The sequence below is a fragment of the Salvelinus namaycush genome, unplaced genomic scaffold, assembly GCF_016432855.1.
Source record: "Salvelinus namaycush isolate Seneca unplaced genomic scaffold, SaNama_1.0 Scaffold169, whole genome shotgun sequence".
NCBI classification, from domain to species: Eukaryota; Metazoa; Chordata; class Actinopteri; order Salmoniformes; family Salmonidae; genus Salvelinus; species Salvelinus namaycush.
The window spans coordinates 162,263-234,351 of record NW_024058441.1 but is presented as its reverse complement, the minus strand read 5'-3'; the positions used below and the strand labels follow the sequence as shown (position 1 = coordinate 234,351).

General features: G+C 42.5%; 4 protein-coding genes and 1 non-coding gene across 5 annotated transcripts; all 5 read left to right on the top strand.

Moving 5' to 3' along the window:
- Window positions 1-1,153: 1,153 nt before the first annotated feature.
- On the top strand, window positions 1,154-8,113 carry LOC120037305 (zinc finger protein 180-like). Its single transcript, XM_038983471.1, has 3 exons — window positions 1,154-1,166; window positions 1,341-1,613; window positions 5,896-8,113. Exons 1-3 carry the CDS (start codon window positions 1,154-1,156, stop codon window positions 6,903-6,905), a joined length of 1,296 nt encoding a protein of 431 aa, XP_038839399.1. The 3' UTR covers window positions 6,906-8,113.
- A 9,771-nt stretch (window positions 8,114-17,884) lies between these two features.
- Window positions 17,885-28,009, top strand: LOC120037303 (zinc finger protein 135-like). The gene is made up of 2 exons (XM_038983469.1): window positions 17,885-18,165; window positions 26,330-28,009. The coding sequence occupies exons 1-2, from the start codon at window positions 18,000-18,002 to the stop codon at window positions 27,472-27,474; spliced, it is 1,311 nt and encodes a 436-aa protein (XP_038839397.1). The 5' UTR covers window positions 17,885-17,999; the 3' UTR covers window positions 27,475-28,009.
- Window positions 28,010-35,554: 7,545 nt separating this feature from the next.
- On the top strand, window positions 35,555-35,636 carry trnal-aag. The gene has a single exon. It is a non-coding gene; the product is annotated as a tRNA-Leu (tRNA).
- Window positions 35,637-45,592: 9,956 nt separating this feature from the next.
- On the top strand, window positions 45,593-48,026 carry LOC120037302 (zinc finger protein 658B-like). Its single transcript, XM_038983468.1, has one exon. It carries the CDS (start codon window positions 45,625-45,627, stop codon window positions 47,404-47,406), a length of 1,782 nt encoding a protein of 593 aa, XP_038839396.1. The 5' UTR covers window positions 45,593-45,624; the 3' UTR covers window positions 47,407-48,026.
- A 6,748-nt stretch (window positions 48,027-54,774) lies between these two features.
- LOC120037304 (zinc finger protein 2 homolog) lies at window positions 54,775-69,852 on the top strand. Its single transcript, XM_038983470.1, has 3 exons — window positions 54,775-55,179; window positions 57,979-58,012; window positions 68,167-69,852. The coding sequence occupies exons 1-3, from the start codon at window positions 54,775-54,777 to the stop codon at window positions 69,333-69,335; spliced, it is 1,608 nt and encodes a 535-aa protein (XP_038839398.1). The 3' UTR covers window positions 69,336-69,852.
- The last annotated feature ends 2,237 nt before the right edge of the window (window positions 69,853-72,089 follow it).

Below are 72,089 nucleotides of genomic sequence, written 5' to 3'. Positions count from 1 at the left end.
AGCTTTGATGCACCTGTACTGACCTCGCCTTCTGGATGATAACGGGGTGAACAGGCCGTGGTTCGGGTGGTTGATGGCCTTGGTCTTTTTGGCCTTCCTGTGACATCGGGTGCTGTAGGTGTCCTGCGTCCTGTCCTGTGATGCGTTGGGCAGACCACACCACCCTCTGGAGAGCCCTGCGGTTGCGGACGGTGCTGTTGCCGTACCAGGCGGTGATACCACGCAACGGAATGCTCTCAATGGTGCATCTGTAAAAGTTTGTGATGTTCTTGGGGGCCAAGCCAAACTTTTTCAGCCACACTGTCTGTGTAGGTGGACCATTTCAGATTGTCAGTGATGTGTACGCCGAGGAACTTGAAGCTTTCCGCCTTCTCCACTGTGGTCCCATTGATGTGGATGGGGGCGTGCTCCCTCTGCTGTCTCCTGAAGTCCACAATCAGCTCCTTCGTTTTGTTAACAAAGGAGAAATGCTCACTAACAGGGATGGAAACTAATGTGCAATAAATCAGCTTTTTTGTGTATATGGAACATTTCTGATATCTTTTATTTCAGCTCATGAAACACGGAACCAACACTTTACACGTTGTGTTTATATTTTTATTCAGTTTATATGTATTTATATTCAGCTTCTATATATGTGTGTAGGAAAGTATTACCTGTAAGAAGTAAGAGAAAACATATCAGTTCGTTATATATTTTAGCCAATATAAACAATGTTGTTAATATTTTCCTTAACTGCGGTACCCACTCCAGTCAACAGATGGGGATGTGAGTCTTTCAGGTGACTGCTCCTTGCGTGACGTATAATCTAGTGGACGGGACGGGACACTTCTTCAACAAGGACAACAGGCTACTGATTAAACCACCTCGGTTGTTTGCTAGCAAACATAAAACCGGTAAAATTTAGACAATTTGTGTGTATATTAACCTCAGTGTTTTAAACACACTGTCTGCGAATTTACTAGTTAATCTATTTACTTTAATATTTACGTTGTCAGCTAGCTAGCTGTTTTAGTTAGCCTTGCACTAGGCTAGTCTAACGTTCCCGACCATGAGTTCACTACCCTACTCCCCACCTGCTAAAGAAGAGGTCTGCTGGACGGAGAAAGAAGCTCCCGTGAAAGAGAAGGAAGAGGAGGCTGTCACAGTTAAAATGGAAGTAGAGGGTGAGGCTGTTACAGTGAAAGAGGAGGTGGATGTTACTGTCGAAGAAGAGGAAGACGGGTTCAGAGTGAAAGAGGAGGATGTTACAGTGAAAGAAGAGGCTGCAGTTGAAAAAGTGAAAGAGGAGGAGGATGAGATTACTGTCACAGTGAAAGAGGGAGAAGAGAAGAATGAAGATCTGATTAACACCAGTGAGAATGGACATCTGATTAACACCAGTGAGAATAGAGATCTGATTAACACCAGTGAGAATGGACATCTGATTAACACCAGTGAGAATAGAGATCTGATTAGCACCAGTGAGAATAGAGATCTGATTAACACCAGTGAGAATGGACATCTGATTAACACACGTGAGAATATAGATCTGATTAACACCAGTGAGAATGGACATCGGATTAACACCAGTGAGAATAGAGATCTGATTAACACCAGTGAGAATAACACACGTGAGTACTATCTAAAAAACAGGGGCACAAATCAATGTGTGGTTATAAAGGGGCATTCCACTGAAGTTCTATACTTCAATGTGTACTCTACTGTGGGAATTATTAAAGCTACGATGTAAGATGTGTACGCCATTAAACAGTGGGCCACTAACAAAACGCAAACAATGGATCGAATGCATCCAATGACATTGATTGAAATACTGTAGTCATCAATATATATTGTTATAGAGCTCTGCTCAGCCTATAAACATAACATTATCTATTATTATAGAGCTCTGTTCAGCCTATAAACATGACATTATCTATTATTATAGAGCTCTGCTCAGCCTGAAGACATGACATTATCTATTATTATAGAGCTCTGCTCAGCCTGAAGACATGACATTATCTATTATTATAGAGCTCTGCTCAGCCTGAAGACATGACATTATCTATTATTATAGAGCTCTGCTCAGCCTGAAGACATGACATTATCTATTATTATAGAGCTCTGTTCAGCCTAAAACATGACATGTTGAAACTCCACATTATTTATATTATTATGACTGTTTCTTTTTTTTTGTGACCAAACCTTTATTTTGTTACAAACAAACAGAAAATCTGACAGGTTTACAGATACAAAAACAATCAAAGAGTTGCATAAAAAGATAACCAACCCGTTACCCCCCCCCCCCCAGTCCCCACCTGCCCGCATCCTCCCTCCACAGCCAGAAACCATGTTTCCCTCCCCACCTAGCCCCCCCCAGTCCCCACCTGCCCGCATCCTCCCTCCACAGCCAGAAACCATGTTTCCCTCCCCACCTAGCCCCCCCCCCCCCCCCCCCCAGTCCCCACCTGCCCGCATCCTCCCTCCACAGCCAGAAACCATGTTTCCCTCCCCACCTAGCCCCCCCCCCCCAGTCCCCACCCACCCTCATCCTCCCTCCACAGCCAGAAACCATGTTTCCCTCCCCACCTAGCCCCCCCCCCAGTCCCCACCCACCCGCATCCTCCCTCCACAGCCAGAAACCATGTTTCCCTCCCCACCTAGCCCCCCCCCCCCCCCCAGTCCCCACCCGCCCGCATCCTCCCTCCACAGCCAGAAACCATGTTTCCCTCCCCACCTAGCCCCCCCCAGTCCCCACCCGCCGCATCCTCCCTCCACAGCCAGAAACCATGTTTCCCTCCCCACCTAGCCCCCCCCCCAGTCCCCACCCGCCCACATCCTCCCTCCACAGCCAGAAACCATGTTTCCCTCCCCACCTAGCCCCCCCCAGTCCCCACCCGCCCGCATCCTCCCTCCACAGCCAGAAACCATGTTTCCCTCCCCACCTAGCCCCCCCCCCCCAGTCCCCACCCGCCCACATCCTCCCTCCACAGCCAGAAACCATGTTTCCCTCCCCACCTAGCCCCCCCCCAGTCCCCACCCGCCCGCATCCTCCCTCCACAGCCAGAAACCATGTTTCCCTCCCCACCTAGCCCCCCCCAGTCCCCACCCGCCCGCATCCTCCCTCCACAGCCAGAAACCATGTTTCCCTCCCCACCTAGCCCCCCCCAGTCCCCACCCGCCCGCATCCTCCCTCCACAGCCAGAAACCATGTTTCCCTCCCCACCTAGCCCCCCCCCCCCCCAGTCCCCACCCGCCCACATCCTCCCTCCACAGCCAGAAACCATGTTTCCCTCCCCACCTAGCCCCCCCCAGTCCCCACCCGCCCGCATCCTCCCTCCACAGCCAGAAACCATGTTTCCCTCCCCACCTAGCCCCCCACCCGCCCGCATCCTCCCTCCACATCCAGAAACCATGTTTCCCTCCCCACCCAGTCCCCACCCGCCCGCATCCTCCCTCCACAGCCAGAAACCATGTTTCCCTCCCCACCTAGCCCCCCCCAGTCCCCACCCGCCGCATCCTCCCTCCACAGCCAGAAACCATGTTTCCCTCCCCACCTAGCCCCCCCCCCAGTCCCCACCCGCCCGCATCCTCCCTCCACAGCCAGAAACCATGTTTCCCTCCCCACCTAGCCCCCCCCCCCCCCCTAGTCCCCACCTGCCCGCATCCTCCCTCCACAGCCAGAAACCATGTTTCCCTCCCCACCTAGCCCCCCCCAGTCCCCACCCGCCCGCATCCTCCCTCCACAGCCAGAAACCATGTTTCTCTCCCCACCTAGCCCCCCTCCCGCATCCTCCCTCCACAGCCAGAAACCATGTTTCCCTCCCCACCTAGCCCCCCCCCCCCCCCCCCAGTCCCCACCTGCCCGCATCCTCCCTCCACAGCCAGAAACCATGTTTCCCTCCCCACCTAGCCCCCCCCCCAGTCCCCAACCGCCCGCATCCTCCCTCCACAGCCAGAAACCATGTTTCCCTCCCCACCTAGCCCCCCCCCCCCCCCCGCATCCTCCCTCCACAGCCAGAAACCATGTTTCCCTCCCCACCTAGCCCCCTCCCAGTCCCCACCCGCCCGCATCCTCCCTCCACAGCCAGAAACCATGTTTCCCTCCCCACCTAGCCCCCCCCCCCCCCCCCCCCCCAGTCCCCACCCGCCCGCATCCTCCCTCCACAGCCAGAAACCATGTTTCCCTCCCTCCCCACCTACCCCCCCCCCCCCCCCTCGCATCCTCCCTCCACAGCCAGAAACCATGTTTCCCTCCCCACCTAGCCCCCCCCCCCCCAGTCCCCACCCGCCCGCATCCTCCCTCCACAGCCAGAAACCATGTTTCTATATTATTTATATTATTTAAATTTTGTGCACAAATTGATTTACATCCCTGTTAATGAGCATTTCTCCTTTGCCAAGATAATCCATCCACCTGACAGGTGTGGCATATTAAGAAGCTGATTAAACAGCATGATATTTACACCGGTGCACCTTGTGCTGGGGACAATAAAAGGCCACTCTAAAATGTGCAGTTTTGTCACACAACACAATGCCACAGATGTCTCAAGTTTTGAGGGAGCGTGCAATTGGCATGCTGACTCCAGGAATGTCCACCAGAGCTGTTGTCAGAGAATTTAATGTTAATTTCTCTAACATAGCCGCCTCAATGTCGTTTTAGAGAATTTGGCAATATGTCCAACCGGCCTCACAACCGCAGACCACGTGTATGTTGTAGTGTGGGCGAGCGGGTTTGCTGATGTCAACGTTGTGAACAGAGTGCCCCATGATGGCAGTGGGGATATGGTATGTGCAGGCATAAGCTACGGACAAGGAACACAATTGCATTTTATCAATTGCAATTTGAATGCACAGAAATACCGTGACGAGATCCAGTGGGCCATTGTGAGGCCCATTTATTTTTTAGGTATCTGTGACCAACAGATGCATATCTGTATTCCAAGTCATGTGAAATCCATAGATTAGGGCCTAATGAATGATATTTCAATTGAGTGATTTCCTCATATGAAATGTAACTCAGTAAAATCTTTGAAATTGTTGCATTTATATTATTGTTTTAGGACTATAAAAGCGAAAATGTGGTGCTTTATTCACATCTCTCCCAAATGAACCATTGTGAATGGCTGTATTAATCATTTTGGGCAACAGTGGACCTAATTGATACCAACATTTTTTAAATAGACCTCAGGAGGAATACTGTCCCATCCAGTTGGTTTGCCTTTATTCGTGTTATCCAATACCCTTGAGTACCAATTCCATTTTGAGTTTATTGCGAGACCTTAGTTGAGTAGATATCCACTTTAGAAGTGAGCACTGCAAGAGATTAATTAATCAGGTTTTAATTGCAAGTCGAGGGCAGAGGTCATTTCCTCACGCACAGTCTCTTGGAGAGTAGTGGCCAACTCCTTCTGTTGTCTGGTGTTGAGAGCAGCCATGTTCCTTCCCAGTCTCTTGGAGAGTAGTGACCAACTCCTTCTGTTGTCTGGTGTTGAGAGCAGTCATGTTCCTTCCTCACAGTCTCTTGGATAGTAGTGACCAACTCCTTCTGTTGTCTGGTGGTGAGAGCAGCCATGTTCCTTCCTCACAGTCTCTTGGAGAGTAGTGGCCAACTCTTTCTGTTGTCTGGTGTTGAGAGCAGCCATGTTCCTTCCCACAGGTGAATTGTGAACGGACAGATTTCGCTAGCTACAGTGAACCTCTCACACCTTAACATTGGGCTATGTGTTAACAATTATTTGAAAAGATGTCCGTTCATTTCAAATATAGCCACGCATTCCAGAACCCAACCAGGATGTTCTACAAACTGAAATCAGGATTTTGAGAGACCTAGTCTGGATTAAACCCTAGGTATCATTCAGGTTTGTTTCAGGTCTTCAGTTTAGTATTTAACTTAATACTCTTTGTCTTTGGCAGGAGAGAGACAAGACTCTCACGCTGACAGCGAAAAGTGTCTTTCAGAAGAACCAGAGACATCCAAACCAGCAAGACGACGCAACTCTTCCCAATGTGGAAAGAGTTTTACCAAGTATGGGAGCCTTAAAAAGCATGAGATTACACACACAGGAGAAAAGCCCTACGAATGTTCGCAGTGTGGAAAGAGTTTTACAAGGCTATGGAACCTAAAAGAACATGCGAGGACACACACAGGGGAAAAGCCTCATCACTGCTCCCAGTGTGGAAAGAGTTTTATCCGGTTAAGCCACCTGAAAGAACACAAGAGAACGCACACAGGGGAGAAGTGTTATTACTGCTCCCAGTGTGGAAAAGGTTTTATCCAGTTAAGGAAACTGAAAATGCATGAAATGACACATACCGGGGAGAAGCCCTATCACTGCTCCCAGTGTGAAAATAGATATGTTTCATCAGGAGCCCTGAAATCACATAAGAGAACACACACAGGGGAGAAGCCATACCTCTGTTCCCAGTGTGGAAAGAATTTTAGCTGGCCAGGGCAACTGAAAGAGCATGAGAGGACACACACAGGAGTGAAGCCTTACTATTGCTCCCTGTGTGGAAAGAGTTTTACCCATTTAGGGAACTTAAAAAGGCATAAAAGATCACACACTGTAGAGAAGCCGTATCAATGCTCCCAATGTGAAAATGTGTTTTTATCACCATGGGACCTGACAAAACATGAGAGAACACACTCTGTAGAGAGGCCTTTTAAATGCTCTCAGTGTGGAAAGAGATTTATCCAGCGGTGTCATTTGAAAGCACATGAAAAAATACACACAGGCGAAAAACCAATGTGCTCTCATTGTGGAAAGAGTTTTACCCAGTTAGGGAGCCTAAAAGAGCATGAGAGGACACACACGGGAGAGAAGCCATACCACTGTTCTCGGTGTGGAAAGAGTTTTACCCGGTTGTGGTGCCTGAAGGCACATCAGAGAACGAAGAAGCTATGTTCTGACTCATGTTTTTGACTGAGAATGTGTTTTTTGTTCATGTCACATAAAATCAACATGGTTCGATGCTAGAATCCTTAGTTGCTGCCTACTTTTTAAAAACTTATAAATATACTCATTGATTCTTGATGAATATAACTTATTAAATGCCTCAAGAGCTTCGTTCAACTGTCAAACTCAGATTTTAAAAATACATGCTTGATTTGCTCCAATGTTTGTATACGATGTAAATGTAAACAATGTAAATGTAAACAAACATTGTATAAGCCTCAAAACATAGTTAAAACTATAATTTTCATATTATGGAAGGTCAGTACTTGCATCCATAGCTCCGTCTATTCATTTGATAGTGGTTACATTTCTCCAGGCCCCATCCCTCAGCCTTTTACCAAAACAGAGGCAGGGCGCCCGTTTAGTTATTGTTTCAACTAAGGATTCTAGCTTTAAAACGTCAAATGTAGCCGTTTTTTAAAATCTCAATATCAAGTCATTTCTGGGTAATAATTAGGTACCTTACTGTGATTTGTTTTCAATTAAAATGGTCAAAACAAAAAATAACTTCTTAGCAAAGAGCAATTTCTCAAGCAAGAATTTTGATAGGACTGAGTGGGGAGGGAACAACTGAACTAGCTCTTATTGACAGAGAGGTTTTCTTATTGATCTGATAACTAATTTACTGCCTGATGATGATATCAAGAACACCAAAACGCCATCCTGCCAAAACAGGCTGAAATTTCAGGCGGTCTTTTCAAACAGCTCTTACACTAAAAGGACATGATCATCATTTCCACAGTATTATTCCAACCTCAGTGTGGAAATATTTATAAAAACACGTTTTTTTGACTGCACTGGGCCTTTTAAAAGCCTATTCCACAATACATGTGTTAGTCTTTTAAAAGCCTATTCCACAATACATGTGTTAGTCTTTTAAAAGCCTATTCCACAATACATGTGTTAGTCTTTTAAAAGCCTATTCCACAATACATGTGTTAGTCTTTTAAAAGCCTATTCCACAATACATGTGTTAGTCTTTTAAAAGCCTATTCCACAATACATGTGTTAGTCTTTTAAAAGCCTATTCCACAATACATGTGTTAGTCTATTAAAAGCCTATTCCACAATACATGTGTTAGTCTTTTTATCTAAAGACATGAATTGAAAAATGAAGTATGTCAGTTTTAATAGCGAGCGCGACGGTTTCAATTTGTACGCTCTCTGTGATTAAATGGTCCTTTACAAACTCTGCCTCTGGGTCTTCTATGTGTTTGTCTGTGTGACTGAGTGTACCTCATTCCTCTACAAATCATCTATTGTTTACATTTGAGTTGCATATATGTATCTTACAGAGTGTGGCTTTAAGGGAATATATGGTTCACATCTACATGTGAAACAAAACAACAATTCTTATTCCAACAGTATTTATCCTTAATATACATATTCATATTGAGAGGGGTGTACTGCAAGGCAGGATCAATAAGGTAGACATCTAACTTTTATAAAGAACCAGACTTAACTATGATATTTCTGGTTCATTAGGAAATCTAAACTGGGTTATTGAGTCAATTAGACCATTTTTTAAAAAGCTTCTTAAAAACGTCAAATAATAGCTAAGCCCAAGGTGAGGCTAACTCATTGATCCTGCATGGTTGTATAAGTCTTCCTGTCCAATTCTTTCTGCATCCTGTGTCCCGGGACGGTCTGCGGCTCTTCAAAACTGAAATCCTACAGAAGAAAACAAAATGTACACGGCTGTTATTAGGATTGTATTGTAATGTTCACGACATGGTCTTTTATGTACCAATAATGATTGTCATGCAGAAGAGTTGAGTTATAACCCTTCTACAATCCATACACAACATCTTCATAGCCATAGAACCAAGGGGCCATCCCAGTAATGTTATTAGGTACCTAGTATAGAACCATCCCAGTAATGTTATTAGGTAACTAGTATAGAACCATCCCAGTAATGGTATTAGGTAACTAGTATAGAACCATCCCAGTAATGTTATTAGGTAACTAGTATAGAACCATCCCAGTAATGTTATTAGGTAGCTAGTATAGAACCATCCCAGTAATGTTATTAGGTAACTAGTATAGAACCAAGGGGCCATCCCAGTAATGTTATTAGGTAACTAGTATAGAACCATCCCAGTAATGTTATTAGGTAACTAGTATAGAACCATCCCAGTAATGTTATTAGGTAGCTAGTATAGAACCATCCCAGTAATGGTATTAGGTAGCTAGTATAGAACCATCCCAGTAATGTTATTAGGTAACTAGTATAGAACCATCCCAGTAATGTTATTAGGTAACTAGTATAGAACCATCCCAGTAATGTTATTAGGTAACTAGTATAGAACCATCCCAGTAATGTTATTAGGTAACTAGTGTAGAACCATCCCAGTAATGTTATTAGGTAACTAGTATAGAACCATCCCAGTAATGTTATTAGGTACCTAGTATAGAACCATCCCAGTAATGTTATTAGGTACCTAGTATAGAACCATCCCAGTAATGTTATTAGGTAACTAGTATAGAACCATCCCAGTAATGTTATGAGGTAACTAGTATAGAACCATCCCAGTAATGTTATTAGGTAACTAGTATAGAACCATCCCAGTAATGTTATGAGGTAACTAGTATAGAACCATCCCAGTAATGTTATTAGGTAACTAGTATAGAACCATCCCAGTAATGTTATTAGGTAACTAGTATAGAACCATCCCAGTAATGTTATTAGGTAGCTAGTATAGAACCATCCCAGTAATGTTATTAGGTAACTAGTATAGAACCATCCCAGTAATGTTATTAGGTAACTAGTATAGAACCATCCCAGTAATGTTATTAGGTAACTAGTATAGAACCATCCCAGTAATGTTATTAGGTAACTAGTATAGAACCATCCCAGTAATGTTATTAGGTAACTAGTATAGAACCATCCCAGTAATGTTATTAGGTAACTAGTATAGAACCATCCCAGTAATGTTATTAGGTAACTAGTATAGAACCATCCCAGTAATGTTATTAGGTAGCTAGTATAGAACCATCCCAGTAATGGTATTAGGTAGCTAGTATAGAACCATCCCAGTAATGTTATTAGGTAGCTAGTATAGAACCATCCCAGTAATGTTATTAGGTAACTAGTATAGAACCATCCCAGTAATGTTATTAGGTAACTAGTGTAGAACCATCCCAGTAATGTTATTAGGTAACTAGTGTAGAACCATCCCAGTAATGTTATTAGGTAACTAGTATAGAACCATCCCAGTAATGTTATTAGGTAGCTAGTATAGAACCATCCCAGTAATGTTATTAGGTAACTAGTATAGAACCATCCCAGTAATGTTATTAGGTAACTAGTATAGAACCATCCCAGTAATGTTATTAGGTACCTAGTATAGAACCATCCCAGTAATGTTATTAGGTACCTAGTATAGAACCATCCCAGTAATGTTATTAGGTAACTAGTATAGAACCATCCCAGTAATGTTATTAGGTAGCTAGTATAGAACCATCCCAGTAATGTTATTAGGTAACTAGTATAGAACCATCCCAGTAATGTTATTAGGTAACTAGTATAGAACCATCCCAGTAATGTTATTAGGTAACTAGTATAGAACCATCCCAGTAATGTTATTAGGTAACTAGTATAGAACCATCCCAGTAATGTTATTAGGTAACTAGTATAGAACCAAGGGGCCATCCCAGTAATGTTATTAGGTAACTAGTATAGAACCATCCCAGTAATGTTATTAGGTAACTAGTATAGAACCATCCCAGTAATGTTATTAGGTAACTAGTATAGAACCATCCCAGTAATGGTATTAGGTAGCTAGTATAGAACCATCCCAGTAATGTTATTAGGTAACTAGTATAGAACCATCCCAGTAATGTTATTAGGTAACTAGTATAGAACCAAGGGGCCATCCCAGTAATGTTATTAGGTACCTAGTATAGAACCATCCCAGTAATGTTATTAGGTAACTAGTATAGAACCATCCCAGTAATGTTATTAGGTAACTAGTATAGAACCATCCCAGTAATGTTATTAGGTAGCTAGTATAGAACCATCCCAGTAATGTTATTAGGTACCTAGTATAGAACCATCCCAGTAATGTTATGAGGTAACTAGTATAGAACCATCCCAGTAATGTTATGAGGTAACTAGTATAGAACCATCCCAGTAATGTTATGAGGTAACTAGTATAGAACCATCCCAGTAATGTTATTAGGTAACTAGTATAGAACCATCCCAGTAATGTTATTAGGTAACTAGTATAGAACCATCCCAGTAATGTTATTAGGTAACTAGTATAGAACCATCCCAGTAATGTTATTAGGTAACTAGTATAGAACCATCCCAGTAATGTTATTAGGTAACTAGTATAGAACCATCCCAGTAATGTTATGAGGTAACTAGTATAGAACCATCCCAGTAATGTTATTAGGTAACTAGTATAGAACCATCCCAGTAATGTTATTGGGTAACTAGTATAGAACCATCCCAGTAATGTTATTAGGTAACTAGTATAGAACCATCCCAGTAATGTTATTAGGTAGCTTAGTATAGAACCATCCCAGTAATGTTATTAGGTAGCTTAGTATAGCTAGGAGTCAGAAGGGCAAAGGATTGAAAAGCATGCCAAGGTTATTTTCTATGAATGCAGAGCTATGATAGTCAAACTGTATTATTTTACACTGCATGATAGCTAATTGTACTAAAGCTATCGTCATATTGCTATCTTGTACCAGGCAGGGAAATTCACGGTAGCTATTGTGAACCATGTAGCTAAGTTAACTAGCTAGCTACTGTCATGACGTTGGCAGTGGGGGTAGGTTTATGACAGTCATAAATACCTCTTTCCCCCTTTTTCTCTCTCCCTACTATAACTGATGTGACATAAGGAAACCCATGGGTTAACATAGAGATTCTGGGTAACATCAGAAGTGGGGGGAAATGAACTATATTCTGGTAATCCGACCAACTGAACATATGCGGTGGTACTTAAGGTATATTATGTCAGTTCGGTTGCCCTCTGACACATTCTCATCAATGATAGAATGACATAAACTCTACTGTGGAAAGTCTAAACGTCAGAGGTATCGGATTCACATGGAATTGTTGTTTAATTGAAATGTTTGAATATGACATTATTTGTGAAGAGGTGAAATGTAATTTTAGCTTCCAAATGAGAGATCTGTGCTTTCATAAGTTTTCCTCTGCTCACAGTGGCCCGCCCCTGTGAAGAGGCATGGGTTATAAACTTTTCAGACACACCCCTCTCCCTCCACTATAAAGGCCATGAACAAGAATATAACTTCCTGTTCCGGGTACACCAGGATGACGGTCCGGTGTCAGAATGGTTCAGATAATAACTACAGAAGTGATAAAGCCAACATCAGCATGGACTTTGATTGTGAATGGTATGAACTTTGAACTCGTATTCACTACAGAAGTGATATCTCCTAGCCGTTGAGTTAGCAACAGCTAAACGCAGGTTAGGAAGGACAGTCCAAGTATCCCGTCTACTACACACAACGTATCCCGTGACTACCAGAGACATTCTTCAAAAGACAGAGGACTCGGGTTGGCGACACGGTCCATCTACCACCAACCTACTGAAGCGCAGCTCAGAGTAAATATGTATTGCATTTTCCTCTTCAAATGGGCGGTAATTTAGAATGCATAAGATACTGTATTTACGATAGCACAGCTCGCCTATGTTCCAGTCTCCCGCCCTTTCACTAGGACTCAGCCCCTTCCCTTTGTGTAACAAGCTGTCATATCTATTCCGCCCGCTAGGGACGTTTTCTGTATGACGTAATTTGTGATCAAGTTATGATTTAATTGTATATGGGTGATTCTGTGTGATTAGTTAGGTATTTAGTAAATAAATAATTAAACCCAATTTTGTATTGCTGATTCAACTTGTTAGCCAGGATTCTTGCAGATAACCAAGGACTTACAACTTTCAGATGAGACTGAATAAAATGACGATTAATGTGACTTATGGATGTAAAATCTTACTAAATCTTTAAGAGTTTATTCGAAAGATAACAGCTCTATAAATATTCTTTCGTGGTGTCCCTCTCTAGTTAATTAACATTTACATGATTAGTTCAATCAGGTAATATTAATTACGGAGAAATTATTTTATAGAATAGCATGTCATAGCAATTAATCTGGCATAGTCAAAGACACGACACTACCTTGACGTTGGTAACATTAGCTACCCTTCTGGCCGAATATAACTATGAGAATTACAATGCATTTTGTTACGTTACAGCTTTATATTCTAAAATTGATCAAATTGTTTTTTTCCCCTCGTCAATCTACACACAATTCCCCATAATGACATCACAATACCCTATAATGACAAAGCAAAAACAGATTTTTAGAAAATGTTGCAAATGTATAAAAAATGTACTATTACATTTACATAAGTATTTTCACCCTTTACTCAGTACTTTGTTGAAGCACCTTTGTGGGCGATTACAGCCTCGAGTCTTCTTGGGTATGACGCTACAAGCTTGGCACACCTGTATTTGGGGAGTTTCTCCCATTCTTCTCTGCAGATCCTCTCAAGCTCTGTGTCAGGTATGTTGGATGGGGAGCGTCGCTGCACAGCTATTTTCAGGTCTCTGCAGAGATGTTCGATCGAGTTCGCCCCAGTCTGAGGTCCTGACCACTATGGAGCAGGTTTTCATCAAGGATCTCTCTGTACTTTGTGCCGTTCATCATTTCCTCGATCCTGACTAGTCTCTCAGTCCCTGCCGCTGAAAAACATCCGCATTGCATGATGCTGCCACCACCGTGCTTCACCGTAGGGATGCTGCCACCACCATGCTTCACCGTAGGGTTGGTGCCACCACCATGCTTCACCGTAGGGATGCTGCCACCACCGTGCTTCACCGTAGGGATGGTGCCACCACTGTGCTTCACCGTAGGGATGCTGCCACCACCATGCTTCACCGTAGTGATGCTGCCACCACCGTGCTTCACCGTAGGGATAGTGCCATCACCGTGCTTCACCGTAGGGATGGTGCCACCACCGTGCTTCACCGTAGGGATGCAGCCACCACCGTGCTTCACCATAGGGATGGTGCCAGGTTTCCTCCAGAGCTGATGCTTGGCATTCAGGCCAAAGAGTTCAATCTTGGTTTTATCAGACCAGAGAATCTTGTTTCTCATGGTCTAAGAGTCCTTTAGGGGCCTTTTGGCAAACTCCAAGCGGGCTGTCATGTGCCTTTTACTGAGGAGTGGCTTCTGTCTGGCCACTCTACTATAAATGCCTGATTGGTGGAGTGCTGCAGAGATGGTTGCCCTTCTGGAAGGTTCTCCCATATCCACAGAGGAACTCTGGAGCTCTGTCAGAGTGACCATCGGGTTCTTGGTCACCTCCCTGACCAAGGCCCTTCTCCCCCGATTGCTCAGTTTGGCCGGACGGCCAGCTCTAGGAAGAGTCTTGGTGGTTTCAAACTTCTTCCATTTTAAGAATGATTTAGGCCACTATTGTCAATAGGATTGTGTCGAGCCACCAGTCTCGGAGCTCTATTGACAATTCCTTCGACCTCATGGCTTGGTTTTTGCTCTGACATACACTATCAACTGTGGGACCTTATATAGACAGGTGTGTGCCTTCCCAAATCATGTCCAATTGAATTTACCACAGGTGGATTCCAATCAAGTTGTAGAAACATCTCAATGATGATCAATGGAAACAGGATGCACCTGAGCTCAATTTAGAGTCTCATAGCAAAGGGTCTGAATACTTATGTAAATAACGTATGTTTATTTTAATTTTAAATACATTTGCAAAAAATGTAGAAAAATATGTTTTTGCTTTGTAATAGGGTATTGTGTGTAAATTGGTGAGGAAAATGTATAATTTAATAGATTTTTAAATAAGGCTGTAAATTAACACAATGTGGTATAAGGAAAGGGGTCTGAATACTTTCAGAATGTTCTGTTGTTCTAAAATGGAATGAAGTTATATTCAATCTTTTCCTTAACTGTTATTGCACTGGCATCCACAGTCTCAAATTTCCCGACTCTGTTGGGTTGTCACTCGTTACCACAGCCACAAAATCTCAGAGTTTTTGTTGATGCTACGTCATCCCAGCAGCAACTACCAATGAGATCTGGGGTTTCTGGGATATCGTGTCCAAATCCAGAGGGGTCTACAAAAACACCTGTACACATATATATTGTAGTTACGCAGGTAAAAAATAACACATTAAAAAGGTGGCATGGCCAATGGTCTGTGGGCCCAGGGCTGGATTAATGAAGAGGTTTACCTTTCACGGCAACTACATGACAAGAGAGAAAAGTTGGCCCACAGTGCTTTTCAAAATGGACATATCGTTGGTGATTAAACGCCATGGCAACTACATGAAGACAGAAAGAAGATAACACTGTCACTACAGTAAGTGGTCCACTTCGTGGACATTGTTTACATCATCTTCGAATCAAACATCAACAAACTCGCCAGTCAGGAAAGAAAGCCGACACGAAGAATCTACATATTTAGGTCAATCGTGAAATGTTATATCTTTACACTATTGTCAAATATGCATTAGTTAATTTTAGAGTGATATGTTGATTTTCAAAATAGTTGGGTGTTATTTTGGTACAAAAAATAAACGCCTTGTGTTTAATATTATAGATGACATCAATCATGAATATGTAATGTCACACATTACATATTGGGCAAAAGCCATGGTGAAAGTTGACACAAGATTGTAAGGGAGTGGTTACAAATTCTATTTGGGGCGGTACCTTAGAAAGAGCTGGTTGGATAAAGAATATTTATATTTGACATTCAATTGAATACCTGAGGTACCTGGGCGGGCGAGTTGGCTGCACGCAGTGATGCGGGCCGGTGTAGACAAAATGCCAGGGCGGAATTCTTGTCCCAGTCCGCCCTGGTGACTGTCAACATGAAAATGTATATTTCGGAATGAAAGAGGAGACAAAATGTGGAAAAAGGGGAAGGGGTCTGAATACTTTAACATATTAAAGCCACTAAATATAGGCTATTAAGTCACAACAAGCCCGACATGAACATTACAATTACCTGCGCGTTAAACTGCTGACAACGAACGCAAACTGTCAGTTAAATCCTAAACATAATGCATTGAAATAAATGGCACGTAATCAAATGAATAAATTACAATCACCAAAGACGCATACATGTTCATTTAGTTCTCTCCGGGTGACAGGTTTAGCCGAACAGAAATCTAGCTTTTGAGCAGAAGCACGGTCATTCTAAGCATCAACGGCAATCGGCTGGCGTGGGTCTTTCCACCAACAGTCCACCGTTCTTGAAGAAACAGGAAGAGCATGAATTTAGGTGAAGGGATTTCCATTTTGTTATTTGGAAAAAATAAATAAAATGAATAATGTTTAAAAGTAATGATTTGCTTATTTGAAAAAGTAACTAAGTATCTGATTTAAGTAAATTGAAAAACTAGCCGCTAAGTTAATCATTACCACAAAGTTATTTGAGTACTGAACATTTTACATTGTATTTTAACATTGACTGGCTAGCTAGCTAAAGCGCGCAATATGCTATGGTAGCTACTGGCTAGCTAACGTTAGCTGGGCTCGATGGTATTATCCTTCCTGAACCTTGTTCTCCAGGTGAGACACACCCAGCATGTTAGCGTTAGCTAGCTAGCTACTTGAGTCATCACACTATGAGTAACGTTTGCCCCTTTTCGATGTAAGTTAACGCTAGCAAGCGTATTAATGTTACCAAGCACTGTTATTGCTAACTGGATAACACAAACACTAGCTAGGTAACTAGCTATATGCCTAAACGATAGAAATCATGATGATGATAACTAGGGGTAATGTATAGTGTCTATGCCAAATTGTCACAATTTTTCTTCCACAGATTCCCATAAGGTATCCGATTCCAGGATGGGAAAGGCTTACAAGACAAAAACAGATGGAGATGGAATCAGATAGAGATGTCGATTGCTATTGTTACTTGTAATGTTAAAAAGGGGAAGAAAAATAATATCACATGTTTCTAAATTAGTTATCTAGACTAGTCACCGTACTATAGGCTACAGATGCGAGTCACCACTAAAATAGTTATTTTTGTTATTGAGTAGGCCTACATCTTTGTTTAATCTAATTCAACAAATGATTAATCTGACAATAAAACGACTTATTATTTTTGTAAGAAATGTAAAGGCTTTTTACAGTAAATTTGACTAAAGTAGAAGCTCATCTTTTATTGTCAAATTTATTGTCTGCAGTTGTCTTGATGTCCTTTGTATGTTTGATATGTTTGTACACAGAGCCGCAAACAACATTTCCCCATGGGGATGAAAAAAGTAATTATCTTATCTTGTGATGAGGAAAGTATTGTCTAAGGGGTTAGAGAAAATGTATTTTCTCATTTGAAATGTACTTGCTCATTTTGAAATATATATATTTTTTTGCCAGAATAAACAATGTCGTGAATAACTGCTTTACCAACTCCAGTCAGCAGATGGCGATATGAGTCTTTCAGTTTATTTTTTTTACGTGACGTATAATCTAGTAGACAGGACTCTTCCTAAAAACAAAATGGCAACTAATTCAGCCACCTCGGTAGCTTACTAGCCAACATTAAACTGATGCATTGAAGCTCCTTTGATAATTTGTATATTAATGTGTTTTTAACACAACTTGTCTCTTAGTTAACTTTGACGTAATTTTCTTGTTAAATGTACTACATTGTTAAGATTGGTACTGAGCTTAGACTAGGCTAGTCACTAATGCTAGCTAGCTAACATCCCTGACTATGAGCTCGCTAAACTACTCCCCCCTCTGCTAAAGAAGAGGAGGTCTGCTGGACAGAGAAAGAAGCTCTGGGGCTGAACATTGTCGTAAAAGAAGAAGAAGAGGAGGATGTTACAGTGAAAGAAGAGAAAGAACCGTTTGGAATGAAAGAGGGGGTAGAGGCTGTTACAGAGGAGGAGGAGGAGGTAGAAGCTTTCAGAATTAAAAAGGAGGAAGAGGAGGATGTTACAGTGAAAGAAGAGAAAGAACCGTTTGGAGTGGAAGAGGGGGTAGAGGCTGTCACAGTGGAAGAGGAGGAGGTAGAAGCATTCAAAATGGAAGAGGATGCTATCACATTGAAAGAGGGGGCTGTTACAGTGAAAGAAGAGAAAGAACCGTTTGGAGTGGAAGAGGAGGCTCCCTCAATAAAAAAGGAGGACATTTTGGGAGTGAAAGAAAAGGAAGAAATGGGGGAGGAGACTGAAGACCTGATTAACACCAGTGAGTATGGTCTTTAAAACAGGGGCACCAACTCAGGCAGTTGTTGGACCAATGTGGGGTTTTGAAGGGGCATTCTACTGAAGTTCTACACATGAATATGTTGTTCAGTACTGTAGGAAATATTAAAGGATTATCTGTGATTGGTACATGCATTTTTTACTTTTAAATTAATGATATGATACCATATACTTTATTGTCCATTTTACATGGAAATTCATTTAGGTACACAAACACAATACACTAGAAAACATTCAGTATGGAAAACTGGAAAGTTAGTACACAAGTCACACATCTCTTTGGCTGGCCTACTGTCTGCCCGTGCATTGGGCCTTCATCTGTCCTTCTGTTCAGCAGCCTAATGGGCCTTTATCTGTCCTACTTTTCAGCAGCCTGATGGGCCTGCGTCTGTCCTACTGTTCAGCGGCCTGATGGGCCTCTCTCTGTCCTACTGTTCAGCAGCCTGATGGGCCTCTCTCTGTCCCACTGTTCAGCAGCCTGATGGGCCTCATCTGTCCTACTGTTAAGCAGCCTGATGGGCCTCTCTCTGTCCCACTGTTCAGCAGCCTGATGGGCCTCTCTCTGTCCTACTGTTCAGCAGCCTGATGGGCCTCTCTCTGTCCCACTGTTCAGCAGCCTGATGGGCCTCATCTGTCCTACTGTTAAGCAGCCTGATGGGCCTCTCTCTGTCCCACTGTTCAGCAGCCTGATCGGCCTTCATCTGTCCTACTGTTCAGCGGCCTGATGGGCCTCTCTCTGTCCCACTGTTCAGCAGCCTGATGGGCCTCTCTCTGTCCCACTGTTCAGCAGCCTGATGGGCCTCTCTCTGTCCCACTGTTCAGCAGCCTGATGGGCCTCATCTGTCCTACTATTCAGCAGCCTGATGGGCCTTTATCTGTCCTACTGTTCAGCAGCCTGATCGGCCTTCATCTGTCCTACTGTTCAGCAGCCTGATCGGCCTTCATCTGTCCTACTGTTCAGCAGCCTGATGGGCCTCTCTCTGTCCTACTGTTCAGCCGCCTGATGGGCCTCTCATCTGTCCTACTGTTCAGCAGCCTGATCGGCCTTCATCTGTCCTACTGTTCAGCCGCCTGATGGGCCTCTCTCTGTCCTACTGTTCAGCCGCCTGATGGGCCTCTCATCTGTCCTACTGTTCAGCAGCCTGATCGGCCTTCATCTGTCCTACTGTTCAGCAGCCTGATGGGCCTCTCTCTGTCCTACTGTTCAGCAGCCTGATGGGCCTCATCTGTCCTACTATTCAGCAGCCTGATGGGCCTGCATCTGTTCCACTGTTCAGCAGCCTGATGGGCCTCTCTCTGTCCTACTGTTCAGCAGCCTGATGGGCCTGCATCTGTCCTACTGTTCAGCGGCCTGATGGGCCTCTCTCTGTCCTACTGTTCAGCGGCCTGATCGGCCTTCATCTGTCCTACTGTTCAGCAGCCTGATGGGCCTCTCTCTGTCCTACTGTTCAGCAGCCTGATGGGCCTCTCTCTGTCCTACTGTTCAGCGGCCTGATCGGCCTTCATCTGTCCTACTGTTAAGCAGCCTGATGGGCCTCTCTCTGTCCTACTGTTCAGCAGCCTGATGGGCCTGCATCTGTCCTACTGTTCAGCGGCCTGATGGGCCTCTCTCTGTCCTACTGTTCAGCAGCCTGATGGGCCTGCATCTGTCCTACTGTTCAGCGGCCTGATGGGCCTCTCTCTGTCCTACTGTTCAGCAGCCTGATGGGCCTCCATCTGTCCTACTGTTCAGCGGCCTGATGCGCCTCTCTCTGTCCTACTGTTCAGCAGCCTGATGGGCCTGCATCTGTCCTACTGTTCAGCAGCCTGATGGGCCTGCATCTGTCCTACTGTTCAGCAGCCTGATGGGCCTGCATCTGTCCTACTGTTCAGCAGCCTGATGGGCCTGCGTCTGTCCTACTGTTCAGCAGCCTGATGGGCCTCTCTCTGTCCTACTGTTCAGCAGCCTGATTCTCCTTCAGGAGGTCAGCAGCTCAAAACCCAGGAAAAAGGTTATGTATCCTCTGATGCGCTTGGCCTTTGTCCCATGTGTCATAGAGGCCCTGAAGCCCCCAACACAGAGGAAGGGATGTTGTGTTGTTGAACTTGACATACAGGAAGTCCAGCACCCACAAGGTACTGCTGGGATCACCTGTAGGTGGGGGGGGGGGGGGGGGGGGGGGGGGTGTTAGTCACAGACAAGGTGAGTCTGCATGCAGTTAAAAGCAGAGGACAAGTCTATGAAGAGAATGTGCACATACCTAGACATTGATTCTTGGAGAATATAACTTATAAAAGTAAAGAGAAGAAAGGATCAGATTTGACTCATCAAAGTAAGTGCTGTAGTTTAGTTTGAACAAATACAATAGATCTGCCCACTGGTATCTGTTACCAGGACAACCAGCAGAGTTCTGTTAGTTGACAGGAAGATAGACTGGTATCTGTTACCAGGACAACCAGCAGAGTTCTGTTAGTTGACAGTTAGATAGACTGGTATCTGTTACCAGGACAACCAGCAGAGTTCTGTTAGTTGACAGGAAGATAGACTGGTATCTGTTACCAGGACAACCAGCAGAGTTCTGTTAGTTGACAGGAAGATAGACTTGTATCTGTTACCAGGACAACCAGCAGAGTTCTGTTAGTTGACAGGAAGATAGACTGGTATCTGTTACCAGGACAACCAGCAGAGTTCTGTTAGTTGACAGGAAGATAGACTGGTATCTGTTACCAGGACAACCAGCAGAGTTCTGTTAGTTGACAGGAAGATAGACTGGTATCTGTTACCAGGACAACCAGCAGAGTTCTATTAGTTGACAGTTAGATAGACTGGTATCTGTTACCAGGACAACCAGCAGAGTTCTGTTAGTTGACAGGAAGATAGACTGGTATCTGTTACCAGGACAACCAGCAAAGTTCTGTTAGTTGACAGGAAGATAGACTGGTATCTGTTACCAGGACAACCAGCAGAGTTCTGTTAGTTGACAGGAAGATAGACTGGTATATTTCCACCACAGTAGACAGAGTGCTGTTAGTTATTCTACATTGTAGAATAATAGTAAAGACATCAAAACTATGAAATAACACGTGGAATCATGTAGTAACCTAAAAAGTGTTAATCAAATGAAAATATATTTGAGATTCTTCAAAGTAGCCAGCCTTTGCCTTGATGACAGTTTTGCATTCTCTCAACCAGCTTCATGAGGTAATCACCTGGAATGCTTTTCCAACAGTCTTGAAGGAGTTCCCACATATGCTGGGCACTTGTTGGCTGCTTTTCCTTCACTCTGCGGTCCAAACCATCTCAATTGGGTAGAGGTTGGGTGATTGTGGAGGCCAGGTCATCTAGTTCCGCTAAGCACGAACCAGATGGGATGGCGTGTCACTGCAGAATACGGTGGTAGCCATGCTGTTTAAGTGTGCCTTGAATTGTAAATAAATCACAGTGTCACCAGCGAAGCACCCCCACACCATCACACCTCCTCCATGCTTCACGGCGGGAACCACACATGCGGAATTCATCTGTTCACCTATTCTACGCCTCACAAAGACACCAAAAATCTTACATTTGGACTCAACAGACCAAAAGACAGATTTCCACCGGTCTAATGTCCACTAGTCGTGTTTCTTGGCCCAAGCAAGTCTCTTCTTATTATTGGTGTCCTTTAGTAGTGGTTTGTTTGCAGTGATTCATGTATGTCTCCTCTGAACAGTTGATGTTGAGATGTGTCTGTTACTCGAACTCTGTGAAACATGTATTTGGGCTGCAATCTGAGGCTGGTAACTCAAATTAACTTATCTCCTGCAGCAGACTGAACTCTGGGTCTTCCTTTCCTGTGGCGGGGCTCACGAGAGCCAGTTTCATCATAGCGCTTGATATTTTTGGCGGCTGCACTGGAAGAAGTTCTTGAAATTTTCTGCATTGGCTGACCTTCATGTCTTAAAGTAATGATGAACTGTCGTTTCTCTTTGCTTATGAGCTATTCTTGCCATAATATGGACTTGGTCTTTTACAAAATAGGGCTATCTTCTGTGTACCACCCATACCTTGTCACAACACAACTGATTGACTCAAACGCATTAAGAAGGAAAGAAATTCCACAAATGAACTTTTAACAAGGCACACCAGTTAATTGAAATGCATTCCAGGTGACTGCCTCATGAAGCTGGTTGAGAGAATGCCAAGAGTGTGCAAAGCTGTCAAGGCAAAGGGTGGCTACTTTGAAGAATCTCAAATATAAAATAAATTTTGATTTGTTTAATACTTTTTGGGTTACTACATGATTCCATATGTGTTATTTCATAGTTTTGATGTCTTCACTATTATTCTACAATGTAGAACATGTTATAAATAAAAGCCCTTGAATGATACTGTGTATTTACATATATTTGATTTTATATATAAAAAAATATGCATCATATACAGTGGGGAGAATAAGTATTTGATACACTGCTGATTTTGCAGGTTTTCCTACTTACAAAGCATGTAGAGGTCTGTAATTTTTATCATAGGTACACTTCAACTGTGAGAGACGGAATCTAAAACAAAAATCCAGAAAATCACATTGTATGATTTTTAAGTAATTAATTTGCATTTTATTGCATGACATAAGTATTTGATACATCAGAAAAGCAGAACTTAATATTTGGTTTATTTATATATATATATATATATATATATATATGATGCATACATTTTCACAACATTTTAATATCTTTCTATATATTATTTTTCTGTTTGTGTGCGCATGTAGATGCCGTCAAATCAAAGGCCCTCCTTCGATTTAAAGTTGTTTTTGACCAACAATGAAAAGGTATCAGTTTGTCACTTTCATGAGGTAATAATGAGTAATAACATGTTCAGCTTTGAATCTCATGGTGTAATGCTGGCGTGATTTAGTGCTTCCAAACTAGGGCTTATCATAATATTTTTTCCCCATGGCAAAAATTAAAACACGAAGCAGACTAAACTCTTCGGTCCTTTAAAAACCTGCTCTTTTGTAAAATATTGTGTGCTATAGGCTGTTTTCCTAAAAAAAAAAAGTTACATCCGTTTGGTGTTTTGCCACGATACTAACGAGTATTGGTGTCGTCCCAGCCCTATTCCAAACCGTTTGAAACATTCTGTGTTTGAGCTACAGACTGCTTCCGTCCACCATTGGATTTGTCCGTTTCTTCTGCATCCGCTGATACCAACCATTAGTCTGTGTGATTAATGATACCGAATCAAAATCAAATGTTATTGGTCACATACACATGGTTAGCAGATGTTAATGGTCACATACATGTGGTTAGCAGATGTTATTGGTCACATACACATGGTTAGCAGATGTTATTGGTCACATACACATGGTTAGCAGATGTTATTGGTCACATACACATGGTTAGCAGATGTTAATGGTCACATACACATGGTTAGCAGATGTTAATGGTCACATACACGTGGTTAGCAGATGTTATTGGTCACATACACATGGTTAGCAGATGTTATTTTGATTGTAGCGAAATGCTTGTGCTTCTAGTTCCGACAGTGCGGCAATATCTAACATGTAATCTAACAATTACACAATAACTACCTATTACACACAAATATAAGTAAAGGAATGGAATAAGAACATATACATATAAATATATGGATGAGCAATGACAGAGCAGCATAGGCAAGATGCAATAGATGGTATAAAATACAGTATGTACATATGAGATGAGTAATGCAAAATATGTAAACATTTTTAAAGTGGCATTATTAAAGTGACTTAATTTATCAAGGACGTTAACCACCTGAGCCACGGCCTGTTCACACCGTTCTCATCCAGAAGCAGAGGTCAGTACAGGTGCATCAAAGCTGGGACCGAGAGACTGGAATAACAGCTTCTATCAGACTGTTAAATAGCCATCACTAGCCGGCTACCACCCGGTTACTCAACCCTGCACTTTAGAGGCTGCTGCCCTATAGACATAGACATGGAATCACTGGTCACTTTAATAATTTTAGCATACTGTTTTAGTCACTACATATGTATATACTGAATTCTATTTTAGTCAATGACACTCGTCCTAATATTTATATATCCCTTAATTCCATTATTTTACTTTTAGATGTGTTTGTATTGTTGTGAATTGTTAGATACTACTGCACTGATGGAGCTAGTAACACAAGCATTTAGCTACACCCACAATAACATCTACTAAATATGTTTGTGACCAATCATTTTATTTGATATTAATTTCCCACTAAGCAAACAATGTCTGTACTTAACTCCTTTATTTTCTTGACATTAGTCAATAGTACTCATGAATGCAACTTTTTTAAGTCAAACCATTTTTCATTTTATTTGTGTCCTGAAAAGAAAATGGTAAAATACTTTAATTGTGAGGACTGGACATGCAGATAAATGAAAGTAGTGAAAAAACACAGAACCCTGGGACTGATGTTTTAAACCCTAGTAACTCCACCTGTCTTCGCTCTATCAACTGGGACTGATGTTTTAAACCCTAGTTACTCCACCTGTCTTCGCTCTATCAACTGGGACTGATGTTTTAAACCCTAGGAACTCCACCTGTCTTCGCTCTATCAACTGGGACTGATGTTTTAAACACTAGTAACTCCACCTGTCTTCGCTCTATCAACTGGGACTGATGTTTTAAACCCTAGTAACTCCACTTGTCTTCGCTCTATCAACTGGGACTGATGTTTTAAACCCTAGTAACTCCCCTTGTCTTCGCTCTATCAACTGGGACTGATGTTTTAAACCCTAGTAACTCCACCTGTCTTCGCTCTATCAACTGGGACTGATGTTTTAAACCCTAGTTACTCCACTTGTCTTCGCTCTATCAACTGGGACTGATGTTTTAAACCCTAGTAACTCCACCTGTCTTCGCTCTATCAACTGGGACTGATGTTTTAAACCCTAGTAACTCCACCTGTCTTCGCTCTATCAACTGGGACTGATGTTTTAAACCCTAGTAACTCCACTTGTCTTCGCTCTATCAACTGGGACTGATGTTTTAAACCCTAGTAACTCCACCTGTCTTCGCTCTATCAACTGGGACTGATGTTTTAAACCCTAGTAACTCCACTTGTCTTCGCTCTATCAACTGGGACTGATGTTTTAAACCCTAGTAACTCCACCTGTCTTCGCTCTATCAACTGGGACTGATGTTTAAACCCTAGTAACTCCACTTGTCTTCGCTCTATCAACTGGGACTGATGTTTTAAACCCTAGTAACTCCCCTTGTCTTCGCTCTATCAACTGGGACTGATGTTTTAAACCCTAGTAACTCCACCTGTCTTCGCTCTATCAACTGGGACTGATGTTTTAAACCCTAGTTACTCCACTTGTCTTCGCTCTATCAACTGGGACTGATGTTTTAAACCCTAGTAACTCCACCTGTCTTCGCTCTATCAACTGGGACTGATGTTTTAAACCCTAGTAACTCCACCTGTCTTCGCTCTATCAACTGGGACTGATGTTTTAAACCCTAGTAACTCCACTTGTCTTCGCTCTATCAACTGGGACTGATGTTTTAAACCCTAGTAACTCCACCTGTCTTCGCTCTATCAACTGGGACTGATGTTTTAAACCCTAGTAACTCCACTTGTCTTCGCTCTATCAACTGGGACTGATGTTTTAAACCCTAGTAACTCCACTTGTCTTCGCTCTATCAACTGGGACTGATGTTTTAAACCCTAGTAACTCCACCTGTCTTCGCTCTATCAACTGGGACTGATGTTTAAACCCTAGTAACTCCCCTTGTCTTCGCTCTATCAACTGGGACTGATGTTTTAAACCCTAGTTACTCCACTTGTCTTCGCTCTATCAACTGGGACTGATGTTTTAAACCCTAGTAACTCCACTTGTCTTCGCTCTATCAACTGGGACTGATGTTTTAAACCCTAGTTACTCCACTTGTCTTCGCTCTATCAACTGGGACTGATGTTTTAAACCCTAGTTACTCCACTTGTCTTCGCTCTATCAACATGAATAGCACATGAAGCCTTTTCAACTGTCAAGTGTACACAAAGGAGGATGTATAATGCTTCCATGCAACGGTCTCTTTCAGCCTGCTCATAAGTGTTTTTTTATTATGGAAATGTTCTGAAAACTGTTTTATCATGTGGCGGTTTCATTCAGGTCTCTCTGTTTAACGAAATACTCTGTCTTTGGCAGGAGAGAGACCAGACTCGCACTCTGACAATTGTCCTTCAGGGGATCCAGACCCGGAGAAGAGTCCTTCGGGGGAACCAGACCCAGGGAAGAGTCCTTCGGGGGAACCAGACCCAGGGAAGAGTCCTTCGGGGGAACCAGACCCAGGGAAGATTCCTTCGGGGAAACCAGACCCAGGGAAGATTCCTTCGAGGGAACCAGACCCAGGGAAGAGTCCTTCAGTGGAACCAGACTTAGGGAAGAGTCCTTCAGGGGAACCAGACCTAGAGACGGCCAAACCAGTAGGACGACACTGTTGCTCCCACTGTGGAAGGAGATTTACCAAGTTACACAACCTAAAAGAGCACGAGAGGACACACACAGGAGAAAAGCCTTTCCAATGTTCCCAGTGTGGAAGGAGTTTTAGCCGGTTAGACAGCCTGAAAATGCACGAGCTAATTCACTCTGGAGAGAAGCCCTACCAATGCTCCTATTGTGTAATGAGTTTTTCACGATCACAGGCCCTCAAAAGGCATGAGAGGACACACACAGGAGAAAAGCCTTTTCAATGCTCCCAGTGTGGAAATAGTTTTACCCTGTTGGCACACCTGAAATCACATGAGAGGACACACACAGGAGAAAAGCCTTTCCAATGTTCCCAGTGTGGAAAGAGTTTTACCCGGTTAAGGACCCTAATTAGGCATCAAGGAATACACAAAGAAGGAAGGAAGACCTTCCATTGCTCTCAGTGTGGAAAGAGTTTTACTAAGTTATGGGGCGTGAAAATACATGAGAGAATTCACTCTACACACAGAGGAGAAAGGCCTTTCCAATGCTCCCAATGTGGAAAGCGTTTTACCCAGTTAGGGAACCTGAATTTACATAAGATAATTCACTCCGGAGATAAGCCTTACCACTGCTCTCAGTGTGGAAAGAGCTTTATCCGGTCATGCCATCTCAAAGAGCATGAGAAAACACACACAGGAGAGAAGCCCTTCCAATGCTCCCAGTGTGGGAAGAGTTTTGCCCGGTTATGGAACCTAAAAGAGCACGAGAGGATACACACAGGAGAAAAGCCCTACCACTGCTCTCATTGTGGAAAGACATTTTCCCGATTAAGGGAACTGAAATCCCATTACATTTCACACACTCTTATCCAGAGAGAATAACAATTGGTGCATTCACCTTAAGGTAGCTGGGTGAGACAACCACATATCACAGGCATAGTAAGTACATTTTCCCTTCGTAAAGTAGTTCTCAGCAAAGTCAGTGCTAGTAGGAAAAGACAAGTTCAGGTCAGATTTATTGAAGATACTCTTTGAAGAGGTAGGGTCATCGTGGTTTTCGGGAAGATGGGCTGGGACTCTGCTGTCCTGACATTAGGGTTCCAGTATTGGTGTGCCAGGACAGAGAATAACTTTGACTGGGCTGATTGGGAGCTGGTGAGAGGGCCAAGAGACCAGAGTTGGCATAACGGAGTGCTCGGGTTGGATGGGTTGTAGGTAGGGAGGGGCAGTTCCCTTGTATGCATCAGGGTCTTGAAGTGGATGTGAGCTTTGACAGGAAGCCAGTGGAGTGTGTGGAGGAGCGGGGTGATATGGGAGAACTTGGGGAGGTTGAACACCTGGCGGGCTGCGGCATTCTGGATAGGTTGCAGGGGAGCCCAGCCAACAGAGAGTTGCAGGGGAGCCCAGCCAACAGAGAGTTGCAGGGGAGCCCAGCCAACAGAGAGTTGCAGGGGAGCCCAGCCAACAGAGACAAGTGCCTGGATTAGGACCTGCACTGCTTCCTGTGTGAGGTCGGTTTGTAATCTACGGATGTTGCAGAGCATGAGCCTGCAGAAGTGAGTCACTGCTTTGATGTTTGCAGAGAATGACAGGGTCTTGCCAAGGTTCGTTGCACATGAGAGAATAACGAAGCTATGTTCTGTCTCTTGTTTTTTGACTGAGAATTTGTGTTTTTGTTTATGCCACATGAAATCAAATTGTGTGAATCAAATCATACAAAAAAATGGCTACTTTTGTTTTAAAATGTTCTAATGTCCATTTTATTTTCATTAATAACAATTCTTGTAATTCCAAGATGGCGTAGCAGTGCAGACGTGGTTTGTCGTCCTCTCGTTAACTTTAGTATTTTGTCTTTTTTGTATATATTTAAATGTATTTTCAATCTGTTTTCCATTTTTAAATTAAATATACCTTCTGTAAATATACCTTCCGGTAACCCGCCTCACCCAATGTGATATGGATCCACTATTTTTTTTAGACCTTATAGCTAGAACCCCCATCAGAACCTAGCCATCAGAAGCTAACCAGCTAATTAGCTACTAGCTATTTAGTCATTGTTAGCCACTGCTAGCGGTCTTTACCTTCTGCACGGACACCAACCGTTTTTTTTGCCTGGATAATGCTGCCAGCCTGCCAGTATCGGACTGTTTTCTCCACTACAACGCCGTATTCCTGCCGTAAACCCTGGACCATTACTCCTGATCATCACAGCTAGCTAGCTGCCACCGAGTGACCCAGCCCTGAAGCTAGCCCTGTGCCAGGCCCACCTCCCGGCCGACTCTGTGATCAGTCGTTGCCTCCCGGACTCTACCCCAACACGGCTAGAATCCACTACACCGGATCCTTACCGTAAGCTTCTGGACCTTTGCATCGGATCATTGCTGCTAGCTAGCTGCTACCGATTGGCTATAGTGGCTAACGCCCCTGCCCCGAAGCTAGCACCAGTTAGCCGCAAGCCAGGCGCATCTCCCGGCTAGCAAACTAAGTGACCAGACCGGACACGTCGCGTGTGTAACCGATGTGAAATGGCTAGCTAGTTAGCGGTGATACGCGCTGATAGCGTTTCAATTGGTGACATCACTCGCTCTAAGACCTGAAGTAGTTGTTCCCCTTGCTCTGCAAGGGCCGTGGCTTTTGTGGCGCAATGGGTAACGATGCTTCGAGGGTGTCTGAGATTTCCATACCCAGCTACAACATTTTCCATCAAGATAGAACTGCCAAAGGGGGTGGAGTTAGTCTGCAGAGTGCTGTCATACTTTCCAGGTCTATGCCCAAACAGTTCGAGCTTCTAATTTTAAAAATGAATCTCCAGAAATAAGTCTCTCACTGTTGCCGCCTGTTATAGATCCCCCTCAGCTCCCAGCTGTGCCTTGGACACCATATGTGAATTGATTGCCCCCCGTCTATCTTCAGAGTTCGTTCTGTTAGGTGACCTGAACTGGGATATGCTTAACACCCCGGCAGTCCTACAATCTAAGCTAGATGCTCTCAATCTCACACAAATTATCAAGGATCCTACCAGGTAAAACCCCAAATCTGTAAACATGGGCACCCTCATAGATATCATCCTGACCAACCTGTCCTCTAAATACACCTCTGCTGTCTTCAACCAGGATATCAGCAATCACTGCCTCATTGCCTGCGTCAGTAATGGGTCTGCGGTCAAACGACCACCCCTCATCACTGTCAAACGCTCCCTAAAACACTTCAGCGAGCAGGCCTTCCTAATCGAACTGGCCCGGGTATCCTGGAAGGATATTGACCCCATTCCATCAGTAGAGGACGCCTGGTTATTCTTTAAACATGCTTTCCTCGCCATCTTAAATAAGCATACCCCATTCAAAAAATGTAGAACTAAGAACAGATATAGACCCTGGTTCACTCCAGACCTGACTGCCCTCGACCAGCACAAAAACATCCTGTGGCGGACTGCACTAGCATTGAATAGTCCCCGCGATATGCAACTTTCAGGGAAGTCAGGAACCAATACACGCAGTCAGTCAGGAAAGCAAAGGCCAGCTTTTTCAAACAGAAATTTGCATCCTGTAGCACAAACTCCAAAAAGTTCTGGGACACTGTAAAGTCCATGGAGAATAAGAGTACCTCCTCCCAGCTGCCCACTGCACTGAGGCTAGGAAACACTGTCACCACTGATAAATCTACAATAATCGATCATTTCAATAAGCATTTCTCTATGGCTGGCCATCCTTTCCTCCTGACTACCCCAACCCCGGCCAACAGCTCCGCACCCCCCGCAGCTACTTGCCCAAGCCTCCCCAGCTTCTCCTTCACCCAAATCCAGATAGCAGATGTTCTGAAAGAGCTGCAAAACCTGGACCCGTACACATCAGCTGGGCTAGACAATCTGGACCCTCTCTTTCTAAAATTATCCGCCGCCATTGTTGCTACCCCTATTACCAGTCTGTTCAACCTCTCTTTCGTATCGGCCGAGATCCCTAAAGATTGGAAAGCTGCCCCGGTCATCCCCCTCTTCAAAAGGGGAGACACTCTAGATCCAAACTGTTATAGACCTATATCCATCCTGCCCTGCCTTTCTAAAGTCTTCGAAAGCCAAGTTAATAAACAGATCACTGACCATTTCGAATCCCACCGTACCTTCTCCGCTGTGCAATCTGGTTTCCGAGCTGGTCACGGGTGCACCTCAGCCACGCTCAAGGTACTAAACAATACCATAACCGCCATCGATAAAAGACAGTACTGTGCAGCCGTCTTCATCGACCTGGCCAAGGTTTTCGACTCTGTCAATCACTGTATTCTTATCAGCAGACTCAACAGCCTTGGTTTCTCAAAACACTGCCTCGCCTGGTTCACCAACTACTTCTCAGATGTGTCAAATCGGAGGGCCTGTTGTCCGGACCTCTGGCAGTCTATGGGGGTACCACAGGGTTCAATTCTCGGGCCGACTCTTTTCTCTGTATATATCAACGATGTCGCTCTTGCTGCGGGTGATTCCCTGATCCACCTCTACGCAGACGAGTCCATTCTGTATACATCTGGCCCTTCTTTGGATACTGTGTTAACAAACCTCCAAACGAGCTTCAATGCCATACAACACTCCTTCCGTGACCTCCAACTGCTCTTAAACGCTAGCAAAACCAAATGCATGCTTTTCAACCGTTCGCTGCCCGCACCCGCCCGCCCGACTAGCATCACTACTCTGGACGGTTCTGACTTAGCATATGTGGACAACTACGAATACCTAGATGTCTGGCTAAACTGTAAACAATAATCGCTGAAGCTGGAGACTTATATTTCCCTTACTAACTTTAAACATCAGCTATCTGAGCAGCTAACCGATCGCTGCAGCTGTACATCCATCTGTAAACAGCCCACCAAAGCTACCTACCTCATCCCCATATTGTTTTTATTTACTTTTCTGATCTTTCGCACACCAGTATTTCTACTTACACATCACCATCTGCTCATCTATCACTCCAGTGTTAATTTGCTAAATTGTAATTACTTCGCTACTATGGCCTATTTACTGCCTTACCTCCTCACGCCATTTCCACACACTGTATATAGACTTTATTTTTTTTCTCCTATTGTGTTATTGACTGTACGTTTGTTTATTCCATGTGTAACTCTGTGTTGTTGTTTGTGTCGCACTGCTTTGCTTTATCTTGACCAGGTCACAGTTGTAGATGAGAACTTGTTCTCAACTGGCCTACCTGGTTAAATAAAGATAAAATAAAAAAAACAAAATAAAAAATTATAAAAAACATAGTTTTTTATAGGAATCTTATAGGAATACTATAGTGCTTTTTCGTAAGGGGAGCCAGTTTGACTGTATGGAATAGCTAACATTAGATGAGCCATGCCTTAAATGGGGTCTGGGATACCAGACTGCACTCTGGTCAAAGAGTGATGACAGACACAGAAGCCCAGTATTTGGTCAAAAACGCACAAATATCCCTGCAAATGAAAACAATCTGATCTCCACAAAAGCCAACCGTTATATTAACAAGTGGTTGCCATGGTGAATAATCCCAAAATAATTGGTAGGACCCATGAAAGGAAACGTCAAAGAGTTTACCGGAATCTCTAAATGAAAATACTGGCAGATCAATAAAAATGTCCTTGTAGATCTAATTTAAAGGATTCTAAATTAATATCTAAGGGTATTTTTATACAATTCCCGTTGCAGGTCTTATACATGAACTGTGTGTCAGTTTCCCAAAGTTTGGTGTTGACTATGAACTTTACTTAGCGAGCTAGCTGTGCTTTGTGGAAGAATGTGGGATGTAAGTTATTGTCAACATTGAGTTGTTACTGGCTAGCTAGTTGGATAGCTAACTGGATATAACAGGCAATGACGTTCGCTATCTTATTTGCTGTGCTTTGTGGAAGAATGTGGGAAATCAATCAATCAAATGTATTTATAAAGCCCTTTTTACATCAGCTGATGTCACAAAGTGCTATACAGAAACCCAGCCTAAAACCCCAAACAGCAAGCAATGCAGGTGTAGAAGCACGGTGGCTAGGGAAAGCTCCCTAGGAAGAAACCTAGAGAGGAACCAGGCTATGAGGGGTGGCCAGTCCTCTTCTGGCTGTGCCGGGTGGAGATTATAACAGAACATGGCCAAGGATATTGTCAACATTCAGTTGTTACTGGCTAGCTAGCTATTTGTGCTTAACACTATTTGTTTGTTTACACAGATGACTTCAGCCTTATCATTAAAAAAAAAACTTCCTTGGCTAAATATAGCTAGCAAGTTGGTTAGCTAACTAGTTGATTAGCTAGCTAGTTGGTTGGTTAGCTCTCATCTGGCTAGTACTGTATCTATGGTATAACCAAACATACTGTATATAGAACCAACCCAAAATAGCTAATCTGTGTCGTTTACAGTGGGAGTAAATGAAGCATATTGGGCAGAACAAAAAAGGAGGTGGGCAAAGTCAAGCAGGAGTTAGCGTTTGGTGCATTTGCATATTTTCCGTTAGGGAACGCCTCCTCTGTGAAGTGCGCATGTGCACAAACTCAAATTCGACTTTGCACTCAAATCTTATTGGTCACGTACACGTATTTAGCAGATGTTATTGCCGGTGTAGAGAAAATGTGTGTGTTCCTTCTACCTTCCTTCTTCTAGCTTGTTCTAGCTCCAACAGTGCAGTAGTGTCTAACAATTCACAACAATACACACAAATCTAAAAGTAAAAGAAGGGAATTAAGAAATATATAAATATTGGGATGAGCAATGTCGGAGTGGCATTGACTAGAATACACCTCCATGTACAAATTACCTGACTAACCTGTACCCTGCACATTGACTCGGTACCGGTACCCCCTGTATATAGCCTTGTTTTTATTTTATTGTGTAACTTTTTGTTTTATTTTTTACTTTAGTTTATTTTGTAAATATTTTCTTAACTCCATTTCTTGAATTGCATTGTTGGTTAAGGGCTTGTAAGTAAGCATTTCATGGTAAGGTCTACATCTGTTGTATTCAGCATTTCATGGTAAGGTCTACATCTGTTGTATTCAGCATTTCATGGTAAGGTCTACATCTGTTGTATTCAGCATTTCATGGTAAGGTCTACATCTGTTGTATTCAGCATTTCATGGTAAGGTCTACATCTGTTGTATTCAGCATTTCATGGTGAGGTCTACATCTGTTGTATTCAGCATTTCATGGTAAGGTCTACATCTGTTGTATTCGGCATTTCATGGTAAGGTCTACATCTGTTGTATTCAGCATTTCATGGTAAGGTCTACATCTGTTGTATTCAGCATTTCATGGTAAGGTCTACATCTGTTGTATTCAGCATTTCATGGTAAGGTCTACATCTGTTGTATTCAGCATTTCATGGTAAGGTCTACATCTGTTGTATTCAGCATTTCATGGTAAGGTCTACATCTGTTGTATTCGGCATTTCATGGTAAGGTCTACATCTGTTGTATTCAGCATTTCATGGTAAGGTCTACATCTGTTGTATTCGGCATTTCATGGTAAGGTCTACATCTGTTGTATTCAGCATTTCATGGTAAGGTCTACACCTGTTGTATTCGGCATTTCATGGTAAGGTCTACATCTGTTGTATTCGGCGCATGTGACAAATAACCTTCAACAGTTATCCTGAGTTGAATTCAGTGAGTCGAATTCAGAATTGACCAAAGTGAGCTCACTAACTCCTCTATCCCACTACATAGTATACCCCTCAGAGTTAAACAGGTTGTTGGGTTCTGATGGGAAATGAAAGTTGAGCAGGTGTTCATAATGTTTTGTACACTCAGTATATATTGGGTTCAGATGGGGTATGACCGTTGAACTAAGGTCGTTGGGCATTTAGAAGTTATATTCTTCCAGAATCAATGGCTACAACTCTCTCTTATGTGTCATCAGTTTCTTGGACTTCTCCTCTGCTTTTAAACATGAAGTTGTGGACTGGTTCCAGGTGACATTTGTGGTGTACAAAGAGCTCGGTGAATTTCATAAGTTCCCGTACCTTATTTTGGCAGAAAGCCCCATCTGTTAGCTCTCTGTTTCCACTCTCTCAGCGGAGCTGACTTGAACTGGCAGGTTTCACACCCCACGTTTACATAGGGATTAACATGTCACATTTTCTGGCCTATCCAGAAAAATGATAAATGTTCTCTTCCTCTGAGAAAGTGAGCCCTGCTTGGGAGACAGCACCCAGTGTGGAAAGATGTTCACCCGCTGACTAAACTAAATTCATTTAGATGTAAATAGATAATAAAGTATCAATCATTTAAAAGTAAAAAAATGCATGTACCAATCACAGATTGCCCCTTTAACATTTCCTCCAGTACTGAACAATATATTCAAGTGTAGAACTTCAGTAGAATGCCCCTTAAAAACCCCACATTAGTTCAACAACGGCATAGTGTTTTTAGACAATACTCACTGGTGTTAATCAGATATTCTGTCTCCTCCTCTTTCACTCCCAGAATGTCTTCTACCTTCTCTTTTATTGAGACAGCCTCGTCTTCCTCCCAAAAAGGTTCGGGTTTCACTGAAACAGCCGCCTCTTCCTCCTTTTTCATTCTGAAAGCTTCTACCTCCTCCTCTTCCACTGTGACAGCCTGTATCCCCTCTTCCTCTTTCACTCCTAAAGGTTATTTATCTTCTTTCACTATAACATCCTCCTCTTATTTCAATGTGATAGCCTCCTCTTCCTCCTCTTTCATTCGGAAAGCTTCTTCCTCTCCTTTCACTGTAAATAACCTCCTCTTTTACGACAATGTTCAGCCCCAGAGCTTCTTTCTCCGTACAGCAGACCTCCTCACATCGCCATCTGCTGGCTGCATTGGGTAACGCAACGAGGATTCTGTCAAACAATATAATAACAAATCATTTCAGTACGTTTTTTACCACACTTCTTACAGATACAATATCACCCTCTACGGAGTTGGTAAAAAAAACCCGGAAACATCCGGTTTTCATGGATATAGATTATCTTCAACCGAATGGTATTTAACGGTAGCGTGGCCGAGCGGTCTAAGGCGCTGGATTAAGGCTCCAGTCTCTTCGGAGGCGCGGGTTCGAATCCCGCCGCTGCCAAATGTTTTTGCTCCGGAGCGTCACAATGCATCTCAGTGCGATTCCCATAGAGTGGCGCACAATTGATCCAGCGTCGTCCGGGTTTGGCAAGGGTTTGTTGTAAATAAGAATTTGGCTTGACTAGTTATATAAAGGTAAAAAAATAACTGAATTTCAAATTGATTACTTTTAGATTTTTTTGTCACTGGCGTACACACAGTGGTGGAAAAAGTACTCAAATATCATACTTGAGTAAAAGTAAAGATACCTTAATAGAAAATGACTCAAGTAAAAGTGAAAGACACCCAGTAATATACTACTTGAGTAAAAGTCTAAAAGTATTTGGGTTTAAATGTACTTAAGTATCAAAAGTAAATGGAATTGCTCAAATGTACTCAAGTATCAGAAGTAAAAGTGTAAACCATTTCAAATTAATATAGTAAGCAAACCAGACGGCACAATTTATTTTATTTTATTGACGGTTAGCCAGGGGCACACTCCAATACTCAGACATAATTTACAAATGAAGCATTTGTGTTAATTCAGTGAGTCCGCCAGAGCAGAGGCAGTACGGATCACCAGGGATGTTCTCTTGATAAGTGTGTGAATTGGACAATTTTCCTGTCAAAATGTAACGAGTACTTTTGGGTGTCAGGGAAAATGTATGTTAAAAAGTACATTATTGTCTTTAGGAATGTAGTGAAGTAAAATTTTAAGTTGGCAAAAATATAAATAGTAAAGTACAGATACCCCCAAACAATTACTTAATTTTTACTTAAGTACATTACACCACTGCATACACACAATACCACAAAATGTCAAAGTGGAATCATGTTTTTTCAAAGTTTTTTAAAAAACAAATTAATGAAAAATGAAAAGCTGAAATGTCTTGAGTTTATAAGTATTCAACTCATTTGTTATGGCAAGCCTACATAAGTTCAGGAGTAAACATGTGCTTTTTAACAAGTCACATAATAAGTTGCATGGACTCACTCTGTGTGCAATGATAGTGTTTAACATGATGTTTAAATGACTACCTCATCTCCGTACCCCAGATATACTGTACAATTATCTGTAAGGTCCCTCAGTCGAGATGTGAATTTCAAACACAGATTCAACCACAAAGACCAGGGAAGTTTTCCAATGCCTCGCAAATAAGGGCACCTATTGGTAGATGAAGAAATATATATGTATATATATAATCCATTTTGAATTCAGGCCTGTATCACAACAAAATGTGGAATAAGTCAAGGGGTATGAATACATTCTGAAGGCACCGTAGCTATAGATAAATTATGACAATGAAATGATAACTAAATAATGAAAATACTAGTGCCTCCCCCGCGATCAAACCGCCATAAGAAATCAAATGAAACGCAGCCTAACGTGATCATCGACAGCTGCCCTGAAGAACAAACATATAAAATACTTCCTGCTACTAAGATCAGTGAAATGGAGGCTGAACTGACAACGGGGTGAAGAGCAGAAACTTCAACTAGCAAGCGAGTTGCAGCAATGAAGAATTGAGTGGTAGAATTCTGGCAGGCGGGGCTTTACTGCACAACACCGGAAGTGAAGGCGGAGCCTCGGCTCTTTTGTCTTGTGATTTTGGGTAGAGAGCCACATGTTGAAATATAACGTTTCGGATCTCTACCTCCCTAATCTACAATATCAGTAGACTAGACATAAACATTCCCATCTGGTTAACTTCGCCTGAACTCTGCAATCGACAATAACTGAAGAATCTACAATGAATCCGGTGAGTTTATATACAATTAAACATTTAAGACGAGGGGTCTTTGTAGCCAACTTCCTGCTTTTACACCACACCCGTTTAACGGTCAAAACAAATGCTATGGGTAACATACACTATTATTGCGGGTGTAGCGAAATGCTATTGACCTTTGTGCTGTTTTTGTACATGAAAATAATGTATTTATTATTTTTTTAACTCGTTGGGAAGGTTTGTAAGCAACCATTTCACTGTGAAGTCGCATGCTGAAAGTTAGTGGCTCCGCCATTTCCTTGTTGCATTTAAAAAAAAAAATAGTTTACCTCATTTCAGTTTGTGACAAAAGAAGCACGCATAGTGTAGAGAATCATTGTACCATCTAAACCACTGAAATATATGTTCAATAACCAACAATATTGTGTTTTGAAGCTGGTGTACAAAACCAAGTATACAGAACAAAAAAATACAAACGCAACATGCAACAATTTAATAGATTTTACCGAGTTACAGTTCATTTGAGGAAATCTGTCATTTTTTAAATAAATTCATTAGGCCCCAATCTATAGGTTTTACATGACTGGGAATACGGATATGCATCTGTTGGTCACAGATATCTGCGGACATCGGAGGGTTGGAGTTCAGATCAGAATGAATGGTGGATTGGCCGCTGTGGGTGAACATCCAGCACTCGAAGAAAGAGGAAATTAGCGATATATGTATAATTATTTAACTACAGGTACCGTGCATGTGTGAGAGAGAGAGATCTGTAAGTAGTAGTATTGTCGTCTATTAGTTTACTCCAATCAATTCGTTTTCCCCAATATGAAATCTGATCTGCTGTAGCACATGGTCTGGGACAAGTGGGGGGTTAAAAGGGTAGGTAGCATAAACGTAACCATGTGGGTTTTCATTAGTAATATGCATCAAAAGACCCAATGCCAAGTTACTCCTCACTCGTGTCTATTTTTCTAGTTATTACATCAATCCGATCATGATGCCGAAGTAATACTGGAAAACTGGTTTGCAGCGTTTTTACGTAATATGGAGGACCCGGCAAGCTAGCCTATTCCCTATCATGTAAACTCCAACAGAAATAACTTCAAACCAAATCCTTTGCACTTGTCACGACTTCTGCCGAAGTCGTTGCCTCTCCTTGTTCGGGCGGTGTTCGGCGGTCGACGTCACCGGTCTTCTAGCCATCATCGATCCATTTTTCATTTTCCATTGCTTTTGTCTTGTCTTCCCACACACCTGTTTTCAATCCCATCCATTACCTCTTGTGTATTTAACCCTCTGTTTCCCCTCATGTCTTTGTCAGGGATTGTTTCATGTCAACTGTTGTTTATTTGGTGTATAGGTGCGCGACGGGTCCTCGTACCCATGTTTATTTTATGTATGTACATTTTCGTGTTTGGAGCATTGTTAAGTGGACATTTATTGAAAGTCTCCATTTACACTCAGTTTAACTCTCCTGCGCCTGACTTCCCTGCCACCTATACACACGGCTCTGACAGCACTCATGACTACTGGTTTCAATAACATTTTCAGCCAATTTACAAGCAAATAGTTTGTGATTTTTTTTTAAACAAATCAGCTTGCAATGTTGCTAGCTAGCCAACTAGCCTGCTAATGTTAGCCCTACCAGTCTGCTAACATTCTGTAACTGCATGAGACAGCCAGCAGCTATCAACACCTAGCTTACAGCTACATTAAAGTAAGCCAGCCAGCTGAAGTTAGCTATTTTAGCCTGCTAGCTAACCTAGCCAGCTAACTAACCTAGCCCCCCCCCCACAGCACTCTGTTATATCCTATCAACCCCCCCACAGCACTCTGTTATCCTATCAAAGCCCCCCCCCACATCACTCTGTTATATCCTATCAAAGCCCCCCCACATCACTCTGTTATATCCTATCAAAGCCCCCCCCACATCACTCTGTTATATCCTGTCAAAGCCCCCCCCACATCACTCTGTTATATCCTATCAAAGCCCCCCCCCCCACATCACTCTGTTATATCCTATCAAAGCCCCCCCCACATCACTATCCTATCAACCCCCCCACAGCACTCTGTTATATCCTATCAAAGCCCCCCCCTACAGCACTCTGTTATATCCTATCAAAGCCCCCCCCCCCCCCCACAGCACTCTGTTATATCCCATCAAAGCCCCCCCCCCCACATCACTCTGTTATATCCTATCAAAGCCCCCCCCCCCCCCCCACAACACTCTGTTATATCCTATCAAAGCCCCCCCCCCCCCCCCCACAGCACTCTGTTATATCCTATCAAAGCCCCCCCCCCCCCCCCACAGCACTCTGTTATATCCTATCAAAGCCCCCCCCCCCCCCACAGCACTCTGTTATATCCTATCAAAGCCCCCCCCCCCCCCCCACAGCACTCTGTTATATCCTATCAAAGCCCCCCCCCCCCCACAACACTCTGTTATATCCCATCAAAGCCCCCCCCCCCCCACAACACTCTGTTATATCCCATCAAAGCCCCCCCCCCCCCCACAACACTCTGTTATATCCCATCAAAGCCCCCCCCCCCCACAGCACTCTGTTATATCCCATCAACCCCCCCCCCCCACAACACTCTGTTATATCCCATCAACCCCCCCCCCCACAACACTCTGTTATATCCCATCAAAGCCCCCCCCCCCACAACACTCTGTTATATCCCATCAAAGCCCCCCCCCCCCACAACACTCTGTTATATCCTATCAAAGCCCCCCCCCCCCCCCCACAACACTCTGTTATATCCCATCAAAGCCCCCCCCCCCCCACAACACTCTGTTATATCCTATCAAAGCCCCCCCCCCACAACACTCTGTTATATCCCATCAAAGCCCCCCCCCCCCACAACACTCTGTTATATCCTATCAAAGCCCCCCCCCCCACAGCACTCTGTTATATCCCATCAAAGCCCCCCCCCCCCCCACAGCACTCTGTTATATCCTATCAAAGCGCCCCCCCCCCCCCCCCCACAACACTCTGTTATATCCCATCAAAGCCCCCCCCCCCCCCACAACACTCTGTTATATCCCATCAAAGCCCCCCCCCCCCACAACACTCTGTTATATCCCATCAAAGCCCCCCCCCCCACAGCACTCTGTTATATCCCATCAACCCCCCCCCCCCCCACAACACTCTGTTATATCCCATCAACCCCCCCCCCACAACACTCTGTTATATCCCATCAAAGCCCCCCCCCCCCCACAACACTGTTATATCCCATCAAAGCCCCCCCCCCCCACAACACTCTGTTATATCCTATCAAAGCCCCCCCCCCCCCCACAACACTCTGTTATATCCCATCAAAGCCCCCCCCCCCCACAACACTCTGTTATATCCTATCAAAGCCCCCCCCCCACAACACTCTGTTATATCCCATCAAAGCCCCCCCCCCCCCCACAGCACTCTGTTATATCCCATCAAAGCCCCCCCCCCCCACAGCACTCTGTTATATCCTATCAAAGCGCCCCCCCCCCCCCCCCCCCCCCACAGCACTCTGTTATATCCTATCAAAGCCCCCCCCCCCCCCCCCCCCACAACACTCTGTTATAGAACAACACAAAATTCCTGTTGCTGTGGGAGTGAATTTACGGGTCTGTTAGCTATCTTTATCAGGGGGGTGCAGGACTCTTTCAGGGCCGCAAGACAACAGCTCTGAATTATAGCTCCTCTTTACTTGACGCTCCGTGCGGAGTAGAATACTAGACAACGTGATGGAACAAAGGAGGAATGTTAAAGTGTTATCGGACGTTACCTTTTGAAAATGGGCTAAGCAGAAGCCTATGGCTGGACTGTATGTTGGCCAAAGTCCTATTTTTCAGTCGAACGGCAGTGAAAGTGGAGTCCGTCTCTATTCTCCATTTTCTCTTGTGACTTTACATGTTGACCACACTGACGCGAGCGTTGCAAAATAAATGTACAACTTGCATGTTATTCAATTATTGCACCCACACTGCTCGCACGTCAGCGTTGCCAAGCGCTAAAATAGAAGTCAGTTCTATTTGTGACGCTGAACGCCGGTGCAAGTCCTGCCTCTCCCATCTCCTCATTGGTTATACCCACGTGGGTGATTGAAAGATGAACTGAGGTAGGGAAGAAAAAGCCTGGAAGGAGGAGAGATGACTAGAAACTATTCGGTTGACCGTTTTATGTGTGGATTAATTGTCAGAGTAGAGGACCTTGTGCATTTCATGTAAAATAACAGCTCAAAATGTATATCCCGGGACAAATTAGCTAGCAACTGCAAGCTAGCTAATTTAAATTGCCATAAATGTTTAATACTTTTCGACCTGTCGCCCAACTTATTATAATTGGTTCAGAGTTTGTTTTGATATTTTAACCTGCATGTCGTGATCGCTTTTAGTGCGTGGGGACAAAATCAATTTGCACGCGAGTCCAGTCTGGGCATAATGTTAGGCAGAGAGTAACGTGTTGAAATGTAACGTCTCGGTCCTCTACCTCCCTAATCTACAAGGTCAGTAGACTAGACATAAAAAATTATCATCTTAACTTCTCCTGAACTCTGCAATCGACCATAAACAAACAAAAGTTTCTACAATGAATCAGGTGAGTTCATTTTTTAAAATTATATAACGGGTCTTTGTAGTCTACTTCCTGCTTTTACCTGTTTTAACGGTCCTTGACTTTTGGGAAATTATTTGTGTAGTGTAGCTGGTTACTTGTAGCCTTCCTTTGCGCCCACAATGTAAAGGCTGCCATACTTTGTTTTATTATTTCGGAAAGAACAGAATGTACCGGCCACCAAACAAATTTTAACTTGAAGTCAACCTAGTTCGTGATGTCTGAGGAAGTAGGTACACCATTGATGGTTCTGAATTTTCATAATGCCAGTACATTGGTTTATAATCAAATGACTAGTCGTGATGTATTTATAAAAATGATGATTCATTTTACGCATGATTATCAATGTAAACAAACACATTATGGATTCCTTATATTCATGACTGACAAATGGGTTTTTATAACAGATTGCTCAAGTTGTTGGAACCAGACATTTGCTTAAAATCTATTTTATTTTGGTACTTGTTGCAGACGCCTACTGTAGCATATTACAATTGGTCTCTGGCATTCCTGACCTAGGGGAACAGCACGTGGTCTGGGTAAAGCATATTACAATTGGTCTCTGGCATTCCTGACCTAGGGGAACAGCACGTGGTCTGGGTAAAGCATATTAGAATTGGTCTCTGGCATTCCTGACCTAGGGGAACAGCACGTGGTCTGGGTAAAGCATATTATAATTGGCCTCTGGCATTCCTGACCTAGGGGAACAGCACGTGGTCTGGGTTAAGCATATTAGAATTGGTCTCTGGCATCCCTGAACTAGGGGAACAGCACGTGGTCTGGGTAAAGCATATTATAATTGGCCTCTGGCATTCCTGACCTAGGGGAACAGCACGTGGTCTGGGTTAAGCATATTAGAATTGGTCTCTGGCATCCCTGAACTAGGGGAACAGCACGTGGTCTGGGTAAAGCATATTATAATTGGTCTCTGGCATCCCTGACCTAGGGGAACAGCACGTGGTCTGGGTAAAGCATATTATAATTGGTCTCTGGCATCCCTGACCTAGGGGAACAGCACGTGGTCTGGGTAAAGCATATTAGAATTGGTCTCTGGCATCCCTGACCTAGGGGAACAGCACGTGGTCTGGGTAAAGCATATTAGAATTGGTCTCTGGCATCCCTGACCTAGGGGAACAGCACGTGGTCTGGGTAAAGCATATTAGAATTGGTCTCTGGCATCCCTGACCTAGGGAAACAGCACGTGGTCTGGGTAAAGCATATTAGAATTGGTCTCTGGCATCCCTGACCTAGGGGAACAGTGTTGGAGAATTTCCAGTAATATGGGGATTTTCCAGTATCTAGACTGTTCTCCCAGAAGTAGTGAGCAGAATCAACATAGGGTTAATTAACTTCTTATGGCTGCAGGGGCAGTATTGAGTAGCTTGGATGAAAGGTGCACAGAGGTGCCCATAGTAAACTGCCTGCTCCTCAGATCCAGTTGCTAATATATGCATATTATTATTCATATTGGATATAAAACACTCTGAAGTTTCTAAAACTGTTTGAATGATGTATGTGAGTATAACAGAACTCATATGGCAGGCAAAGACCTGAGAAAAAATCCAAACAGGAAGTGGGAATTCTGAGGCTGGTCGATTTTCAACCAAGATCCTATTGAATTCACAGCGGGATATGGGTGAGTTTTCACTTCCTACGGCTTCCACTAGATGTCAACAGTCTGCAGAACCTTGTCTAATGCCTCTACTGTGAAGGGGGGCCGAATGAGAGGGGAATTAGTCAGGCCTGCCATGACCTGACCATGCTCTAACCATGCACGTTCACATGAGAGGGAGCTATGTTCCATCGCTCATCGGATGTCAATGTAATTCTCCGGTTGGGACGTTATTCAAGATTTATGTTAAAAACATTCTAAAGATTGATTCAAAACATCGTTTGACATGTTTCTACTGACTGTTACGGAACTTTTGGACATTGTCAGCTTTTAGTGAACGCGCTTCCTGACGTTGGATTTGTTTACCAAACACGCTAACAAAAATAGCTATTTGGACATAAATGATGGACATTACAGAACAAAACGAACATTTCTTGTGGAGGTCCTGGGAGTGCATTCCGACGAAGATCAGCAAAGGTAAGTGAAGATTTATAATGCTTTTTATGAGTTTTGTTGACTGCACAATATGGCGGGTAACTGTATGGCTTGCTTTTGTGGTTGAACCCTGTTTTCAGATTATTGAATATTGTGTTTTGCCGTAAAGCTTTTTGAAATCTGACAGAGGTTGCATTAAGAACAAGTGTATCTTTAATTCTATGTAAAACATGTATCTTTCATCAAAGTTTGAGTATTTATGTTATTTGACGTGGCTCTCTGCAATTTCTCCGGATATTTTGGAGGCATTTCTGAACATGGCGCCAATGTAAACGGAGGTTTTTGGATATAAATATGAACTTAATCGAACAAAACATATGTATTGTGTAACATGAAGTCCTATGAGTGTCATCTGATGATCATCAAAGGTTAGTGATTAATTTTATCTCTATTTCTGCTTTTTGTGACTCCTGTCTTTGGCTGGAAAAATGACTGTGTTTGTCTGTGATTTGCGGTGACCTAACATAATCGTTTGTGGTGATTTCGCTGAAAGGCCTATTTGAAATCGGACACTTTGGTGGGATTAACAACAAGATTACCTTTTTAAAATGGTATAAGACACATGTATGTTTGAATCTGTTTAAATTTGGCACCCTGCACTTTCACTGGCTGTTGTCATATCGATCCCGTTAACGGGATTGCAGCCATAAGAAGTTTTAATAGACCTGTATACGCAGAATAAAGGCTGAGCTCTGGTGAATGAACAGAGCTGGATCAACAGAGTTAACCATTGGACATGTAAAAGCAGAATCCATGGGAGTGTACAGAGCTGGGTCAACATGGAGTTAATCACTGGACATGTAAAAACAGAACGTCAGCAGAAAATGTGTACCTTTTTAGTTAAATTAAAAAGCCATGTATCTGTAATAAGTGTTTGTACTAATCAAGTATTATTATAAAAGCACTTATATTAGGAAAGAATATATGCAATAAATGTGTTATTGTATAAATACTTTGGCGCCGCAACCAATATAATCTAGACTGAGCGAAGATCAATCAGATCTAAGATCAGATCATCATCGTGTTTTACCCTTCAGTGTAACATGAGATCAGATCTAAGATCAGATCATTGTGTTTTACCCTTCAGTGTAACATGACAACTTCAATACCCTCTTTTTTGGGATTTACAGGAAATGCCTATCCCACCCCACTCCTCCCTCTCCCTCCAACCCTCCTCCCCCTTCACCCTCCCGGAATCCCCGTGTCGTGCCTCTCCCGGTAGCGCCTTACTGCTGGGTATGAAGAGGTTGTCTGTGTTGCTGGTGGACTGCAGGAAAACACCGGAGCTGAGTGGGTTTATATTCTTATACATACATTTATTTTGGGACACTCCCTTGATGTTCTTAATTACCATTCAATACGATCACTAACCTTCTTAAAACGTAGAAGCAATTAGAAGCACTCCTACCCCATTGGTTACATTGGCGATTTTTAACCGATCCGAAATTCTAAAATCTGATCACAAGAGTTTGAAAAGCTGGGCCTTGGTCTGTCTTCGATATGAAGAAGGAACCCTTAACTGTCTGTCGTTGTTTCACAGGGCACGGCCGTAACCGCCGCTCTCTCAGTAGAAGAGGCATGTCTGGGGAGGCTAACCAACATGATGCTGACCAGGCAGAGAACAGTGTCTCCAGATCAGAACACCTCAAACACCAGCAGAGAATTGCAGGGAAGAAACCTCACCGCTGCTCTGACTGTGGAAAGAGTTTCACCTCTTCAGCAAAACTTGAAACACACCAGAGAATTCATACTGGGGAGAGAACTTATAGCTCTTCAGACTGCAGGATAAGTAATTTGCAACTAGGAAACCTAACAAAACACCAGCTGACCCACACAGGAGAGAAACCTTTTAGCTGTGATCAATGTGGGAGGAGATTTACTAAGTCGGGATCCCTGACAATTCACCAACAAATACACACAGGAGCAAAACCATTTCACTGCACAGACTGTGGGAAGAGTTTTGTTCAATTAGGCAACCTGAAAATTCATCAGCAGACACACACACAAGAGAAGCCTTACCACTGCTTTGTCTGTGAGAAGAGCTTTTCATCGTCACAGGGTAATAAGGTGCACCAGAGAACACACACCGGAGAGAAGCCTTACCACTGCTCTGACTGTGGGAAGAGTTTTGCTGATTCAAGAAATCTGATACGGCACCAGCGCATACACACAGGAGAGAAACCTTACAGCTGTGATCAATGTGGGACGAGATTTACTAGCTTGAACTCCCTGATACAACACCGTAGAACACACACTGGAGAGAAGCCTTACCACTGTTCGGACTGCGGGAAGAGTTTTACTCAGGCAAGCAACCTGAGAACACACCAGCGCAGACACCTGGGCCAGAAGCTTCATCACTGTTCAGATTGTGGAAGTAACTTTTCAACATCAAGGGATTTAGAGCTGCACCAGCGAACACACACAGGTGAGAAACCTTACTACTGTTTCAGCTGTAGTAAGAGTTTTGCTAGATCAGACGGACTGATCGTGCACCAGCGAACACACACAGGCGAGAAGCCTTTTAGCTGTGATCAGTGTGGGAAGAGATTCGCTCAGTCAGCACACTTGACTGTACACATGAGAATACACTCTGGAGAGAAACCATACCGCTGCTCAGACTGTGGAATAGGCTTTATAAATTCAAGTCACCTGAAGGTACATCAGAGAGTACACACAGGAGAGAAGCCTTATAACTGTGATGTATGTGGCAAAAGTTGTGTTACATCAGGAAGTCTGGCTTCACACCTTCGAACCCACACGGGAGAGAGGCCTTACCATTGTACTGACTGTGGGAGAAGCTTTGGCAAGTCAGACCATTTAAAAGTACACCAGAGAACACACACAGGAGAGAAGCCTTACCATTGTGCCGACTGTGGGAAAAGCTTTACTGAGTCAGGCAGGTTAAAATCACACCAGAGAACACACACGGGAGAGAAACCTTACCACTGCTCTGACTGCGGAATGAGCTTAGCCTCTTCAGGTGGACTAAAAATACACCGGAGAACACACACAGGAGAGAAACCATTCCACTGCTCTGACTGTGGGAAAAGATTCAATCAGTCTGGGCAGTTGATTTTACACCAGCGAATACACACTGGCGAAAAGCCTTACCACTGCTCAGACTGTGGGCTGCGTTGTACTTCTTCAGGGGATTTAAAAGTGCACCTCCGAACACACACTGGAGAGAAGCCTTTTGGCTGTGATCAGTGTGGGAAGAGGTTCGCTCAGTCAGGAAGCCTGGCTGGACACAAGAGAACACACACTGGAGAGAAGCCTTTTGACTGTGATCAGTGTGGGAAGAGGTTCAGTCAGTCAGGAACCCTGTCTGCCCACAAGAGAAAACACCACACTGGTGGGTAACCTTTCCAGTTAATGGTAGACTATCGGAGAGAAGCCGTGCAGGGTGAGCTTTCTTAATGTGGCCATGATTGGTGGAACAAGGGAACTTTAACTGTCCATTTTAATTCCATGTTTCTATTCATTACAATATGAGTGAAATAGTCTGTGTTTGAATGGTGTGGGCGTACCCCAAAAACAGAATGGTGTGGGCGTATACCGGTCATTAAAATGATCCATGACAAGTTAACAGTGGATTGGTCAGCTCAGAGAAAGCAGGGAGGTAGCTCCTCCCCCTCTCTCTGCAAGTTTCAGGCAAGTCTGTCCTTAGGGATAAGGCAGGGGTCCGTTTTAAAATGTTCAACCCTGTCTACCATCCAACTCACCATGATCAACCCTGTCTACCATCCAACTCACCATGATCAACCCTGTCTACCATCCAACTCACCATGATCAACCCTGTCTACCATCCAACTCACCATGATCAACCCTGTCTACCATCCAACTCACCATGATCAAGCCTGTCTCCCATCCAACTCACCATCACCATGATCAACCCTGTCTACCATCTAACTCACCATCACCATGATCAACCCTGTCTACCATCCAACTCACCATGATCAAGCCTGTCTACCATCCAACTCACCATGGTCAAGCCTGTCTACCATCCAACTCACCATGGTCAACCCTGTCTACCATCCAACTCACCATGATCAACCCTGTCTACCATCCAACTCACCATGATCAAGCCTGTCTACCATCCAACTCACCATCACCATGATCAACCCTGTCTCCCATCCAACTCACCATGATCAACCCTGTCTACCATCCAACTCACCATGATCAAGCCTGTCTACCATCCAACTCACCATCACCATGATCAACCCTGTCTACCATCCAACTCACCATGATCAACCCTGTCTACCATCCAACTCACCATGATCAACCCTGTCTACCATCCAACTCACCATGATCAACCCTGTCTACCATCCAACTCACCATGATCAACCCTGTCTACCATCCAACTCACCATGATCAACCCTGTCTACCATCCAACTCACCATGATCAACCCTGTCTACCATCCAACTCACCATGATCAACCCTGTCTACCATCCAACTCACCATGATCAACCCTGTCTACCATCCAACTCACCATGATCAACCCTGTCTACCATCCAACTCACCATGATCAACCCTGTCTACCATCCAACTCACCATGATCAAGCCTGTCTACCATCCAACTCACCATGATCAAGCCTGTCTCCCATCCAACTCACCATGATCAAGCCTGTCTCCCATCCAACTCACCATCACCATGATCAACCCTGTCTACCATCCAACTCACCATCACCATGATCAACCCTGTCTACCATCTAACTCACCATCACCATGATCAAGCCTGTCCACCATCCAACTCACCATGATCAACCTGTCTACCATCCAACTCACCATCACCATGATCAACCCTGTCTACCATCCAACTCACCATCACCATGATCAAGCCTGTCCACCATCCAACTCACCATGATCAACCTGTCTACCATCCAACTCACCATCACCATGATCAACCCTGTCTACCATCCAACTCACCATCACCATGATCAACCCTGTCTACCATCCAACTCACCATGATCAAGCCTGTCTACCATCCAACTCACCATGATCAAGCCTGTCTACCATTCAACTCACCATGATCAAGCCTGTCTACCATCCAACTCACCATGATCAAGCCTGTCTACCATCCAACTCACCATGGTCAACGCTGTCTACCATCCAACTCACCATGATCAACCCTGTCTACCATCCAACTCACCATGATCAACCCTGTCTACCATCCAACTCACCATGATCAACCCTGTCTACCATCCAACTCACCATGATCAAGCCTGTCTACCATCCAACTCACCATGATCAAGCCTGTCTACCATCCAACTCACCATGATCAAGCCTGTCTACCATCCAACTCACCATGATCAACCCTGTCTACCATCCAACTCACCATGATCAACCCTGTCTACCATCCAACTCACCATGATCAACCCTGTCTACCATCCAACTCACCATCACCATGATCAACCCTGTCTACCATCCAACTCACCATGATCAACCCTGTCTACCATCCAACTCACCATCACCATGATCAACCCTGTCTACCATCCAACTCACCATGATCAACCCTGTCTACCATCCAACTCAACATGATCAACCCTGTCTACCATCCAACTCACCATGATCAACCCTGTCTACCATCCAACTCACCATGATCAACCCTGTTTACCATCCAACTCACCATGATCAACCCTGTCTACCATCCAACTCACCATGATCAACCCTGTCTACCATCCAACTCACCATGATCAACCCTGTCCACCATCCAACTCACCATGATCAACCCTGTCTACCATCTAACTCACCATCACCATGATCAACCCTGTCTACCATCTAACTCACCATGATCAAGCCTGTCTACCATTCAACTCACCATGATCAAGCCTGTCTACCATCCAACTCACCATGATCAAGCCTGTCTACCATCCAACTCACCATGGTCAACGCTGTCTACCATCCAACTCACCATGATCAACCCTGTCTACCATCCAACTCACCATGATCAACCCTGTCTACCATCCAACTCACCATGATCAAGCCTGTCTACCATCCAACTCACCATGATCAAGCCTGTCTACCATCCAACTCACCATGATCAAGCCTGTCTACCATCCAACTCACCATGATCAACCCTGTCCACCATCCAACTCACCATGATCAACCCTGTCCACCATCCAACTCACCATGATCAACCCTGTCTACCATCCAACTCACCATGATCAACCCTGTCTACCATCCAACTCACCATGATCAACCCTGTCTACCATCCAACTCACCATGTTCAACCCTGTCTACCATCCAACTCACCATGATCAACCCTGTCTACCATCCAACTCACCATGATCAACCCTGTCTACCATCTAACTCACCATCACCATGATCAACCCTGTCTACCATCCAACTCACCATGATCAACCCTGTCTACCATCCAACTCACCATGATCAACCTTGTCCACCATCCAACTTGGCTGCCATCAGAATAGATGTTCTCTTCTTCTTTCCTTCTCTTGTCTGTAAACTGCAGTTCATATTTTACCTGTCAATGAGACAGCCTTTGATATAGCCCTGTGTATGAGTGTTATTGGAATTTATATGTTTAAAGTAATGATTAGAATATTCCACCCTGAAACCATATAATTGTATGAAATTGATTAGAATCATAAAATTATTATTAATGATGTGTGTAGTTTTAGTCAGTAAAAGCATAATTAATGATGTGTAGTTTTAGTCAGTAAAAGCATAATTAATGATGTGTGTAGTTTTAGTCAGTAAAAGCATAATTAATGATGTGTGTAGTTTTAGTCAGAATTAGGGTAAAACAATATATCTGTACAATATATCTTTACAGTATCTTAAACACAGACTGTCTGAGCAAAATTCGGTGCCGACCTTGCTAGGGGCCTCTGAGAGATTTGGGAGAGGGCAGGGAGTACTTCTCACGTCCTCCCTAATCTTGATCTTGAGGGAGGGCAGGGAGTACTTCTCACATCCTCCCTAATCTTGATCTTGAGGGAGGGCAGGGAGTACTTCTCACATCCTCCCAAATCTTGATGGAGGACAGGGAGTGCTTCCCATGGTCTCCCTAATCTTTGTCGGCTGGGTAGTGATACAGTGTGTGCGTAGGATACCTACTGTTTGTGTGTGAATGTAAGTGCGTAAGGAGCCAGTATAAAATGAAAGGTTTTGTACAACGGACTAGCGCTCTCGTGAATAAACGTTTTGACTATCATAGCTGGGCCTCCGTCTGTTTCATTCAACCAGAATCTTACAAATTCTGGGTTACAGACTTGAGTAGTTTAATTGAAGTGGTTTATGAACAGTGAGAACATAATTCTGGTAACAATGAGACAGCCTAACCAATCACAATACAGCTTTGATATAACCACGTGTGTGAGACAGCCTAACCAATCACAATACAGCTTTGATATAACCACGTGTGTGAGACAGCCTAACCAATCACAATACAGCTTTGATATAACCACGTGTGTGAGACAGCCTAACCAATCACAATACAGCTTTGATATAACCACGTGTGTGAGACAGCCTAACCAATCACAATACAGCTTTGATATAACCATGTGTGTGTGAGAGCCTAACCAATCACAATAAAGCTTTGATATAACCACGTGTATGAGACAGCCTAACCAATCACAATAAAGCTTTGAAATAACCACGTGTATGAGACAGCCTAACCAATCACAATAAAGCTTTGATTTAACCATGTGGGTGTGAAGAAGGTTAATTGAATGTTTTATGAAAGTACGGGACAAGAGGTCTGCCCTTCTCGCTCCTTCCTCATTGTAAATGCATCTCTAACTGGTTCCATCCATCTCCACTATATTGCAACAAAGAGCCAGGAGATTAGAGATGTTGCTAAGCAGCCAGTTTAGTAAATAAAGCTTTGAGCCAGGAGATTAGAGATGTTGCTAAATAACCAGCTTAGTAAATAAAGCTTTGAGCCAGGAGATTAGAGATGTTGCTAAGCAACCAGCTTAGTAAATAAAGCTTTGAGCCAGGAGATTAGAGATGTTGCTAAGCAACCAGCTTAGTAAATAAAGCTTTGAGCCAGGAGATTAGAGATGTTGCTAAATAACCAGCTTAGTAAATAAAGCTTTGAGCCAGGAGATTAGAGATGTTGCTAAGCAACCAGCTTAGTAAATAAAGCTTTGAGCCAGGAGATTAGAGATGTTGCTAAGCAACCAGCTTAGTAAATAAAGCTTTGAGCCAGGAGATTAGAGATGTTGCGAAACAACCAGTTTAGTAAATAAAGCTTTGAGCCAGGAGATTAGAGATGTTGCGAAACAACCAGATTAGTAAATAAAGTTTAGAGCCAGGAGATTAGAGATGTTGCTAAGCAACCAGCTTAGTAAGTAAAGCTTTGAGCCAGGAGATTAGAGATGTTGCTAAATAACCAGCTTAGTAAAACTTGGTTTGGATGAAAAGATAAAACCATAAAACTATCCCTTTAAGACAAGTGATCATATTTGATTGTTCTCTTTTCTGGCATCTTAGATTGTTTGTGTAGTTTGACATTTCTGGCCATTGGCTAATTTTTATAACTCTTCCAGTTACCTTAAACATTAAAAAAACGTTCATTTGATATATTGACAATATGACGGTAAAGACATGTAGAAAAATATGTTGAAATATAAATGTGACAGCTGTCAATGGAGTTCTCAGCCTTACCTGTTTCTCAGTCAATTCTGTTGAGACTGTATCATGGCCTTCATGTCCATCCATCTAACACAGCAGACAGAAACTCTGGTGATCGCTAGGAAACCTCCAAGCAGCCCTTTATACAGTAGCTGTGTCCACAGGAAGTAGTCACTGCAGTAGCTCCAGACAGATGAACACCTGATCACAGGAAGTAGTCACTTCAGTAGCTCCAGACAGATGAACACCTGATCACAGGAAGTAGTCACTTCAGTAGCTCCAGACAGATGAACACCTGATCACAGGAAGTAGTCACTTCAGTAGCTCCAGACAGATGAACACCTGATCACAGGAAGTAGTCACTGCAGTAGCTTCAGACAGATGAACACCTGATCACAGGAAGTAGTCACTGCAGTAGCTCCAGACAGAGGAACACCTGATCACAGGAAGTAGTCACTGCAGTAGCTCCAGACAGAGGAACACCTGATCACAGGAAGTAGTCACTGCAGTAGCTCCAGACAGAGGAACACCTGATCACAGGAAGTAGTCACTGCAGTAGCTCCAGATAGAGGAACACCTGATCACAGGAAGTAGTCACTGCAGTATTTCCAGACAGAGGAACACCTGATCAAGTCCGAGGCCTCTGTTGATACACAAACTACCAGTCTGAGCAGTGGCGTGTCAGTAGAAGTTATAACTGTTTATAACTGATTATTCTGAGGAGTAGGAGCGGCTTCCACTTAACTCACCTGTATACTGTGAAAAGTAACTTCCTGTTTTTGTGGAACCCTAAGGCCAAGGACAGGAAGTAATTGCATTGGGTTATAGAGTAAAAACATATATATATTTTTTATTTAAGAAGATGCCTGAGGCTTCATCCAGCAGGAAATATATTGATCTGCGCTCGCTCTCTCTCCATGCATGGTGGTCATGTGACCAGGAAGCAGACACGAACAAACCGCAGTGTTCCATATTGCCGCTGTCAACGGAATCGAGGACCAACTGAACATAATAGATGGGAAATTAGAAGAGAATTACTAATGCTATGTTTCGGCTTGAGCAAAGAGGATGTAGGATTATCCCGACCAGGCTAAACTAGGATAGCTAGAAGAAGCCTAATCATTTCAACCATTATTATCCAGGCAATTTTTTTTTCTTCCAGCCTGTCTTGTTTCGATCAGTTTTGAGAATTGTGTTGCGGCAAAAATATTGCTATGCACTTTATAACCCTGGTTGTACGGACAGAATCTGCGTAGAGGAGAGAGTATTAGCTGTTACTTTAATTTTAAAAAAAATGTATGTACAAGGCAGGTCAAATAAGAACAAATTGTTGTTTATAATGACGGCCTGGTAAGAGGCAAAAGGCCTCTCAAAAGCGGTAAGAAGTAAGGAAACAAATATCTGGTTCTTTTGTTATGACATTATATTGTTTGGCAGAATAAACACGGTGTAGTGAATATTTTCCAAAATTGCGTTACCCACTCCAGTCAGCAGATGGCGATGTGAGTCTTTCAAGTAATTTTTCTTGCGTGACGTATAATCTAGTGGACGGAGCGGGAAGCTTTTTCAACAGCAAGACGGACTCGTGAACAGTTAGCTTGCTAGCAAACATACAAACCAAAACGTCGGAGCTTTTTTCACAATTTTGTGTATATTAACCGCAGGGTTTTAAGCGCACAGTCTGTCTGCTTACTAGTTATTAAATGTCATATATATGTTGTTAGTCAGCTAACTTGTTAAGATAGCCTAGCACGACGCTAGTCGCTAATGCTAATTAACTAGCTAGCCAACTAACATCCACCACCATGAGCTCAATAAGCTACTCGACCCCTATTAAAGAAGAGGTCTGCTGGTCGGAAAAAGAAGCTCTGGGGCTGAACATTATCGTGAAAGAGGAAGAGGAGGATGATATCACCGTGAAAGGCGAGGATCCGGAGATGACTGTCACAGGGAAAGGGGAGGAAGAAGCTGTGTTAGTGAAGGAGGAAGAGGATGGGGAGATAACTGTCACAGGGAAAGGGGAGGAAGAAGAGGACGTTTTTAGAGTGAAAGAGGAGGAGGGGGAGATAACTGTCACAGGGAAAGGGGAGGAAGAAGCTGTGTTAGTGGGGGAGGAAGAGGAGGGGGAGATGACTGTCACAGTGAAAGGGGAGGATGAAGCTGTGTTAGTGAAGGAGGAGGGGGAGATGACTGTCACAGGGAAAGGGGAGGAAGAAGCTGTGTTAGTGAAGGAGGAAGAGGAGGGGGAGATGACTGTCACAGTGAAAGGGGAGGAAGAAGCTGTGTTAGTGAAGGAGGAGGGGGAGATGACTGTCACAGTGAAAGGGGAGGAAGAAGCTGTGTTAGTGAAGGAGGAAGAGGGGGAGATGACTGTCACAGGGAAAGGGGAGGAAGAAGCTGTGTTAGTGAAGGAGGAAGAGGAGGGGGAGATGACTGTCACAGGGAAAGGGGAGGAAGAAGCTGTGTTAGTGAAGGAGGAAGAGGATGTTTTTAGAGTGAAAGAGGAGGAAGAAAAGGAAGATATGACTGTCACGGTGAAAGAGGGGGAGGAGGGTGAAGAGGAGGAGACTGGAGATCTGATTAACACCAGTGAGTACTGTCTTAAAAACAGCGGCACAAACTCTGCAGTTGTTAAAAAAACGTGTTTTTTAAGGGGCATTGTACTGAAGTTCTACACTTGAATAATTTATTCTGTATTGTAGGAATTGTTAAAGCTACAAAGACTGAGGGCCATCAACAAAACGTTAACATTGAAAAACTGCATCGCTATAGGGAGAGAAGGAAACGCCCAGATTGGAGAAAAGGCCTTAGGTCCGTAGTATTTGAGTTAGGCCTATAAGGTAAGACAGGCCGATCCGATTGACATCTCTATGGCGTTTATTAGGTCCGTAGTATTTGAGTTAGGCCTATAAGGTAAGACAGACCGATCCGATTGACATCTCTATGGCGTTTATTAGGTCCGTAGTATTTGAGTTAGGCCTATAAGGTAAGACAGGCCGATCCGATTGACATCTCTATGGCGTTTATTAGGTCCGTAGTATTTGAGTTAGGCCTATAAGGTAAGACAGGCCGATCCGATTGACATCTCTATGGCGTTTATTAGGTCCGTAGTATTCGAGTTAGGCCTATAAGGTAAGACAGGCCGATCCGATTGACATCTCTATGATTTCTATGATATAATCTCTATTAACATGAGTCTTCAATATTCCAAGGTAAGATGTTTTAGGTTGTAGTTATTATAGGAATTATAGGACTATTTCCCTCTATACGATTTGTATTTCATTAACCTTTGACTATTGGATGTTCTTATAGGCACTTTAGTTTTGCCAGTGTAACAGTATAGCTTCCGTAGCCATTTCATTTCGGTTACACCAGCCTCATCTCGGGAGTTGATAGGCTTGAAGTCATAAACAGCGCAATGCTTGACGCACAACGAAGAGCTGCTGGCAAAACGCACGAAAGTGCTGTTTGAATGAATGTTTACGCGCCTGCTTCTGCCTACCACCGCTCAGTCAGATACTTAGATACGTGTATGCTCAGTCAGATTACATGCAACGCAGGACACGCTAGATAATATCTAGTAATATCATCAACCATGTGTAGTTAACTAGTGATTATGATTGATTGTTTTTATAAGATAAGTTTAATGCTAGCTAGCAACTTACCTTGGCTTACTGCATTCGCGTAACAGGTAGTCTCCTTGTGGAGTGCAACGAGAGAGAGGCAGGTCGTTATTGCGTTGGACTAGTTAACTGTAATGTTGCAAGATTGGATCCCCCGAGCTGACAAGGTGAAAATCTGTCCTTCTGCCAATGAACAAGGCAGTTAACCCACCGTTCCTAGGCCGTCATTGAAAATAAGAATGTGTTCTTAACTGACTTGCCTAGTTAAATAAAGGTATAAAATAAATAATAAAAAATCGGCACCCTGTAAAGCAGCTCTGTTTATGACTTCAAGCCTATCAGCCTAATGGCTGGTGTAACCGATGTGAAATGGCTAGCTAGTTAGCTGGGTGTGCGCTAATAGCGTTTCAAACGTCACTCGCTCTGAGACTTGGAGTAGTTGTTCCCCTTGCAAGGGCCGCGGCTTTTGTGGAGCGATGGGTAACGCTGCTTCGAGTGTGGCTGTTGTCGATGTGTCCCTGGTTCGAGCCCAGGTAGGGGCGAGGAGAGGGACGGAAGCTATACTGTTACACTGGCAATACTATAGTGCCTATAAGAACATCCAATAGTCAAAGGTATATGAAATACAAATGGTATAGAGAGAAATAGCCCTATAAATACTATATTAACTACAACCTAAAACATCTTACCTTGGAATATTGAAGACTCATGTTAAAAGGAACCACCAGCTTTCATATGCTTTCATGTTCTGAGCAAGGAACTCACACGTTAGCTTTTTTAAATGGCACATATTGCCATTTATTTACTTCTCCAACACTTTGTTTTTGCATTATTTAAACCAAATTGAACATGTTTCATTATTTATTTGAGGCTAAATTGATTTTATTGATGTATTATATTAAGTTAAAATAAGTGTTAATTCAGTATTGTTGTAATTGTCATTATTACAAATACATTTTAAAAAATCGTCTGATTAATCGGTATCGGCTTTTTTGGTCCTCCAATAATCGGTATCGGTATCGGCGTTGAAAAATCATAATCGGTCGACCTCTAGTTGAAACAGTCCTTTATAGTGTGTTGATAATAATCCACAGGGTTGAAACAGTCCTTAAACCTCTCTGGGATCGTTCTGGACGCTAGCGTCCCACCTCGCCAACAGCCAGTGAAATTGCAGGGCGCCAAATTCTAACAACAGAAATCTCATTATTAAAATTCCTCAAACATACAAGTATTATCCACCATTTTAAAGATACACTTCTCGTTAATCTTCTCGTTAATGTTTAGGCCCTGTTTAGAGATATTAATGCCTCTTGTAAGACCCTATGATTGTTCACACAGGAGAGAGACATGACTATTGTGGATCCTCTGGGGAGCCTCAACAACATCCTGATGCTGACGAGTCAGAGAAGAGTCTCTCCAGATCAGAACACCAGATGGTACAGCTTGGTCTGGTCTAGCATACAGATTGCTCTATAAGGGGCTGGGTTTCTGTAAAGCACTTTATGACAACAGTTACATCAGCATCCATAATGATATGTATCTGTGTCCCCTCTTTATGGTTACCAGGACAACGCTAGCCCTTCCTCCCTCCTGGAGTCCCCGTGTCGTGCCTTTCCCGGTAGCACCTTACTGCTGGGTATGAAGAGGTTGTCTGTGCTGCTGGTGGACTGCAGGAAAACAACGGGGCTGAGTGGAACTGTGAGAGGAGGAGAAGAGAAGAAAGGATCAGATTTGACTCATCAAAGTAAGTGTTGTAGTTTAGTTTGAACAAATAAAATAGATCTGCCCACTGGTATCTGTTACCAGGACAACCAGCAGAGTTCTGTTAGTTGACATGAAGATGGACTGGTATCTGTTACCAGGACAACCAGCAGAGTTCTGTTAGTTGACATGAAGATAGACTGGTATCTGTTACCAGGACAACCAGCAGAGTTCTGTTAGTTGACAGGAAGATGGACTGGTATCTGTTACCAGGACAACCAGCAGAGTTCTGTTAGTTGACAGGAAGATAGACTGGTGGATATGGATGTTATGAATATCATAACACTGAAAAAGGATTCTGCCAATGAAAGAGAGAAACCAATAGACCATATAAAACCTTGATGAAAGTTAGCTTTGGAGAGAAAGTTTCAAGATGATCCGATGTAAGGTGCTTGTTTTACAAAAACCTTTCCTTAAAACGTTATGGATGTTACATTGCCTGTCCCAGCCAACCCCCTATCTTTACCAGACTGTAGAACAGGCAAACAAAACTCAAGACACAAATTTGTATGTATTGCTTCACCTCTTATGGCTGCAGTTCCGATATCGGGACCAATATGACAACAGCCAGTCCAAGTGCAGGGCGCCAAATTCAAAAACCAGAAATCTCATAATTAAAATTCCTCAAACATACATGTGTCTTATGACATTTTAAAGGTAATCCCACCAAAGTGTCCGATTTCAAATAGGCTTTTCAGCGAAAGCACCACAAACGAGTATGTTAGGTCACAACAAAACCAAAAAATAATCACAGGAATTATTCCCAGATAAATATAGCTTCACAAAAACCAGAATAGAGATAAAATGACTCACTAACCTTCAATTATTTTCGTCAGATGACACTCATAGGACTTCATGTTACACAATACATGCATGTTTTGTTTGAATAAATTCATATTTAAATAAAAAAATCTGAGTTTACAATGAGTCTACAAGATTCCCTAAATGTAAAAACATCAAGTGACTTTGCATAGCCCATCGTTTCAACATGAATACTCATCATAAATATAGATGATAATACAAGTTATACACATTGAATTATAGATATACCTCTCCTTAATGCAACCGCTATGTCAGATTTCAAAAAAACTTGAAGGAAAAATAATTGCTCGCTATAATCTGGGACGGCGCTCAAAGTAGCATATCACAGCTGCAAAGATAGCGTCACTATAAACAATAAAATACATTATAAATATTTCATTACCTTTGTTGGTCTCGATCAGAAAGCACAGCAGGAATCCCAGGTCCACAATAAATGTTTGTTTTGTTCGAAAAAATCTGTTATTTATGTCCAATTGTTAGCGCACATGTCCAAACGCTAATTCTGGTCAGCTTCATATCGGACAAAAACTTCAAAATGTGATATTACCGGTCGAAGAAACATTTCAAACTAAGTACTGAATCAATCATTAGGATGTTTTTAACATATAGCTTCAATAAAGTTCCAACCGGAGTATTCGTTCTTGTCTGCGTGATCAATGGAACGTCAGTGGCTTGCATGAGGAAGTGGGATGATCAGCGCATGCTGCTTGATGGACACCTGACTGATTCTGCTCTCATTCTCTCCCACAACATCATAGAAGTTTCATTGGAATTTCTATTGATTGCTGACATCTAGTGGAACCCCTAGGCAGTGCAACCCCAGTCATAACTCAATTGGATTTCTTAAAGGACTCTGGTGAATACAGACAAAATCAGATTTCTGACTTCCTGTTTTGATTTCAACTCAGGATTTTGCCTGCCAATATGAGTTCTGTTAATCTCACAGAAATAATTCAAACAGTTTTAGAAACTTTGGAGTGTTTTCTATCCAATACTAATAATAATATGCAAATATTAGGAACTATGACTAAGGAGCAGGCCGTTTGAAATGGGCACCTTTCATCCAAGCTACTCAATACTGCCCCTGCAGCCATAAGAAGTTAACATCTGATCTACAGATATATTATTCTACACTACAGGTCAAAAGCTTTAGAACACCTACTCATTCAAGGGTTTTTCTTTTTTTTTACTATTTTCTATTGTAGAATAATAGTGAAGACATCAATACTATTAAAAAACACATGGAATTCAAACAACAGAAATATAAATATTTAACAGTCATATAAATACAAGTGTAATACATCAAAATAAAGCTTAACTTCTTGTTAATCCAGCCCCGGTGTCAGCTTACAAAAAGGCTTTACGGCGAAAGCAAACCATGCGATTATCTGAGGATAGTGCCCCGCACACAAAAACATGAAACCCAGATTTCAACCAGGCAGTTGCGACACGATAGTCAGAAATAGCGATATAATATATGCCTTACCTTTGAAGATCTTCTTCTGTTGACACTCCAAAAGGTCATAGTTACGTTACAAATTGTCCTTTTGTTCGATAACGTCCTTCTTTATATCCATAAAAACTCAGTTTAGCTGGCACCCTTCAGTTAATAATCCACCCAGTTTTCCTCCATCAAAATGCATACAAATGAATGAACCCCAAATGTTACTAATAAACTTATCCAAACAAGTCAAACAACGTTTATAATTAAACCTTAGGTACCCTAATACGTAAATAATCTATAAAATGTTAGACAGAGAATAGTTATTGTCTTTAGCGGAGACAAACAAAAAGAACGCGCTCTCTCGGCCATGCGCTTGGAAACACTACAGCCAATATGGGAGCCACTTAGAAAAACTACAACTTCTCCCTCATTTAAAGAAAAAACAGCCTGAAACTCTTTCTCAAGACTGTTGACATCTAGTGGAAGCCCAAGGAACTGCAATCAGGGAGGATTTCACCCTATAATAAAAGTGCAAGCCATTGAAATCAGTGTTATGCTGAATGTTTTTTTTGGGGGGGGGGGGTTTGTCCTCGGGGTTTCGCCTGCCATTTCAGTTCTGTTATACTCACAGACATTAATCTAACGGTTTTGGAAACTTTAGAGTGTTTTCTATCCAAATCTACCAATTATATGCATATCCTAGCTTCTGGGCCTGAGTAGCAGGCGGTTTACTTTGGGAATGCTTTTCATCTGGATGTCAAAATACCGCAACCTAGCCCAAAGAGGTTTTAACACTTGTGGTTACTACATGATTTAATGTGTTATTTCATAGTTTTGATGTCTTCACTATTCTACAATGCAGAAAATAGTAAAAATAATGAATAACCCTTTAGTAGGTGAGTCCAAACTTTTGACTGGTGTTGTACATTCAATTCCATGGCAACAGCTCCGGTGGACATTCCTGCAGTCAGCATGCCAATTGTACGCTCCCTCTGAGACATCTGTGGCATTGTTGTGTGACAAAACTGCACATTTTAGTGGCCTTTTATTATCCCCAGCACAAGGTGCACCTGTGTAATATTCAAGCTGTTCAATCAGCTTCTTGATATGCCACACCTGTGAGGTGGATAGATTATCTTGTCAAAGAATAAATGTTGACTAACAGGGATGTAAAAAATTCTGCCATCTTTTTTTTCAGCTCATGAAACATCCAACACTTTACATGTTGCGTTTATATTTTTGTTTATTGTAGTTACTCTCAGTTTTAGGAACATCTACCCAAAATATTTCACCTTATTTTTTTACTTTTCACAAAATATAACATCAGCGATCGTCAAAATGTTGAAAACCTGTGAACGTCTAAATAAGAAATTGGTCCATTTAAACATCATGTGTCGAACCCTTTCAACAACGGGGAGATGTTACTGATGTGCTTTGTGTCTTCGAACGTAAAATCAAGTTTTGGACTAACACTTAAAATTACTTATTTACTTATTTTATGTTTAACCTCTCTAGGGTACGTGAGACGGTAGCGTCCCACCTCTTCAACAGCCAGTGAAACTGCAGGGCGCCAATTTCAAAACAACAAAACAACAGAAATCCCAATTCCTCAAACATACATGTATTTTACACCATTTTAAAGATACACTTGTTGTAAATCCAGCCACAGTGTCCGATTTCAAAAACGCTTTACGGCGAAAGCACACCATGCGATTATGTTAGGTCAGCGCCTAGCCATAGAAAAACATACAGCCATTTTCCAAAGAAGGAGAGGTGTCAAAAAAGTCAGAAATAGCGTTAAAATGAATCACTAACCTTTGATGATCTTCACCGGATGGCACTCCCAGGACTCCATGTTAGACAATAAATGTGTGTTTTGTTCGATAAAGTTAATCTTTATGTCCAAAAACCTCATTTGAAATTGGCGCTTTATGTTCAGAAATGCATTGTCTCAAAACAAAACATCCGGTGAAATTGCAGAGAGCCACATCAAATTACAGAAATACTCATCATAAACATTGATGAAAGATACAAGTTTTATACATACGATTAAAGATAAACCTCTTCTTGTTAATCCAGCCGCTGTGACCGATTTCAAAAAGGCTTTACGGCGAAAGCACACCATGCGAATATGTTAGGACAGCGCCTAGCCACAGAAAACCATACAACCATTTTCCAACCAAGGAGAGGTGTCACAAAAGTCAGAAATATAGTTAAAATTAATCACTTACCTTTGATTATCTTCATCTGATGGCACTCCCAGGTCTCCATGTTAGACAATAAATGTTAGTTTTGTTCGATAAAGTTCATCTTTATGTCCAAATACCTCCTTTTTGTTTGCGCGTGTAGTCCAGTAATCCAAATGCACAAAGCGCGAGCACAAAGTCCAGACGAGAAGTCAAAAAAGTTCCATTACAGTTCGCAGAAACATGTCAAACAATGTATATAATCAATCTTTAGGATGTTTTTATCATAAATCTTCAATAATATTCCAACCGGACAATTCCGTTGTCATTAGAAAGGAAAGGGAACGGAGCTAAAGGCTTCAGCCACCTGCTTTGAGTGGTCTTATTCTCTCCCCTTTCACAATAGAAGCCTGAAACAACTTTCTAAAGACTGATGACATCTAGTGGAAGCCTTAGGAAGTGCAATCTGACCCCATAGACACAGGATATTGGTTAGGCAATCACTTAAAAAAAACTACGAACCTCAGATTTCCCACTTCCTGGTTGGATTTTTCTCAGGTTTTTGCCTGCCATATGAGTTATGTTATACTCACAGATATTATTTTAACAGTTCTGGAAACTTTAGAGTGTTTTCTATCCAAATCTACTAATTATATGCATAATCTAGCTTCTGGGCCTGAGAAACAGGCAGTTTACTCTGGGCACACTTTTCATCCAAACTTCCCAATGCTGCCCCCTATCCCAAGAAGTTAATAGTGTGTTGTTGATAATAATCCACAGGGTTGAAAGAGTCCTTTTATAGTGTGTTGATAATAATCCACAGGGTTGAAACAGTCCTTTATAGTGTGTTGTTGATGATAATAATCCACACGGTTGAAACAGTCCTTTTATAGTGTGTTGATAATAATCCACAGGGTTGAAACAGTCCTTTATAGTGTGTTGATAATAATCCACAGGGTTGAAACAGTCCTTTTATAGTGTGTTGATAATAATCCACAGGGTTGAAACAGTCCTTTATAGTGTGTTGATAATAATCCACAGGGTTAAAACAGTCCTTAATAATCCACAGGGTTGAAACAGTCCTTTATAGTGTGTTGATAATAATCCACAGGGTTAAAACAGTCCTTTATAGTGTGTTGATAATAATCCACAGGGTTAAAACAGTCCTTTTATAGTGTGTTGATAATAATCCACAGGGTTGAAACAGTCCTTTATAGTGTGTTGATAATAATCCACAGGGTTAAAACAGTCCTTAATAATCCACAGGGTTGAAACAGTCCTTAATAATCCACAGGGTTGAAACAGTCCTTTATAGTGTGTTGATAATAATCCACAGGGTTGAAACAGTCCTTTATAGTGTGTTGATAATAATCCACAGGGTTAAAACAGTCCTTAATAATCCACAGGGTTAAAACAGTCCTTAATAATCCACAGGGTTGAAACAGTCCTTTATAGTGTGTTGATAATAATCCACAGGGTTGAAACAGTCCGTTATAGTGTGTTGATAATAATCCACAGGGTTAAAACAGTCCTTAATAATCCACAGGGTTGAAACAGTCCTTTATAGTGTGTTGATAATAATCCACAGGGTTAAAACAGTCCTTAATAATCCACAGGGTTGAAACAGTCCTTAATAATCCACAGGGTTGAAACAGTCCTTAATAATCCACAGGGTTAAAACAGTCCTTAATAATCCACAGGGTTGAAACAGTCCTTTATAGTGTGTTGATAATAATCCACAGGGTTGAAACAGTCCTTTATAGTGTGTTGATAATAATCCACAGGGTTGAAACAGTCCTTAATAATCCACAGGGTTGAAACAGTCCTTTATAGTGTGTTGATAATAATCCACAGGGTTGAAACAGTCCTTAATAATCCACAGGGTTGAAACAGTCCTTTATAGTGTGTTGATAATAATCCACAGGGTTGAAACAGTCCTTTATAGTGTGTTGTTAATAATCCACAGGGTTGAAACAGTCCTTTATAATGTGTTGATAATAATCCACAGGGTTGAAACAGTCCTTAATAATCCACAGGGTTGAAACAGTCATTTTATAGTGTGTTGTTAATAATCCACAGGGTTGAAACAGTCCTTTATGTGGTGTTGATAATAATCCACAGGGTTGAAACAGTCCTTAATAATCCACAGGGTTGAAACAGTCCTTAATAATCCACAGGGTTGAAACAGTCCTTTATAGTGTGTTGATAATAATCCACAGGGTTGAAACAGTCCTTTATAGTGTGTTGTTAATAATCCACAGGGTTGAAACAGTCCTTTATAATGTGTTGATAATAATCCACAGGGTTGAAACAGTCCTTAATAATCCACAGGGTTGAAACAGTCCTTTATAATGTGTTGATAATAATCCACAGCGTTGAAACAGTCCTTAATAATCCACAGGGTTGAAACAGTCCTTTATAGTGTGTTGATAATAATCCACAGGGTTGAAACAGTCCTTAATAATCCACAGGGTTGAAACAGTCCTTTATAGTGTGTTGATGATAATCCACAGGGTTGAAACAGTCCTTTATAGTGTGTTGATAATAATGTTAGGCTAGTAGCCATGGGTTAATGATGTCCCTCTGTTCCAAACCAAATGTTAGACTAGTAGCCATGGGTTAATGATGTCCCTCTGTTCCAAACCAAATGTTAGACTAGTAGCCATGGGTTAATGATGTCCCTCTGTTCCAAACCAAATGTTAGACTAGTAACCATGGGTTAATGATGTCCCTCTGTTCCAAACCAAATGTTAGGCTAGTAGCCATGGGTTAATGATGTCCCTCTGTTCCAAACCAAATGTTAGACTAGTAGCCATGGGTTAATGATGTCCCTCTGTTCCAAACCAAATGTTAGACTAGTAACCATGGGTTAATGATGTCCCTCTGTTCCAAACCAAATGTTAGGCTAGTAGCCATGGGTTAATGATGTCCCTCTGTTCCAAACCAAATGTTAGACTAGTAGCCATGGGTTAATGATGTCCCTCTGTTCCAAACCAAATGTTAGGCTAGTAGCCATGGGTTAATGATGTCCCTCTGTTCCAAACCAAATGTTAGGCTAGAAGCCATGGGTTAGTGATGTCCCTCTGTTCCAAACCAAATGTTAGACTAGTAGCCATGGGTTAATGATGTCCCTCTGTTCCAAACCAAATGTTAGACTAGTAGCCATGGGTTAATGATGTCCCTCTGTTCCAAACCAAATGTTAGGCTAGAAGCCATGGGTTAATGATGTCCCTCTGTTCCAAACCAAATGTTAGACTAGTAACCATGGGTTAATGATGTCCCTCTGTTCCAAACCAAATGTTAGACTAGTAGCCATGGGTTAGTGATGTCCCTCTGTTCCAAACCAAATGTTAGGCTAGTAGCCATGGGTTAATGATGTCCCTCTGTTCCAAACCAAATGTTAGGCTAGTAGCCATGGGTTAATGATGTCCCTCTGTTCCAAACCAAATGTTAGGCTAGAAGCCATGGGTTAATGATGTCCCTCTGTTCCAAACCAAATGTTAGGCTAGTAGCCATGGGTTAATGATGTCCCTCTGTTCCAAACCAAATGTTAGACTAGTAGCCATGGGTTAATGATGTCCCTCTGTTCCAAACCAAATGTTAGGCTAGAAGCCATGGGTTAATGATGTCCCTCTGTTCCAAACCAAATGTTAGGCTAGAAGCCATGGGTTAGTGATGTCCCTCTGTTCCAAACCAAATGTTAGACTAGTAACCATGGGTTAATGATGTCCCTCTGTTCCAAACCAAATGTTAGACTAGTAGCCATGGGTTAGTGATGTCCCTCTGTTCCAAACCAAATGTTAGGCTAGTAGCCATGGGTTAATGATGTCCCTCTGTTCCAAACCAAATGTTAGGCTAGTAGCCATGGGTTAATGATGTCCCTCTGTTCCAAACCAAATGTTAGGCTAGAAGCCATGGGTTAATGATGTCCCTCTGTTCCAAACCAAATGTTAGGCTAGTAGCCATGGGTTAATGATGTCCCTCTGTTCCAAACCAAATGTTAGACTAGTAGCCATGGGTTAATGATGTCCCTCTGTTCCAAACCAAATGTTAGGCTAGTAGCCATGGGTTAATGATGTCCCTCTGTTCCAAACCAAATGTTAGACTAGTAACCATGGGTTAATGATGTCCCTCTGTTCCAAACCAAATGTTAGGCTAGTAGCCATGGGTTAATGATGTCCCTCTGTTCCAAACCAAATGTTAGACTAGTAGCCATGGGTTAATGATGTCCCTCTGTTCCAAACCAAATGTTAGGCTAGAAGCCATGGGTTAGTGATGTCCCTCTGTTCCAAACCAAATGTTAGACTAGTAGCCATGGGTTAATGTTGTCCCTCTGTTCCAAACCAAATGTTAGGCTAGTAGCCATGGGTTAATGATGTCCCTCTGTTCCAAACCAAATGTTAGGCTAGTAGCCATGGGTTAATGATGTCCCTCTGTTCCAAACCAAATGTTAGACTAGTAGCCATGGGTTAATGATGTCCCTCTGTTCCAAACCAAATGTTAGACTAGTAACCATGGGTCAATGATGTCCCTCTGTTCCAAACCAAATGTTAGGCTAGAAGCCATGGGTTAATGATGTCCCTCTGTTCCAAACCAAATGTTAGGCTAGTAGCCATGGGTTAATGATGTCCCTCTGTTCCAAACCAAATGTTAGGCTAGAAGCCATGGGTTAGTGATGTCCCTCTGTTCCAAACCAAATGTTAGACTAGTAACCATGGGTTAATGATGTCCCTCTGTTCCAAACCAAATGTTAGACTAGTAGCCATGGGTTAATGATGTCCCTCTGTTCCAAACCAAATGTTAGACTAGTAACCATGGGTTAATGATGTCCCTCTGTTCCAAACCAAATGTTAGGCTAGAAGCCATGGGTTAGTAATGTCCCTCTGTTCCAAACCAAATGTTAGACTAGTAACCATGGGTTAATGATGTCCCTCTGTTCCAAACCAAATGTTAGGCTAGAAGCCATGGGTTAGTAATGTCCCTCTGTTCCAAACCAAATGTTAGACTAGTAGCCATGGGTTAATGATGTCCCTCTGTTCCAAACCAAATGTTAGACTAGTAGCCATGGGTTAATGATGTCCCTCTGTTCCAAACCAAATGTTAGACTAGTAACCATGGGTTAATGATGTCCCTCTGTTCCAAACCAAATGTTAGGCTAGAAGCCATGGGTTAGTAATGTCCCTCTGTTCCAAACCAAATGTTAGACTAGTAGCCATGGGTTAATGATGTCCCTCTGTTCCAAACCAAATGTTAGGCTAGAAGCCATGGGTTAATGATGTCCCTCTGTACTGGCCTGGCATGGCTGTGGGACAGTGGAGATTAGTTTATAAATTGCCTGGCTGGGCTGTGGGACAGTGGAGATTAGTTTATAAATGGCCTGGCTGGGCTGTGGGACAGTGGAGATTAGTTTATAAATGGCCTGGCTGGGCTGTGGGACAGTGGAGATTCGTGCTGGGCTGTGGGACAGTGGATCTTTTGGGATCATTCAAATGGAACTGTTAACAGGTATTACCAGTGGGTTATTGCAAATGGGTATCAACCAATCAGCATTCAGGATCCAAACTACCCATTTTATAATGAGGGTTCTAGACTTGATTAAACCTCCATAAGAAGACATTTTTTTATCATGTGTAGGTTTCATTCAGGTCTCTGTTTTAACAAAATACTATGTTTTGTCTTTGACAGGAGAGAGGCCAGACTCTCACTCTGACACTAGGAAGAGTCCTACAGGGGAATCAGACCCAGTGACATCCAAACCAGCAAGACCCCACCAGTGTTCCCAGTGTGGAAAGAGATTTATCCGGTTAGGGCACCTGAAACAACACGAAAGAATACACACAGGAGAGAAGCCTTACCAATGCTCTCAGTGTGGAAAGGGTTTTGGACAGTCAGGTTCTCTAAAAGTGCATGAAAGAACACACACTGGAGAGAAACCGTATCAATGCTCCCAGTGTGAAAAGAAATTTTTCTCATCAGGGGACCTGAAATCACATGAGAGAACACACTTAGTAGAGAGGCCTTTCCAATGCTCTCAGTGTGGAAAGAGATTTAGCCAGTCATCGCATCTGAAAGAGCATGAAAGAATACACACAGGAGAGAAGCCATTCCAATGCTCCCAGTGTGGTAAGAGTTTTACCCAGAGAGGGAAGCTGAACTATCATGAAAGAACACATACAGGGGAGAAGCCTCATCACTGCTCTCAGTGTGGAAAGGGTTTTGGACAGTCAAGGCATCTAAAAGTGCATGAAAGAGCACACACTGGAGAGAAGCCGTATCAATGCTCCCAGTGTGAAAATATATTTTTATCATCAGGATACCTGAAATCACATGAGAAAACACACTTAGTAGAGAGGCCTTTCCAATGCTCTCAGTGTGGAAAGGGATTTATCCAGTCATCGCATCTGAAAGAGCATGAAAGATTACACACAGGGGAGAAGCCATTTCAATGCTCCCAGTGTGGAAAGAGTTTTACCCAGAGAGGGAAGCTGAACTATCATGAAAGAACACATACAGGGGAGAAGCCTCATCACTGCTCTCAGTGTGGAAAGGGTTTTGGACAGTCAGGGCATCTAAAAGTGCATGAAAGAGCACACACTGGAGAGAAGCCGTATCAATGCTCCCAGTGTGAAAAGAAATTTCACACTGGAGAGAAGCCGTATCAATGCTCCCAGTGTGAAAAGAAATTTTTCTCATCAGGGGAACTGAAATCACATGAGAGAACACACTTAGTAGAGAGGCCTTTCCAATGCTCTCAGTGTGGAAAGGGATTTATTCACTCATGGCATCTGAAAGAGCATAAGAGAATACACACGAGAACAACCATTCCAGTGCTCTCAGTGTGGAAAGGGGTTTAACTGGGTAGTGAGCCTGAAAACACATGAGATGACACACACGAGAGAAGAGCCTTTCCAATGCTCTCAAATACGGAAAAAGTTTTACCCAGTTTAGGGAACTTAAAAACGCATAAAATGACACACTCGGGAGAGAAGCCTCACCTTTGTTCCCAGTGTGGAAAGGGTTTTGTTCAGTTAGTGCACCTAAAAACACACGAGAGGACACACACATGAGAGTAGCCTCACCTTTGCTCCCAGTTTAGAAAGGGTTTTCTTCAGTTAAGGGGCCTGAAAGAAAATGAGAGACACACACGGTAGAAGACGCCATAGGAGCAGGGCTTCATTCATTTCAAAACCAGTATTTACATTACCTAGATATGAAAAAACAACCATTTGAATATCGGAATGTATTTGAAAATACCATTTGGAAAGTATTGGCATTCTTCAACTACATATCATATTAAGAATTGGCATTCTTCAACTACATATCTTATTAAGAATTGGCATTCTTCAACTACATATCATATTAAGAATTTGAAAGACAGTATAATAAATATTAGAATTATTTGGATGTATTTAAAATAGTTGTGAATGTACTTAGTAGTTAAAAATAAAGAAATAACAAACAACTTCACATGTACAGGTCTTATTTCACTGTTTAATCACAATATACAGCCCATACTTTACATTGGTGTCCCGTCTGCTATGGCTGCTTCTGCTCAGAAACAGTCAGGCGCTTGCCAACTGCTTCTTTCAGGTTTTTGACAAGCTTTCCATTCTACCTGGTAGAGCAATTGGTGAGCTGTTTAGTCAGTCCTCTGATGGAATGATGTAGCTGGCTGTGAGGATGTCGAATCCTTGCACGCAATCTGTGGCAAACACGTAGGAGCAGTATAGACCTAGTCTGTTCATTATATACATCTACATGATGTATTGTTACACCATGTAGGAGCAGTATAGACCTAGTCTGTTCATTATATACATCTACATGATGTATTGTTACACCATGTAGGAGCAGTATAGACCTAGTCTGTTCATTATATACATCTACATGATGTATTGTTACACCGTGTAGGAGCAGTATAGACCTAGTCTGTTCATTATATACATCTACATGATGTATTGTTACACCATGTAGGAGCAGTATAGACCTAGTCTGTTCATTATATACATCTACATGATGTATTGTTACACCATGTAGGAGCAGTATAGACCTAGTCTGTTCATTATATACATCTACATGATGTATTGTTATACCATGTAGGAGCAGTATAGACCTAGTCTGTTCATTATATACATCTACATGATGTATTGTTACACCATGTAGGAGCAGTATAGACCTAGTCTGTTCATTATATACATCTATATGATGTATTGTTACACCATGTAGGAGCAGTATAGACCTAGTCTGTTCATTATATACATCTACATGATGTATTGTTACACCGTGTAGGAGCAGTATAGACCTAGTCTGTTCATTATATACATTGTATTGTTACATCATGTAGGAGCAGTATAGACCTAGTCTGTTCATTATATACATTGTATTGTTAAATCATGTAGGAGCAGTATAGATCCAGCTGCATATTGATTGATGATCTGTTTGATTGATTTCCTATCTGTTCTGATCAACACATTATTCTCTTTTGTACGTATCCATATAGTTTTTTAAATAAAAATACATGAAAAATAAAAGTTTTGTCTGAAAATAAATAAAGATTTTTACCATGTTTACGTGCTAGTCGTGAACTAGGAAACTTGCGTTCAACTAATCAGCAAGTCAGAAATGTTTGAGTTTCCTAGTTCAGTGCATTACCAACTTCAGTCGGTAGTAAATGGTGTGGCCAGTGTGACGTATAATCTAGTGGACGGGACGCTTCTTCAACAACAGCTAGTCAGTTACCTTGGTAACCAACAAAGCCGTAACATTGAAGCTCTTAACCTTTTACTGCAAAGGGGGCTAAATCAGGGTCACACAGAGTGATTCTTGGTAGTCTCAAACAAATATACTTTTAAAGAAAAGTATACAAAAGTATACATCTCACATACATGGTTTATGGGCAACAACAACAAAAGAAGACACGTTTTGGGTTTGTTTGTTACACTTTATATACGTCACAGAAGAAATATAACAAAACTGTTTGACATAGAAACACCAGATTTTTTTGTCGGGATGTTTGAATGAGCCTTTATTTACAATGAAATTGTAATGAAATCATGAGGCCAAAGATGAGGCCAATTTCATAATTACAATGAAATCGTGAGGCCAAAGATGAGGCCAATTTCATAATTACAATGAAATCATGAGGCCAAAGATGAGGCCAATTTCATAATTACAATGAAATCGTGAGGCCAAAGATGAGGCCAATTTCATAATTACAATGAAATCGTGAGGCCAAAGATGAGGCCAATTTCATAATTACAATGAAATCATGAGGCCAAAGATGAGGCCAATTTCATAATTACAATGAAATCGTGAGGCCAAAGAGGGCGCTTTTGGTAATTGACTGCAGGAAATGGCTACAGCGCTTCCTGTGTATATTTGCAGCTGTGTTTTAAACGCACTTCTCTCGGATATGGCTGGTTGTCCCGTTTAATGTCATATTTACTTTGCTAGTAGCTAGCTGGCTTGCTGAGGTAGCCTGACACTAGACTATCAAAGATATCTATAACTAGCAACCCACTGGGCACAGACGTCAATTCAACGTCTATTCCACTTTGGTTCAATGTAATTTTCATTGAAATTACGTGTAAATCCGAGACACTCCATTTCGT

Excerpts from the sequence above, each read along its gene's own strand:
- LOC120037302 (XM_038983468.1), top strand. The coding sequence starts at position 45,625 with ATGTCTGGGGAGGCTAACCAACATGATGCTGACCAGGCAGAGAACAGT.
- LOC120037305 (XM_038983471.1), top strand. Across the intron at positions 1,614-5,895 it reads CACCAGTGAGAATAACACAC|GAGAGAGACAAGACTCTCAC; the intron begins GTGAGTACTATC and ends TGTCTTTGGCAG.
- LOC120037304 (XM_038983470.1), top strand. The coding sequence starts at position 54,775 with ATGACTGTCACAGTGAAAGGGGAGGATGAAGCTGTGTTAGTGAAGGAG. Across the intron at positions 55,180-57,978 it reads AGGAAGATATGACTGTCACG|GAAGAGAAGAAAGGATCAGA; the intron begins GTGAAAGAGGGG and ends GTGAGAGGAGGA. Across the intron at positions 58,013-68,166 it reads ATCAGATTTGACTCATCAAA|GAGAGAGGCCAGACTCTCAC; the intron begins GTAAGTGTTGTA and ends TGTCTTTGACAG.
- LOC120037303 (XM_038983469.1), top strand. The coding sequence starts at position 18,000 with ATGGAAGAGGATGCTATCACATTGAAAGAGGGGGCTGTTACAGTGAAA. Across the intron at positions 18,166-26,329 it reads TGAAGACCTGATTAACACCA|GAGAGAGACCAGACTCGCAC; the intron begins GTGAGTATGGTC and ends TGTCTTTGGCAG.